The sequence below is a fragment of the Rhinolophus sinicus genome, chromosome 7 (assembly GCF_057876585.1).
Source record: "Rhinolophus sinicus isolate RSI-liver-muscle chromosome 7, RSI-T2T, whole genome shotgun sequence".
Taxonomy (NCBI): domain Eukaryota; kingdom Metazoa; phylum Chordata; class Mammalia; order Chiroptera; family Rhinolophidae; genus Rhinolophus; species Rhinolophus sinicus.
Window position 1 is genome coordinate 53,271,199 of NC_142507.1, and position 71,274 is coordinate 53,342,472.

Here is a 71,274-nt window from a genome sequence, read left to right on the forward strand (position 1 = left end):
TCGGGACCCTTCCAAGGTCAGTGAGCACATGTGAAACGGTAAGTCCGCTCTAGCATGCCAGTAACCGTAAGCCTTTGGATGCCTTCCTGCATAGCATTCCAGGCAGTTCTGCTATTTCAGCTGCATTTAGTGTAGACCACCGTTTGGTCCATGTTTCAGCCAACCATCCCGACAGTTAGAATCCTGTCTAACCCCCAACCTATAACATTAAGTCTAGAATATCTGCTCTGTGGGCCTAATAGCATTAAATCTGGCCTTCCAACTTGCTGTCCCTTCCACAATTATCCCACACCCTTCATGGCCATTCCACACATTTTCCCCGGGTTCATGTCTGTATAAACTGGAGAAAATCACGTAGCTTTTCTGCAGTGTAGTACACCTGTTCATGGGTCACACCTTGTGTCAGCCCTAGTTGTGTGTACGTGACTGGAGTGCACTTATTTGTCTAGAAGCAAAGAGAGCTGGTGGGGGTGGGTCCTGCAGAGAACCAGCCGTGTCTGGCCGGACAACTACCTCAGGCTGGGTTCACCTCCTCAAGTGGGGCTGCTTCTTTTGGCACAAAAACAAAATAATGGGCAGGATTTGCCAATTCAATGGCCCAGCTTGATCAGCCTCTTCCCAAATGTGCCCACTGCAATTTTCAGGATCCAGCGAATGGGACAATTACACATCAGTGAGGCAAGACATCAGCTCTGAAACTCGGCACCACTTCTGTGTGGGTCCCTGCACTAATGCACCGTCGAATCTGGTCAAGAAGAGCCATCAGACAAACCCAAGTGGTGGACATTCTACAAAAGCAAACGGGCTCTTAACAATGTCGACGCCATGAAAGACCAACTGTCGGAAGGACTGTCACAGATACGTAGGAGGAGACTAATGGATCCCGGCAGCTAAGTGCAGTGTCAGGGCCTGTATGGCTTCTGAACCAATGAAAACGTGTTGTTACAAGGGACGTTAGTGGCACAAGTGGCAACTTTGAACAAGGCCTGTAGATATGAGGCCTCAGGGGAACCAGGACTTGAGGACACAGCAGGAGAAAAGGTGACATAAGTAGGAATAAAGATCAGGCAAGAACAGGGGATGCAGATTTCCAGTTTATTGGTTCACATCAGGCTGGCGTGTGCTCCACCGACCAGCTGTGGAGGCGCAGGGTCCAGTGCTCCGGGGTTCCCGGGGCAGCCACACACGGGCCTATGCGGAAGGCGGTCAGGCGATGGTTTGGGGTGATTTGGTCCCCTGGTCACCAGGACACAGGGATGGTGTGGACCAGAGCTCAGAGGCCTCACCCAGAACTCTCAGCAACAGGGAGGCCCAGCAGGGGGAGAGGAGGAAGAGGAGGGATTTGGCCATTTGCTGCCCCCACATCTGCTCTTCCTGCTCAGGGTCCACTTCAGCAGCACGAGCCTCCAGAGGCCTGACCACTGCCCCCTCCGCAGCAGCTGGAGCCCCCGCCACAGCAGCTGGAGCTCCCCCCATCACAGCAGCCGGAGCTCTGTGGCTCGCAGCAGTCAGAGCTCCGGTGTCTGTTGCGGTGGGACCTGTGGCGCCTGTGGTGGCTCAGGCAGCAGCCCCCATGCCCAGAGCTGCAGCAGCTCCCATGCCCAGAGCTACAGCAGCCCCCAGAGCTGACACTGCAGCAGGACGAGACTGGAGGGCACTTTGGGGGACACTTTGGGGGGCATTTTGGGGCAGGGCACGGAGGACACTTGGGAAGGCACTTGGGAGGCGGCTGGCACTGCTGCTGGTTCTGCTGGCAGGACATGTCGGTGGGGAGGGCGGGCGTTCAGGAGCTGAGGGAGAGTCAGACAGCAAGTCAGTGCCCGACACACACAGGGGCCCGCCTGCCCCTTCCTGTCCTTTCAGCATCGTTCTAACCCCTTCATTTTGAACTGTTGCAATGGAGGCTTAGATAATTAAACACTGGAAGTTTCGTTATTTCTAATTGTTGCCCAGATGCTCTCACAGTATCTCTTTGATTCTCACAATTTCTATTTACAATACTCAGGGATCGTTATACCTTTACACAGAAGGAAATGAGGCAAAAATTAAGAAGAATAAAACCTGCCACAACTAAATATCTAGTAATGAAGGAGGTTATTTCTTTGGTCGTGTATACCAGAACCCTGAAACTTCCCAGTGACGAAACCGGTTCAGAATGTAAATATTCTCTTTAAAAAAAAAAAGGAAATTAATGATTGTAACTTCCTAGGTAATTTTCCTTTGTAGAGACTTAAATACGCAGATTGTAAATGGTCTGCAAGGCCGGCTGGTCTCACAACCAAGTTCATTACTGAAGCTAATCCACAGTATCTTTGCTTATGAAGGGGATTTGCACTCCTGGCTCCAGTCTAATGCCCTGCCATTCTCAGCACCCCACGTTCTCCCCCTAACATCTGGGCTCAGTGATTCTCACCTTCTTGTGTCTGTCTTCTTAAACAGAATCCCAATTCCATTTCAGATCCACAGATATGTGGGTTTTATCAAGCCCCAAAGGAGCCTCTGCTTAGCTCTTTCTCTATGGGTTGAGAACTGCTATCTCCAGCTCATTTTTGCAAGGAGCGTTGTAATTTTACTCTCAAAGGTGAAGCCCCCTCATGACAACTGTTCTAGAAGAGGCTCATGGTCAGGGCCTCAGTTCCCTCTGGCATTCGGTCCAGCACAAAGGCACGGCCATCCACTTCTCCCTCGTGGTCCTGTTGGCCCACTCCCCATGCACGTCCTTCTTCAGTCTTCCTCAGACCTCTCTCCCTCTACCCTCATGGCTTCCAACACTCCCTGCCCCACCCGCCTGCCCTCCTGCCCTGGACTGAGCTCCCTCCCGGAAGGCCCTGTCCCATCCCCAGTGGACACTTACCGGGTACAAAGCAAGAAAGGATCTGTCACCACCTCAGGAGGGAGTGGATGGAGGTGCTGTGGCCCGAGGCCCTTTTATCTGGTCCTGGGCTCTGCCCCAGCCTGTGAGACAGGGCCTGGGCATGAGGGCACCGCCTCCTGCCACCCACATGGTCCTGTGACCTGTGACTGTGTGATGACTGACAGCTGCTCCCTGACTCCCTCTAGGGGACCTAGGACAGCTTCTCCTGGACTAACATATGACCCAGCAATTCCACTTCTGGGGACTTATCCAAAGAAATCTAAAACACTAATTAGGAAAGATATATGCACCCCTATGCTCATTGCAGCATTATTTACAACAGCCAAGAGATGGAAGCAACATAAGTGTCCATCGATAGGTGATTGGATAGAGAAGATGTGGTACATATAGAAAGGAATATTACTCGGCCATTAAAAAAGAATGAAATCTTACATTTGCGACAACGTGGATGGACCTGGAAGGTATTATGCTAAGTAAAATAAACCAGACAGAGAAGGACAAATGCCATATGATTTCACTTATACGTGGAATTTTAAAAACAACATAAATGAACAAGCAAAACGGAAACAGACTCATAGATACAAGAGAACAAATTAATGGTTGCCAGATGGGAGGGATGTGGGTGGGGGGAATGGGTGAAAAAGGTGAAAGGATTAAGAAATACAAATTGGCCATTACAAAATAGCCATGGGGTGTAAAATACAACTTAGGGAATATAGTCAATAATATTGTAGTGACTATGTGTGGTGCCAGGTGGGTCCTAGACTTATCAGGGGATCACTTCATAAGTTGTATCAATGTCTAACCACAATGCTGTACAACTGAAATGAATATAATATTGAATGTCAACTGTAGTTCAAAAATAAATTTAAATAAAAGAAAATCATAATAAAGAGAAAATACGAAAAAGAAATGTAAGCAGGAGAGAAAAAAATCCTACAATCATTTCCTATCTGTCTTTCACTAGAGAATACCTGCCTTGGTTTATTTTGGAGTTTGAGTTCCCAACCTGGCCTCCCAAATCTTAATTCAATGGCTCTGTGCAATCTAATTTAAAACAAGTTTCATAGAATCTCCAACTCTTTATTATCTTCTATGTGAATGTGAGTGTGTGTGTGTGCGTGTGTGCCTATGTGTATGTTTATGTATTATAACCATTAAAACCCTGGTTAAAAAGTCAGACCTAAAAGAGAACCTTTGTTTTGTCACCTATTAGTTGTATGATCTTGTGAAAAATTTCACATCCTTCTTGTTCTCAGTTTGTCTGTCTTCAGTGGAGATGATGTGAAAATAACTCTCCAAGAGTATTGTGAGAGTCAGTGAGCTAACGCAGAGGACATTTCTGGCAGAGAATTATAACATTCTCTATTCTCTAAAAAAAAAAATGCCAACATGTTCATTTTTTAAAAAAACTTACAGTGTCTAATGCTTCAGATGGTTTCTTTGTCTCTTTCTGTTTTATGAGCCACTCTTTCAACTCTCAGTCTCTTAGGGCCTCAATTCGGTTATCCGTATGAACACAGGTTTTTTTTGAAGGGAATATTGAGATTTTCCCCATTTTTAGGAAATTAAGAAGGACAACAGTTCACATCTAGGCGGATAGTAAGTAGATAATGAGCCACCTCTATGGCACTGCAGTCATTAACTCATAAACTAAGTGATCAGGTGACGGAGAATTACAGCTAGGACGATCGGTGAACAGAGACCACTTCCCTCCAGGATTGGGGAAGAACTCTGAACTTCCCTAACCCCTGAATTCCCTGACCCCTGATGTTGATTTGATAGTATCTAGGTCGTTTGTGCAGCATGAATCCTATTATTATGTGATAGAGATATGTGTGTGTGTACTTGTGTATACTTCTACTCAGAGATATTACAGAGACTATGGGAGAGATTAAATACACACACACACACACACACACACACACACACACACACACACACGTTACCATGTTTCTCTCAGCATTTGATTTCACCTGTGTCTGGCTTTCCTTAAATTGCTCTGCCTCTCATCGGCCTTATTTTTCCTTTGTTCTACTCCTCATTGGGGTTTCCATCCCTCAACCCCAGGAATAATTGCCCCATATCATTAAGGGAGTTTCATCCTGGGGTCCCCACTGGGTCCACGATGAGCTTTAGTCTCTATTGTCTGACGTGTGAGGCCTGTGCAATATAACTCCCTGTTGCATCTCCAGGTTAGGCCTTGCTACCTCCCTTTAGAAATCTTTTTAAGACTAAACGGTTGATTTTCACTGCTTTGAATTTGCTCCTTCCTGTGAAACGTCCATGCTTTATTCCATGATCAAGGCATTTAAAAAACAGTGCTGTTCAACTATAACTTGTTGTGATATCTGTTATGAGTCTTTTCTCTTGAATACACTTAGAATAAACTCTTCTTGAATCCCTAGCATGTGTCTTATATATCTGTATCCATCAGCCGCTCCTAATAGAGGGCTGTGCATTCAACAGATAATCAATTTAAAAATCTATTCATTAACAGTAGCATTAACTTCACGTTGAGTATGACTTAGGCCATCACGATCAGACGCCTCACTCTGAGATAGTGACATTACAATGCATCGGGCTTGTCACCCTGCAGAAATCTGCCACCGAACTGCCTGGGTATGGCTCATGCTGTTTCATAGAGCATATTCAATGAGCGTATAGTCAAGATATTGATTACTCAGTGCCCTTGGTAGCTCTGGTTCAGGAGCCCAGCTCACTCATTCCAAGGATGATAAGACTCAACAGCTATTCTGGGCATAGTTCTGCTGCCACGAGAAGCAGCACCGACCGCCAGTTAACCTGACATGGGTGTGGACGATAGCATGGTGGCATGATGTAATGTCCTGAGGACTGCCGTTAAAGCTCAGTGGCTTGGGTACCATTTTAATCTAAACAATGTGCAGTAGCAAAGGATTGATTTTCTGAACAGGTATGTTTTTTATGTCATCAGGATCGCATCATCTCAGGACATAGGAGGGGAAAATGCTGAGACCTGGTGAGACTTAATTCAGATCCAGTGAATTTTATGCTTTGCCCCAGAGCCAGCACCACAAGTCTCTGTTTAGAGTAACAACAACAAATTAATACTCCAAAATTACTGGAATATGTACCTAATTCTTTCGTTATAAGTAGTTGGGTCAAATAGTTTAAGCATGGTAAAAAAATATTGATAAATTTCACCACATAGAAAAAGATCTTTATGGTAGAAAGCATCATAAAAAAGATGGAAAAGAAATAATGAGCTGAGGAAAAATAAAATACACAAGTCAGTAATAGAATTAAAATTCATAATAAACCGTAAGTTCTTAGAATTTTATAGAAAATAAACAAACCTATCTACAAACTAATGGGCAAAGCACATGAATAACTTAGAAAGAAATACAAATGACCAACAAATTTTGAAATTTATTGTTTCATGTTGTGCATATACAAATAACCAAAGAATTACATATAAAATAAAGTAAAATAAAATAAAATAAAATAAAGGATTGCTTTTCAGGGATGAGGTCTTTCAGATTTACCCCTTTATGCAGAACCAAAAAAGACTTAAAATGGATTACAAAACTCAGTTTTGCTGAAGGTGCTCAGAAATGGGTCTTTTGTTATTGGAAATATACACATAACCATTTGAATGGGAATTTAGTGATTCATTTTCCAATAAATAATGATTGTTGTGTAAACAAGTTAAAAATTTTAGATTAGCATACTTCTTTATACAGCAATTGAACTTCTAAGAATATAACCTAAAAAGAAAAGATTTGATAAAGAAAATCATACACATAAAAATGATCACTACAGGAAATTAAAATAATAGTAAAAGTTAGAAAAGTTGCAAGATATAAGATCAGAATACAGTTTAAGTCTGACTTATATTGACCAGCAATAACTAATTCAAAAACATAATTTAAAAATTGCTATTTAAAATAGCATAAAATACATATAATACCTAAAATATAATTGTAGTGTAAAATCTTTTCGATAAAATGAGAAGACTTTATTGAAAGGCATTACAAAATATCAAAATGAATAGACATACTATACTCATGTATGGATGAAAAAGAAAATTACAAAATTTAACAATTCTTCACAAATTAACGCATGTGTATTCAATAAAATGTTCATCAAAATTCTAATGATGTTTTGTTTCATTTTTCTTTATTTTAATTTGTGGTAAATAACAAGCTGACTTTAAAGTTTCTATGAAAGAACAAAGGTCTAGTAATCACCAAGACAGTTTTAAGGAGGAGACAAAATTATGGAACCTGTGTGATTAGATACCATAATTGATTATACAACTATAGTAATTAAGGCAGCAGGATAGTCTCACAGGGACAGAGAAAGTGGCAATAAAAAGAATTATTCGTCCAATTATATACCTACATAAATATGGAAACTCGGTTATTGACTGAAGAGATATTTAAATTGGTGAGGAAAATAAAATATTTGATTATGATAAGGATATATCTGCTTATCTATTTGGAAAAATGTTAAAAAATATTTAAAAATGTACAAAAATTCCTTTTTAGGTTGAATAACAACTTAATTTTTAAAAGAAAGGATGTTTTTACAACTTCTTAACAAAAACAGAAAAGAATAGATTTCTGCGCTCATGAACGGTTGTTGTTTCTTAAATCACATGAGGTGCAAACAATGTAATATTGCAGAAATGTAGCTATGGTAAAAATAAAACACCTGTTTATCAAATAACACCAATAAAAAACAAACAAGAAAATAATTTACCGGGACAAGATATACACAACTCAATAATAGTGCATTAGTCACCAGAATATGTAAAGAACACTTACAGATCCCAGCAAAAAGAGACAAATAGAAAACAAAATCATTCTTAAATAAGAACAATTCGGGGAAGCCCAAGTGGCCAACAAACAGGATCATTGCTAAGCAGGAAACACACATTAAAACTACCAGGACAGACCGATTCACACGCAACAAGCGGCCCTGGTTTCAGTTCAGCAACAGTGTGCGGGAAGAGTGATGCTTATATACCACAAGTGGAAACAGAAATTGGTAAGGCCAATGTGGAAAGATGAGCATGATCTAAAATTCAACAGGCCATTTACAGGTATTTAACCTAGAGCCTCTCCAGCATATATGCAAGCAGACACGCATGGAAATTTCCATAGCTACCATGTGTATACAGGAGAAAGTGCAAACAACTACAGTGCCCCTCAAAAAAGCGAAAGGCTAACAAAATCACGCCGGGCTCATAAGATGGACACTACACCGTTGTAAACATGAGTAAAGTATAGCTACACAGATCAACCTGAATAACTCACAAAAATTATGCTAAGGAAAAGAGCAAATTCCAGCTGAGTACCTCAGAAATAATGCCATTTCTACAGAATTGAAACCACACCCACTATATGTTGTGTCAGGGGTACCAGTACATAAATAAAATATACAGGAATTCTTTTAAAACTATAGGTTATAGTCATTAAATAGTTGGGAGGCAAGAAAGGTACTTCTGGGGGTGTGGGGGCTTCCAAGAATGAGAGGTGAGAGCCCTCCAAGCAGGTACCCCCCACGGAGGACGAGGTGGAAATGGTGGTAGAAATTTTCCCACCCCACCCCCATTTCTAGCAGCCCTGTTTCTAGCCAGGAGCAGCCTTCCTGAGCCAATGGAAGGAAGCTGAGGTCTCCAAGGCCTCTTTTGTCAAGCAGTGTGTTATACACAAATACACACACACACACACACACACACCTCAGACATGTAGATTTTCACACCAAGCCATCTAGATTCAAAAGTCCAGATGGAAAATCAATATCTAGGGGGTAAGGACAGGAAGAGTTGTGTGACCGGGGTGAGTGTGAATAGAGGGCCGTGAAGAGAGCCACCTTTCATAGAAAACGAGGGAGCAGAGGACTCTGGGAACGGTGCTGTCCATTTTAACCACCACAGTCCCCCATTTTAAGCAGGTATTTCCTAGCCAGGAGCAGCTGCCCCGAGCCCGTGGAGGGAGTCAGGGAGCAGCTGCCAGCCATCACCTGTCACAGGACAATGTGGGTGGCAGGAGGTGGTGCCCTCATGCCCAGGCCCTGTCTCACAGGCTGAGGCAGAGCCCAGGACCAGATAAAAGGGCCTCGGGCCACAGCACCTCCATCCACTCCCTCCTGAGGTGGTGACAGACCCTGTGCTGCTTTGTACCTGGTAAGTGTCCACTGGGGACGGGGCAGGGCCTTCCAGGAGGGAGCTCAGGCCAGGGCAGGACGGCAGGCGGGGAGGGGTCTTTGCAGAGTGTGTGGGGAGAGTGCTGGTGGGGCTAGGGCCCCTGAGAGCAGGCTGCTTCCTTACTGGCAAAAGAAGAAGTCTCTGGAAGACTGCAGGAGGGGCCAGTGAGGACAGGCTGGGGACAAGAGAGGAGCGGTTGTGTAATTGTGACTCCGTCCTCTAGAGACACCAAACCCAGCCGCTCCTGTTGGGTCTCTGGTCCGAGGGATTTGCACACTGACCACCGTATTACTTGTAACTGTGTTCCAAAAGGGAAATTAACCTTTGGAAACATAACTGTCCCTCCCACAAAAGTTGAGATGGGAACAGTGGTTCTCAGCCGGTACAGGGGAAATCACGGCTGATGGCCTTGGTTTAAGCACAGAGATTAGTGGGTCTGCAGAGTTCAGCAGACATGACTCAAACCTGGGTGCTGAGGAATCAGTCTGAGGTGAGAGCCTGCTGAAAACTCCAGAGCCCCGGACTGGGTCAGAGAACAAGGAGCAAGTCCCAGAATACATTGGATATTCTCGCAGGTCGTCCCCAACTTCCTTTGCCATTGTGAACTTCTGTGCCCTAAAGGGCGAGAATATCCAGAAAATTCCCCAAGACGGAATACTGTTTTCCCAAAGAAATGATTTCATTTCTAAACTGCTCCCTAGATGGTTTCAAGGATTCTTGTGCTATAATTGCATTAGATTGTCTCTACCTAGGAGATGTTTGATTTGACATTTTCTTAACATCTTGCAGCCTCAGTTTTCTGATTATCAGATAAAAAAGATTCATGAGAACATTACTTCAAAAGAGAGGATATAAGAGCATTTGAGCAACAATTAGAAATAACGAAACTTCCAGTGTTTAATTATCTAAGCCTCCATTGCAACAGTTCAAAATGAAGGGGTTAGAATGATGCTGAAAGGACAGGAAGGGGAGGGCGGCCCCTGTGTGTGTCGGGCACTGACTTGCTGTCTGACTATCCCTCAGCTCCTGAACGCCCGCCATCCCTGCCGACATGTCCTGCCAGCAGAACCAGCAGCAGTGCCAGCCGCCTCCCAAGTGCCTTCCCAAGTGTCCTCCGTGCCCTGCCCCAAAATGCCCCCCAAAGTGTCCCCCAAAGTGCCCTCCAGTCTCTTCCTGCTGCAGTGTCAGCTCTGGGGGCTGCTGCAGCTCTGGGCATGGGAGCTGCTGCAGTTCTGGGCATGGGGGCTGCTGCCTGAGCCACCACAGGCGCCACAGGTCCCACCGCAACAGACACCGGAGCTCTGACTGCTGCGAGCCACAGAGCTCCGGCTGCTGTGATGGGGGGAGCTCCAGCTGCTGTGGCGGGGGCTCCAGCTGCTGCGGAGGGGGCAGTGGTCAGGCCTCTGGAGGCTCGTGCTGCTGAAGTGGACCCTGAGCAGGAAGAGCACACGTGGGGGCAGCAAATGGCCAAATCCCTCCTCTTCCTCCTCTCCCCCTGCTGGGCCTCCCTGTTGCTGAGAGTTCTGGGTGAGGCCTCTGAGCTCTGGTCCACACCATCCCTGTGTCCTGGTGACCAGGGGACCAAATCACCCCAAACCATCGCCTGACCGCCTTCCGCATAGGCCCGTGTGTGGCTGCCCCGGGAACCCCGGAGCACGGACCCTGCGCCTCCACAGCTGGTCGGTGGAGCACACGCCAGCCTGATGTGAACCAATAAACTGAAAATCTGCATCCCCTGTTCTTGCCTGATCTTTATTCCTACTTATGTCACCTTTTCTCCTGCTGTGTCCTCAATTCCTGGTTCCCCTGAGGCCTCATATCTACAGGCCTTGTTCAAAGTTGCCACTTGTGCCACTAACGTCCCTTGTAACAACACGTTTTCATTGGTTCAGAATCCATACAGGCCCTGACACTGCACTTAGCTGCCGGGATCCATTCGTCTCCTCCTACGTATCTGTGACAGTCCTTCCGACAGTTGGTCTTTCATGGCGTCAACATTGTTAAGAGCCCGTTTGCTTTTGTAGAATGTCCCCCACTTGGGTTTGTCTGATGGTTCTTCTTGACCAGATTCGACGGTGCATTAGTGCAGGGACCCACACAGAAGTGGTGCCGAGTTTTAGAGCTGATGTCTTGCCTCAATGATGTGTAATTGTCTCATTTGCTGGATCCTGAAAATTGGAGTGGGCACATTTGGGAAGAGGCTGATCAAGCTGGTCCATTGAATTGGCAAATCCTGCCCATTATTTTGTTTTTGTGCCAAGAGAAGCAGCCCCACTTGAGGAGGTGAACCCAGCCTGAGGAAACTAATAGTCTCCCCTGAGGTAGTTGCCCGGCCAGACACGGCTGGTTCTCTGCAGGACCCACCCCCACCAGCTCTCTTTGCTTCTAGACAAATAAGTGCACTCCAGTCACGTACACACCACTAGGGCTGATACAAGGTGTGACCCATGAACAGGTGTACTACACTGCAGAAAAGCTACGTGATTTTCTCCAGTTTATACAGACATGAACCCGGGGAAAATGTGTGGAATGGCTATGAAGGGCGTGGGATAATTGTGGAAGGGACAGCAAGTTGGAAGGCCAGATTTATTGCTATTAGGCCCACAGAGCAGATATTCTAGACTTAATGTTATAGGTTGGGGGTTAGACAGGGTTCTAACTGTCGGGTTGGTTGGCTGAGACATGGACCAAACGGTGGTCTACACTAAATGCAGCTGAAATAGCAGAACTGCCTGGAATGCTATGCAGGAAGGCATCCAAAGGCTTACGGTTACTGGCATGCTAGAGCGGACTTACCGTTTCACATGTGCTCACTGACCTTGGAAGGGTCCCGAGGACTCACCTTTCACTATGACCACGAGAAATGAATTTGTGAGGGGAGCCCCAGCATCCCTGAAGAGCTCGGTGATTGCTCCCCTCTTCAGTCATGAATTCCAGTGGGATCTCCTGACACAGAACTGGGAAACCTTAATGCAACAGGGCTAACTGGATGGCAGGCTGGCAGGGACGAGCGGTGGCACTTAGTCCCCAAAGGCACAGTGGGTGTGGTAGCTGTGAGGGGCAGCAGTGTCCAGGTACTAACCGTAGCCTTGTGACTCACAGACAGCTATGGCTCTGGCTAGGTGATCACGGTGTCCTTGCGAGAGAAATAGATGGAGAGTCTCCTAAATTCTTGTTTGATATGTACAAGTGGAAGAGCCAAGTGAACAAAGCTCTGAGTCATCAAAACAGAATTAGGGCCCCTCAGTCAGTTGCCAGACCCCGAACTTCTTAAATGAAGGGGAGGCTCGGTCCCCTTGTGGAAGAACCCCGATATTCTAGCAAAAAGTTATACTGCTCCTCTTTCCCTCAATGTTCCCCTATGGGGCCTATGGGCTTTTACCAGGGGAGCTGCCCTGGAGAAAAGGAAATAATCAGACTCTGGGGGGCTAATCAGGTCTGAACTGACACTGATTCCAGTGACTTAACACATCACTTTGCACCTTATTTGGCCAGGTAGGGGCTTACGGAGGTCAGGCGGTCAGTGGGGTTTTAGCTCAAGTCTATCTCACAGTGGCCCCAGTGGGTCCTGACCCCACCTCCGGTCATTTCCCAAGTTCTGGAAAGCAGATTTGGCACCGACATACCCAAACTGGCAGAACGGCCACAGTGTTTCTCTGCCCTGGGGGATGAGGGCCATTATGGTGGGAGAGGTCAAGTGGAAGCCACCAGAACCGCCTCTACCTAGGAAATACTACGTCAAATTCAAACCACATTCCAGGAGGGCTTGCAGAGATCAGTGCTACCGAGAAGGACGTGAAGGATGGGGGGATGGTGATCCCACCACATCACCACCCCACTCAGCGCTCGGCCTGTGCAGAAGACAGATGGAGCGGGGAGAATGACAGCAGGTGTGGTAAGCTGGATCGTTGGTGACTCCACTTGCAGCTCCTGTACCCGGTGTGGTCTCATTGGTGAACAAGTTAGCACACCTCCTGGTACTGGCATGAAACTACTGTCTGGAAAGTGTACTTTTCTGCACACCTGTTAGGAAAACCCACCAGGAGCTCTTGGTTCTGGCTGAGAAGGCCCGCAATCCACCCTCCCTGTCCTCTCTCGGGTAGACCCACTCTCCTGCCCTCTGTCATCGTGAGTTCTCAGGAATCCTGACGTCTTTCCCTCTACCCGGCATCACACCGCTCCATGCCATCAGGGGTGTCACGCTGACTGCCTTTCATGAGCAAGAAGAAGCAACGACTCTAGACTTATGAGAAGACCTCGGCGTGTCACAGGGAAGAAGATGACTCGGACCCAAACCCAGGGGCCTTCTCCGTCAGGGAAATTTCTAGGGCCCAGTGGTGTGGAGCGTGTGGAGACATCCTTTCTGCTGTGAAGGAGAAGCTGGTGCCTCTAAGCCGCCTACAAGCAAAGATCAGGCAAAGCACCTCCCCCGTGGGCCTGTTTGGATTTTGGAGGAACATAACCCAGTGAGATGTTTTTGTGTGTTTACTTATTTTTGAATGTATAAGATGGGTTTATATATTTGAAATATTAATTTATTGCTATGTGATACTTTATGCACTATTAAAATTAATTCTTATGTAATTTGTCTATTCTTTTTTTAATCTATTATGAGATTTGTGACATTCTTAAAATACCTTCCCCTACTTAATAATTAAGCAACAATCATCTATATTTTCTATTCCTTTTAGAGTATTGTTTAATATTTTATAATTAAAAGCAAAATTTGCAGGGAGTAGAAAAAACCCCTGAAATTCATTAATGTGTTAGTACATAGCCCTGAAGGAAGGCGAGTGGGAGGATACAGAGCAAAATTCATTCTGTGGGAAGTATTTCCCATAAGATTTCAGCAGTGACCCCCAGTGTCCTGAGAAGATGACACAATGACGATGTAGAGATAGGCCCCTTGGGTGAATAGGTGACCTCAGAAAACCTTTGCAAGTCAAAACTGTTTTTGAATGGTCCCAAGGCCATTGATAACTAATATCCACAGCCAAAGGGTCAGCCCAAGTGCCATGGTCATGACCACTCTGCTGATCCACCAGCGAAGTCCAAGCAGATTGATAATTCGGGTGCTCCCTGCCTTGGGGCTGAGGTGTGGACCCGGTGACCTCTTCACCCCATCCTTCTAGGAGTCAGGAGCTGCGCTCCTGTGTGAGCCAAGGCACGGGCATCCTGGCCAGGCCCCATCACTAAGGAACCACCCGAGCAAATGCCATACCCTGGCGAGATAGTGGCAGGTCTCTGCAGGGTGATGTGGCCACCACACCTCCCTGTGCCCATGTCAGAGCCTGGTCTCGTATGAGTCTCCAGGAATAGCTATTTGGAAACTGTACAGTCAGTGCTAATGAAGTGAAAGGATTTTAAACATCTGTAAGCCTCCCTTGTGGGCATAACCTTGTACCAGTTGCTGATGGGGAAGAAGAATAAGGCACCAGCTGTGCTGTCAAGGGTTTACTAGAATCTCATTGGTAAGCTATGTCACATAGGGATAATGGATTGAGTAGGATTGGAACTGTTGGCCTCAGAAAGGAAAAGATCATGGAATAAAGCAGAGGCGTCGGGTAGGAGAGACACGTTCACAGCTACAGGCCAGGGCCACTTGGGAAGCAGAACAGAAACGGAGGAAGTTGAGCAGAGTCCTGTGCACAGAGCCTCAGATGTCAGTCACACGTGCTGACGTTGGTCCTGAACTTCCGGTGGAGCCCTGGTGGGACTTCCTGAAAGCTCAGGGATACTGATTTCTGGAGTGGAGGCTGGCGGAGAGAGAACACTTTTGGATCCCAGTGAAGGTTAGAATCAGGGACAAAACACACAGATGGGCGGCAGTGGGACTTCAGGGGAGGCCATGCCCCTTGAGGTATCTGATGCTGAGTCATAGAAAAGATGGACTTTTCTATATCTGGACCTATGTCCGGAGATCTATGGATCTGTCTATGTTTACATGTATTTACACACATAATCCTTTATATATAAGCAGTCTAAAGCACACACGTAGACGTCCTAACGTACACTCACGAGATTGGTTCTCCTGCCCACTGTGACCTGGACAGAGGTGTTATTGAGTCAATCCACATCTTATTCCAGACTCTTATTTTAGACACTTCTGGAGGGAGGACTCTCTTTCATAATGACTCCTAGCTCTCATTTGCTTTCATCCAATTAGTTGCTTTAGTTCTTTTTTATAATGTCGCCTTCCAAACATGTAAGGAGTACCTACTACATACTAAATTGACATTAGACTTTATCTTAATCTCCTACAAATACAGAAAGAACCCCAAATCCCTTCAAGGAACCCTTGTGTCCACGTAGGAACATGCAGTGACACTGGCGCTGCCTACTGAATGCCAACCGTCCTGTTCCCTAAGGTCCTCCAGCCCGCTGGACCCCGGAGCTCCTGTGCCCCAGGCTTGACGCTCCCACTGTCTCATCTCTGTCCCCCTCTCTGCTCCATGCCTCACCCTCCTCCCGTGTGGAAGAGCCCTGGGAACAAATTCTCGTTCTACGGTGCCAGGCAATGCCGGCAGAGATCGTTATATGAAAGTGTATGGAAGACCTCAGTTACAAACACGGTCATTGCAAAAGTCAGATATAACTCTCCAAGAAAGTAACCGTGATCTAAACAAATCCACTCCTGTTTAATTACCGATGCATAGTTCCCCTAGGAGGGTCCCGTGTTACAGGACCTTTTCTAGACCTTTTCCTTCCATGATTCTGTTGACACTCACAACACTGTTGAGAGTAATTTTTATCACCTCTTTCAAAGTTGCAAAAAAATTGAGGAGGAGAAAAACAGGGTGATTTTCACCAGATCACACAGCGAATCAGTTGCAGAACTTGGACTCTGTCCCAGATGTGTGTCCCTCCTGATCCAGGCTTTTAACCGGATGGTACAGACATACACACACGCTCTGCCAGGACGGCTGTGGTACCAGCGAGGCATTTAGAAGTTTCTGTTTGTCTTAGTTCAAAGCAGACCATCCGGGCAATAGGACAGGAGGGCTTGGGAGGCCAACCTGCATGAGGCAGGTATGAGGACCAGGAAACTGTAAGGAGATTGAGGTGGCACTGCTGGTGGGGATGTCCTTCCTGAGCCCATGGAGGAAGGCAGGGCAGGTGCCAGTCATCACACGGTCACAGGTCACAGGACCATGTGGGTGGCAGCAGGCGGTGCCCTCGTGCCCAGGCCCTGTCTCACAGCCTGGGGCAGAGCCCAGGACCAGATAAAAGGGCCTTGAGCCACAGCACCTCCATCCACTCCCTCCTGAGGTGGTGACAGACCCTGTGCTGCTTTGTACTCGGTAAGTGTCCACTGGGGACAGGGCAGGGCTTTCCACGGAGGGAGCTCAGGCCAGGGCAGGAGGGCAGGCAGGTGGGGCCGGGGGATCTGGGTCCATATAATTAGAGAGGGGCAGGCTCAGAAGGAAGGGCCAGGGCCGGCAGGAAGACAGCAAGAGCAGCAGGCTGTAGTGAAGGCTCCGTCCGCTGAGAGGGCCCACGGGTGACGGAAGGAGACCAGGCCGCTCTGGTCTCCCAGAGGCTTCAGAAAGGACGTTGTCCTTTAAGATACCAAGCGTCCTCAGCGAGCTATGACTTGGGGACAGCAATTCTCAAAACAAGGTGCAGATCAGAGGCATTTGGGGGGATTGTTGCACACATGATATGGGACAGGGCCGGGGAGTACATTTTAAAGCTTCAGGGTGGGAAAAAGCACAAGAAGTGTAATAATCTCTAAGCCAAGCTGTGAGTGTACAAGGGGATATGTCTGAGGTCAGAGGCGCAGGCTGTGGGTCAAGGGATCTGCCAGCTCCCTGTTGAGGAAAGCGAGCCAGCCAGGTCTCTCTCTACTGGTCTTGTGAGTATCTAAATACAAAACTATTTAGGGTGTTTCCTAACAGGAAAATTTTTTTCCATAAAGGAAATGTTTCAGTTCTAAATTACTCTTTATAGAACAATGTCAATATTTCGATGACATCAGTGAAAACATTGTTTTTCACTGTCTTAACATCGTTTGGCCTCAATTTTCCAGCTGGTGGTGATTTCTTCTTATTTTGAAAGGGTCAAGTGAGGTTCAAATGGGAGACTGTGCACCTTCCTTGGTGAGATATTAGAAAGGACAAGATTGGCAAGGACGTGTTACCTCTTACTGATATCCTAACGAGGTTATTTAAATGTACATAGCAGTAAAGATGCTGAAAGGACAGGAAGGGGCAGGGGGGCCTGTGTGTGTGTCGGGCGCTGACTTGCTGTCTGATTCTCCCTCAGCTCCTGAACGCCCGCCTTCCCCGCCGACATGTCCTGCCAGCAGAACCAGCAGCAGTGCCAGCCGCCTCCCAAGTGCCTTCCCAAGTGTCCTCCGTGCCCCGCCCCAAAATGCCCCCCAAAGTGTCCCCCAAAGTGCCCTCCAGTCTCTTCCTGCTGCAGTGTCAGCTCCGGGGGCTGCTGTAGCTCTGGGCATGGGGGCTGCTGCAGCTCCGGGCATGGGGGCAGCTCTGGGCATGGGGGCTGTTGCCTGAGCCACCACAGGCGCCACAGGTCCCACCGCAACAGACACCGGAGCTCTGACTGCTGCGAGCCACAGAGCTCCGGCTGCTGTGATGGGGGGAGCTCCAGCTGTTGTGGCGGGGGCTCCAGCTGCTGCGGAGGGGGCAGTGGTCAGGCCTCTGGAGGCTCATGCTGCTGAAGTGGACCCTGAGCCAAGAAGAGCAGACGTGGGGACAGCAAATGGCCAAATCCTTCCTCCTCTTCCTGCTGTAGCTGGGCTCGCCTGAGTGGCTGAGATGTCCCAGTGAAGGTTCCAATCTCTGGCCTAGCGAGTCCCTCTGCCTGGGATGCAGAAGCCTGAATCTTCTCCCAAAAACCTGTCTGCTGACCTCTTCCATCAGTTTTATCATCTGTCCTGGGATTTCAAAACCACGGGCTCTGACTCACTCCCCAGCTAATCTTCTTGCCGCCTGCAGTCGCAAACAAAATAATAAAACCAAGAATGTGCTCACTAGTCCTGTTGTAGACTCTTCCTTGCCTGCTTGTGTCCCAATACTCTTGCCACCAGCGTCCATGCTCACACTGCCTGGATAGCTTGGCAATAAAGTCTGTGCTCGCCGTGTGGCCGGACATGGAGGGTGGGAGGGAAGAGCGGCTTTGCCTCCTTCTCTGACACGGATTCTCAGGTGACTTCTGTATGCCTCTGCCACTTCCTGTGCCTCTTGTAACACCGTGCTTTGGACTTGGGCTTTCTTCAGGTCCAACCCAGACCCGGGCCAAGACAGGGAGACAGATGTGTACCCCATCCTTCATGGGTCTCCCCCTCTTTTGCTTTGTGATACTGCCCAACTCCCCCCAGATTTCTCCTTCAGTAAAAAAATTTGTTTAGAGACGTGTACATAACATTCTGCAAACAGACCACGAATCTTAGTTAATTCTACTAGAAACATTCATATAGCGTGTAGCAAAGACCATAAAAAAATTAAATCCATAAGAAAAGAATCAGAAACAAACAAACAAAAAGTCAGGAATGTCTCCCTTTTCTCTTTCTGAGTCCCAAGTCCACCTTTTCAGGTCACATATTTCATCTCCTTACTTTGTAAAGAAGTCTTGCTTTTTCATCAAAATTTTTTCAATCACAAATGTCACATGAGATTTAATCATTAGTTTTCTTTGCGTTATTATGCCTTGATGATCTTAACGTGAACTGGATAAATGGCCAATATTTTGCATTTATATTTTAATTCATGGAAAAACTCAGGTGTCTGGTGGACCAGAGAGTAGGAACACATCACAGGAATTGGGCAGTTCTCACCTCACGACTGCTGCGATTATTATGACCTCTAGATGTCCCTGTGTCTTTAGTAAGTCCCTCAAGATTCAAAGTCCTGTGAGAGATCATCCAAGGAGCTACTGCAGGAAGCTAGAAGAGGGATATATCTCCTTTGGTTTCAGTAATAAGAGGGAGCTCAAGCACTACATATATTGGGGGACCCCCTCCAAAAAAGTCAGCTACCATACTAACAAATATGGAGAGGATTGCTGGCCAATGTACCACCATTCTATCAAAATAGGAATTCTCGGACAAATGGATCCTACATCCCCCAGAAGTGGCATGTTCCAGTTGAGCCCAGGTGTACTCCCAGGTCAGGGGGTCGCTCTCTCCCCTAAGACTGGATGCTTCCTAAGGATAGGTACCTTATGTCTATCTCAGACTAGAGTTCCCTGAAAGCAGAGACAGGGCTTCCCTAAAGGTCATGGAGCTTTTCTTGTATATTTTCTTCTAAGAGTTTTGTATTAATAGCTCTGACCCCTCACTTACGTTCTTGATGCATTTGAGCACTTTTTTTAATGTTATGTTTTTCAGATGTGGACATTCATGCCCTAATACTATTTGTTGAAACAACTATTGTTTTCTCAGTGAAATACCTTGACACCTTGCCAAAAGTCAATTGATCACACATTCATGGGTTTATTTCTGTATTCTCAATTATCTTCCATTGATCTTTACGTGTATCCTTGAGCCAGGCTTTTTTTTTTTTTTTTTTTTTTTTTGCTTTTCAGCATTTTGAAAATGCCATTCCCATGTCTTTCTTCTGGCCTTCAGTTTTTTGGTTTTTGTTTTCATGAAAAATCAGCTGTTGTCATTAGGGTCCCTTGTAAGTGATGGGTCATTTCTCTCTTGCTGTTTTCAAGAGTTTCTCTTCATCCATTTCTTTCAGCACTTTTACTAGGCTGTGTTTAGATGTGGATTTCTTTGTATTTATCCTGCGTTGAGTTGATTTTTCTGAATGTATAGTTGTGTTTCATCAAATTTGGGGAATTTTCAGCCATTATTTTTAATATTTTTTCTGTTTCTCCCTCTCTCTCTCTTTCTCTCTCTGTTTTCCTTTTGGTACTCACATTAAACATGTGTTGGTGAACTTACAGGTATCCTACAATTTTCTAAGGCTCTGTTCACGTTGCATCATTTTTTTTTCTCTCCATTCTTCAGATTGCATAATGTCTATTCAGCTATCACAAGTTTGCTGATTCTCTCTTCTGCCAGTTCAAATATACTGTTGAGCCCCTCTAGTAAATTTTTCATTTCATTTATTGTATTTTTCAGCTCTAGAATTTCCATCCAGTTTTTTTAAAAAAATAATTTCTATCATTTTATTGACATTCTGTATTTGATAAGATGTTATAACACCTTCCTTTACTCCTTAAGCATGGCTTCCTTTAATTCTTTAAATATAGTTATAATGGCTGCTTTGAAATCCACTTAAGTTCCATTTCTGTGTCGTCTCAAAGGGTGTTTCTGTCGCTAATTTTCCTGTGTATGAGTCATTCTTTCTTGCTTGTTTACATGTCTTGTATGTTTTTTGTTGAAAAATTGTCATTTCGGATAATGTATTATAGCAACAAGGAATAGTGATCCTTTCCCCTCCTCTCCCCCTGGGTTGTTGTTTGCTTGTTTATTTGTTGAGTGATTTGGAGGCACTATTCTCGTGTGCTCTATTTCCCCTGAAGTGTGAAGCCTGGGATGTCACCCCTCAGAGGGCCCAGCCTTGGGGGTGCACATGGTCACCCTGGATAGTTTTACCAGAGCCTTTTGGGGTTGTCTCTTTTTCTGATGATTTCTCTGTTAAGCTGTCTGCCCCTGCTGATATCACACCTGACAGTCAGGTTCCCCTGATTGCTGGCTTATGTTCTGTTGCTTTTCATAATATTCTGGGATATAAATTGTTCCATAATCTGATGCAGTTAGATCCAGGCCCCTTTGCAGGGGTAGTTTTTGAGGCCAGTCTTTGAGGTTTGTTCTGAACCAGGAGAGCTCTACTTAGCCCCCACTTTCCCTGGTTTTCTGTGGTGAACTAGCTGTTCTCCAGGTTAACATACGGCTTTCATGGGTCAGCAGCCTCTTCTTAATTGCTTTACCGACAAAGTCGCCCTTATTTTCCAGGGTGTCATTAGGCTTGAACTTCCCCAAACTCTGCTCTGAATAAAATTGGTTCCTTTGGTGAGAACGTCAGAGTTGTCTGTTCTTTCGACCTCTTTGCCCGGTCAAAATCTCTGAGTCACTGCTCTGAAGCTGGGGATGGGAATGGTCTCTGCTTTTCTTGGAGTGACACCCCTGCTTCATGAACAGGGCACGGTACTGGGTGGCAACCGCTAACCTTCTCGGACTGCCTCTTCCACGTGGAACCTCTACCCTACACGTCGGCTGGGGCACAGGTGTTCAGGGTCCCAGTATTCTAGGCCTGCTACGCCTGAGGCAGAGTCATGGTGTGTCTCACAAGTGGGGTCTGGGTGGAAGAAGGAAGCCCCCAACCTCTTGGCTACCCTCCCCTGGAATTTAGCCTCTGCGACACAGAGCTGGAGGTGATGTACAAAGACTCCCAGGAAGATACCACAGCCCCTGGCTTGGAGCGAGGGGAATTAGTAGCTCCCTCTTTTGGTCACACCTTCCTGGAGTGAAGCTACCATCACTCTGAGCTGGAAAGGTTCGGGGAGGGAACCAGTTACGATTCCAGGGTCACAGACTCTTGCTGTGTTGACTGAGATTTAGTAGATTTTCTTGAATAAAAGTTATTTAATTTGCTGTATACCCTTAAGACAATTTATAACTATTTGAAATGTTTTATTTTTTCAAAATAACTTTCAAACATTATAGTTGCTTTGCTGGAATAGGATGCAAGGTGTCTTCATGCTGTCATTAGTTGTCCCTTAAGGTTTAGTTTAGTTTAGTTCTTTTTTTTAAGCTTCAAAAGACTCTGCATTTTATGTATTACAGATTTATTTTATAATTTATTCTTAAAGTTATTTTATGAGGAGTGTGTACTACCTAAACTCTAGGCCCATGTTTAACTCTTTTCTTCTAAATTTCAGAAGCTTCTCCTCTTCTTCCTTTGGATGGTGAGAGATGGAGAACAAATAGACTGTCCCCTTTGATGAAGAAAGAGCTGTACTCAGCCCATCCTTTGCTAGTGACAATTTCTTCTATTGAAATGAAAACCATGCATTTAGACCCAAAGGTCTTGGTTAACAAGCTATTATAGCTTTGGGTAGAAGTCAGGCTAATTGATGGTTTGGCTATAGTCCTACCTGGAGGAAAAAGCAAGGACCACAATATCTCTTAGGCCTTCTTCCTAGGAACACATGAGCATGGCTGAGTTCTGAAATAAGAAGTACCTGTGGGTGTGATGCTATGGATTTTCCTAACACTCCCTCCACATGAAACTCTTTGGCACGATCTGAACAGACATCTCATAGTATTCAGGAAACGGAGTTCCGGTGTCCGCAGTGGGAAGCGCACAGCCCCACCTCACTGTGTTTAGCTTTGTCACGACCTGACATATTCCTCTGGAATTAATCAACCCAGGACATACCATTTAGAAAGCAGTCTGTAAGCTGTTTTCTGCAAATGTTGGTGACAGGGATTTTAAAAAAAAAACAAATAACCAGTATATGCCATGAACCATTGCATACATTAAAAGGAGATAGAAGATATATGAGACACTGCCCCACGCTTGAAATGCTTACAATCTCACACACACACAAAAAAGAAAAAATTGTGCATGATAATAAGTTATACATATGACAAACAATACATATCCTGGAATTTTTTCTCGGTCAGGCATTGTCAGGGAACCCATTACAGGTGACATGAGATTAAGATTGGTCCTTGGACGATAGATTTTCCAAAGGCAAAGAGAAGAAGGGGTGGGTATTCTCAGACGAGGAACCAGCACAAAAAGAAAGAGACAGACAGTAAGATGAGAGAGAGAGAGAGAGAGAGAGAGAGAGAGAGAGAGAGAGAGAGAGAGAGAGAGAACAGGATCACAGAGAGGCACTAAGAATGAGAAGTGACAGGTGATTCTCAGGGATAGGCTCCTGTCCCCAGACCAGGAGAGAACGCTAATAATAATGGCAGCCACATCACTTAAAATGCTATCATTCCAATCTTGTAGATTTCAGCTGACTAGTTCCATTCTCTCTCTAGAGCCAGAATTAGCCTGCCTCTCTGTGTCTGTCTTTCCCTTACTTCCTCTCCTGTGTGATCTATGAATGAATGTGTCTACCTTAGCTCGAGAGTGACAGCTTTGAACCATGAGATGGCGCTCTTCCTGCTTCTTGTGATTGGGGCTGGTATTGCTTCTTGTATCCCGGATGTACTAGGTGCTTAATGAATATCAAATCACAGAATACTCATAGATGCAGTGTGAGCCGGGGGGAGAGAGATGGAGAACACTGCATTTCTGGGGTCCTGCCCTGGAACTGGTTGGACTTGGGAGTCTAGCTGGGGGACAGGACAGCTCAGGGACCTCGAGGAGGCTGAGTTTAGGGGATGATCAAAACCAGATGCCAGTCTCCTCCACTGAAAGTGCCACCCTGGTGGAGATGTCCCCAACACCATCCTGTCTGTAAGGAAAGTCTTCATACTGAAAACGACTGGGGCAAGAGACTTCTGTGGGCACAGTTACAAGTAGTGGTCCGGGCTGCTGGAGAGGAAGCAGGAAGCTTCGTTTGCCCGGGGCAGAGCCTCCAGAAAGAACCATCAGCCCCTAAGTACTGGGAGCAGGGGGTGGACAGTTAACATGAAGGAAATGCATGTGTGATACGTGCGGTCTTGGGAACGTGGCTGGATGTGGTGCAGGTCTGGGTGGGGAAAAGAAACAACAGGCATATTGAGACCTGCGTCACATTGCCTCCCACCAATGCTTAGTGTACGTGCAGACTTTCTAAGGAGGAGTTCGCGTTATTTCTGGTGCCTGATGGGGAGGAGAAGAGGATGAGGAAACGGAAGAAGGAAGGAGGAGAAGGATGTGATGGAAGAGGGGTCTGATCTCCGAGGGCCCATAAATCAGGTGCTCTCTCCAGGGCCCTGTTCTCACGGGGTGATGGGTTTCATACCATTCTCTCTCTGCTCTCCCTTCATCCAAACTGCACGTCAAAGCCTACCTTCCCCTGGGAACTTCAGGGGAAGCAGGTAAGCCCGGATAATCCTGCCCGGCTGCATGTGGGGCTCTCACAGGTGCCCTTCTTGTGGCCTCGGCCTGCTTTCCACCCTGGTGCGGTGCGTATTCCGCATCTCACACCCACCCCTGCTGCCTCTGTCCTGTGTACAATCTGAGGCCTTTGCAGACTACTCTTACCATCAGAATTCCCCTTGTAATTTCTCATCTGTTTCTTTTACTCAACTCTTCCCTGAGTCCCTGCTGTGTGCCAGGCCTTGGGGCACAGAGGCGGGCGAGACACGGTCCCCACCACCAGGGAATGTCATTAGTGCCTTTGCCTTAGCCGGGTTACATCAGCAGCGATTCTCAGGCGGAAGCGTCAGATGAGAGTGTTCCCACGCCAAGCATCGCCAACACGTGCTGATACCAATTTTCAGGAAAGGCCATGGAACACTTTTCACTGTGGGAGGCTTTTTCTTGGGGTCCCCTGATAATAACACAGACAACTCCCCTTTTGCATTGAAGAGCTAGCAGAGCTTATGAATGGTTTACTCTCCACCCAAGTCTCAGCCTGTTGTGTAAGGTGAGGTCCACCCACAGATTTCTCTGCACTATTTAGGAAAGGGTGTTCGGAAAGGGCTTAGGTAAGGGAAGGTGACCACGAGGCGTCGCGATCCACAGAACAGAAACGAGTAGGATTTTGTTTCCCTCCCATTTTTTTTTGTGTTCCCCAAACACAACATCTATTCTAATGGCACATAGATTGTTTCATTCGACAAATATTAATGAGCGTCTTCTTGACACGGGGGACAGTATCAGGCCCTAGGAATGCAGAAGTGATAAAGAGAAGGCCCCTGTCATTAGAGAGCTGTTTAATAGAGATAAGACAAGTATTTAGGTCACCTTAATATGGCAGCAACAATAAAACCTGCGAGAGGTATGCGTCTATGGAGTCCAGAGATGGGAGGGATCGGATGTGGCCGGGAGACCAGGCAAGTCTCCGCGGAGGGAATGACACTGAGGTGGATGTGGGGGGTGGACGAGCAGGGTCTTCCTCAGACTTGAGTGGTATTGAACCTGGTCCTCCCCCTCCAATCCTAGACAGGACTCAACAGCAGGCATTTCCCCACTCAGCCCTCCAGGAATGTAATCTGGACTTGGTCATACCCACGTCCACTCAGGCCCGTCTGCAGGCCCCAGCCTTCTGGGCACTCACTCGCATGCGAATCCCTTTGACCCACATCCCAGCTGTGTGTAGCTGAGGAATCCAGCCTTGGGAATTGTGAAATATCCGGATAGATAACCCACTCCATGGCTGCCTTCCAATAATAAGTAGCCTGGAGGCTTCCCCTGGAGGATGTATAAAAGGCCTCTTCCTTCCCGGCCCCACAGGCCTCCAGACTCCTCCTGGGGTGGTGACTTGTCCACGCATCTTTCTCTAGGGTGAGGCTCCTTCTGGGTGGGGAGACACTTGGATGTCCCTTCCTTAGACGCTGCTAAGGCAGCCCTGTTCCCTCCTGTCTCTTCCCAGGGAGTAAGGAGATAAGCCCCGGAGGAGAGGTTTGGGCAGGGAGACGGGAAGGGAAGTGGGTCCTTGCGAACAACCTCAACTGAGTGATGGCACATGGGAGAAAGCCTTGGAAGCTAGAGGGCCGGAGAAGGAGAGACAATACACACACAGACCTAGGAGACTCAGAGCAGAAAGAGCAAAGACTCAGTTCTCCTTTACACTTGACCATGGTGGACGGGGGCCTGGGAAAAGTGGGCTGTTTAAGAAGAAGAGTAAATTATTAGCCTGGTTGTTGGTGAGTGGGTCTCCTGGGAGTTCCCACCATGCTTTACTCGCTAAGGTTTAGCCCTCGTAAACCCATTTCTCCCCTCCCGGGATGGATATTGGCAGGCTGTCCGTGCCAGGCTCCATGTTGACAGCTACAACTCATGGAGAGGACAGACAGACATCCAAGACCCTGACCTAACTGAATGCTCTTTGTCCTTCCAGCTTCGACCTGCTAGCCCAGCGATGTCACAGCAGAAGCAGCAATCTTGGGAGCCCCCAAGGGCCCCCAAATGCTCCCCTCTGCAGTGCTCACACCCCTGCCTGGCTCCCTGCCCTGCTCCTAGCTGCAATTCCGGGTCAGGAGGCGGCGGTTCTGGTTCCCAAAGCTCCGAGGCTCAGAGGCCGGCCCACTCTCGGAGGACTCACCAGGAGCTACCCTGCCTCAGGGGTGGCACGGTCTACCACATCAAAGAGGAAGAGTGCTAGGGCGACTTGCCGGAGGACAGGGGGACAGGGGCAGTTGCTCTCCCCCACCCAGGCCTCATTCCACTCAGAAGCTCAGGACCCTCCCTCTCTTTGGGGCCAGGGAACCCTTTCTGGCCCTCAGCACTTAAGATGCAAGAGCTGGGCTAAGACGCACTTCTGCTTCTGCCCTCCACTCACCCCCTCAGCTTAGCGACAACATAGTAGCAGCCGCTTCGGCTGCAGCCTGGGCTGCTGAGACCCCCGCAGGTGGATGCCGCCCCCCCCTTTCCTCCTCAGACACCTGTCAACGTTTCAAGGAGACAGTGGTTTGAGATTGATGATGTGTGAGTTCTCAGCATCCAGAGCCCTCAGCCAATGTCATCACGTGATGCTAGGCTTCAATGCAACAAACTTACATTGAGCACCTACTGTGTACTGGGCTCTGTGATCACAGATGCAAGTAGAAGATGTGTCCCTGCAAAAGCTCACAACTTCGTGGGAAAAGCAATGGACTTTCTCCATTGAAATCTGTGGACTAATAAATATCATTTTAAGCGGATTGGCACACATTTTTTTCTTCCTTTGTGTCTATAAGAAATTAAAGGAGGCAAAGAGGACGAAAGGTCAAGGACAGCAGGGAGAGAGAGGCTCATCCTCGTGGCGTGGATCCAAGGTGGTTTCCTGGGTCTTGGAAGGAGAAATTCAAAACAGAGAGCGTGGTCCTTGGGGGAGGGGAGAGCAGGCTCCCTGGGGTGGGGAGCGTTGCAACACGGCCTTTGGAGTTAAGCCAGCCGGATTTGGTGGGGCGGGTGGAGTGAGGAAGAAGAACCTTCCAGGTGGAAGGTACAGCATAGACGGATGCCAGGCAAGTGAGCTGCTCGCCAGCGGTACAAATTTCAACGTGGCTGGAGTGTCAGGTGTGAGATGATAACGAGGACAGTTCATGACCTCAGTTCCTCATGATCAGTCAAACAAGCTGAGTTATGGAATTTCAGGTATAAGACCCCAGCTCCCAAAGCAGAGTGGTCTGGGGACGTCTGGACAAAACCCAGGGTCTCCGAGCCTAAGGCTGGGGGGATCTGAGGGGAATATAAAGGTCTGGAGAGGTTTGCAGCTAAGGTGCATGTCAGTGTAAGTTCCGTGGAGCAAGTTGTAACTGAACCTCATTGTGGGGGAGGAGGCGCGGGGCACCGAACATATTGTTTCCTAGGTACCCAACCCAGTAGATTATATGGCACAGGATGCCCGTTTGCAGAGCGTAGCAATCTTCCTGGTTGCTGAGACCTGATTTTGCCTCTGTGGTGATACATTTATATACAATTCTGTAGATGTATTATAATTATAGGTATTTATAATTTTGTATGTCATTTTTCTCATTAAACAAGCGACACATCCTGGTTTCATTGTGGTAAAGATTTGTTAACGTAGATAAACATAAGGAAAATGCTTACGAGCAACCACAAAGTTCATCGCCTGAAAATAAGCACTGCTAATCATTTCATAGGTATATCGCCAAACTTCATGAAAATCACAAAATGGGATCATTTCAAAATACTTTGTAACCTGCTTTTTTATGTTACTTAACATTATAACTGTCAACACTCTTCTGTACCAATAAATATCAATCAACACTTTTATACGCTATCCAGTGAAGACATCATAATTTGTATAACTAATTCCCTACTATTGGGCCCTCTCTTGCCATCTACACAACAGTAAAACAAACATTCTCATTGGTGATTCTTCTCAGTAACTTTCCGAGGGCATAATTTTAGAGTTGGAATTCTAGTATTGTCAAAGACTAACAAGATTTTTCTTTTTTTCCAAGCTCTCCAAGAAGATTGTATCTTGGGAACAACGAAAATGTCTCCATTTTAAAAAACCATTTTGGGGAAAGGGATTTCTTTATTCAAGAGTGAGAATAAGCACTACATTTAAAAAAAAAAAAAATTACTCCAGCTAAAGGAAAAATCCACTTTGTGAGAAGAAGCACTTTCTGTGAAACTTGACAGGGGTCTACCTATTTTACTGTCGTGAAATCTATACTTTTTAAAAAGTTTGGATGCTTCTCCTTTTGAGGAGAAAAAAGTGCTTTATGTTGTACAAAGCAGTGTCTTATAAGTTTTAATATATTATTTCTTGAACTTCCGTATTTAGCTGACAGGTATTAAAATATGATTTTAGATGTTCTGTATGTGTGAGAGATTTCTGGGGGAAAATAAATCTCAATTTCCCCTAAGCAGAAAGAAATATATCAATGTTCTTGTGTACAAGATATTTTTCTGTGTTCTGTTTCTTTAACTTATTCAATCATTTATTTATGTCAGTATAGACTCGTGGATGTTAGATATGTTATATTCTGGGTTGTAATCCAACGCCGTGTTATTCATTCTGCTGTTCATTTTGTTCCAGCTTTGGCAGCTCTTTCAATCAGCTCCTCAGTCCTTTTGTCCTAACACCACTGAATTCTTTTTGAAGCAATCCCTTGCTTTTTGACATGATAGGATGCTTCAGGCTCATTTCCCTGCCTCAGACTCAGGTGCAGCCATCTGTCCAGTGCACTCTGGTTTCTCGTATTGAAATAATGTCTTAGAAACAAAGACCTGGGTGCTAGTTGTGTTCACTGTTACTGGGGTGTCGTTGTTGCTACACCTTCTCATTGGGTGGAGCTTGGAAATACACGTGTGTGTAGTAAGCAGTGTATACACGCATGCCTATAACGATTTCAATAGTTCTCCATCCGTATCCATATTAAGCTAAACGTGACTTCATACTGACGTCTTCAGCTCTAATTCAGTATCACATGGCTTATTCTAGCCTCTTCCTTTGCTTCTCTGTAAGCTTCCACTTCCCACAGGGAGGTGCTTGGCCCCCACCATCGGCCATACAGTCATTGATTTGTTCAATCCCAGAATGCAGCTGTGGGGTGTGCTATTTTGAAAGCCAAACTCTGAAATGCCCAGCATGCTCTGTGAGCAACCTTTTTCTAGCCTGTTCACTGACAAGGAAAGAATGAGTGAGCTGGTGTCCTTGAAGCTGAGGAAGGATGGGTCAGGGTAGAGACAACACATCCTGAAGATCAAGGGACTGAATGGAAATGGATCTCCGCCCACCAGAAATCTCTGCCAAACACAGGCTCCGCCCAGGTTCCTCCCCTGCCATCCCACCTTAGTAGACCCACTTTCCACAAACAAGCTCCCATCACATGGGCACGAAGGGTGAGGTTATGGACGCCGTGTGTGGGGCTGTGGGCACACAAAGCCTCACGCCACACCAGGCACAGGTTAGACCCAGTTTCAATTCTCCCTATGAACCAAGAAACGAGAGCTCATAACGTCTCTGTAGTCACAAAACCACAGGTAGGAAATCAGAAAGCAGTCGGAGAAAGCCTGTGGATAGATAAAAGGGTACGGCTACTCCATTTGCGACCTGCAGACTAATGGTTAATGCTGAACTTCCTGGCAGATAGAATGTAAAGAGACGAATGGTCCAGTGTGCGTGTGTGTGTGTGTGTGTGTGTGTGTGTGTGTACCTAGCTCATGGTACTACCAGAACACTCTAGGACAATATTTCCTAGACTAGCAGAGTCACCTGGGGAAATTTAAACAATGCAAACGCTTAGGACCCGCCCCTTAGAGATTATGACTCAATAGGTTTTAGTTGGGGGCCAGGAAGCTGCATTTTAAAAGTGCTTCCCAGATGGCTGTATGCACAGCCAGGTGCAGAGCCCCTGATCTGTCACAGCACGGAGAGCAAGACTGAAAGAACAGTGTCCTTGCTTCATGCGTTCCCTCCTGGGTTGGCCCCTATTGCTCTGGGCTCTAGACTGCGTGATCTGCCCTTGATCTTAAACTTGCCAATACTCAGGTTTTCCATAATGCAGTAACTAATCCCCAACTCACGGGTTGTTAAGAGGAGACAAATAAAACATGTGAAATGCAATACAAATGTGGGGAATGTGTGGGGGGGAGTCCCCTTAGGGGACCACAATCTCTAAAGTATGAATGGCTTAGAACTACAGGTTCACAGAATGACAGAGCAGAAGGTCCTGATGTCACAGGTGAGTGCAGGAGCCCCAGAAGTCTGAGCGGCTTGCCTGAGGCTTCTTCACACCTGCCCACAGACTATTTCATTTTATAGTCCTGGCCTTCCCAGGTAATGATAACACTACTGACCCGGAAGCAGGCTTTGTGGTGAGGGCTGCCTTTCTCTTAAGACGTGTTCCTTGCAGGATGAAGGCTACAGCCTACTGGGTTATCCCCTTTTGACACAGTGGACAGAAGGATGGCGAAGGCATTAGCCGGAGGTTGAGATGAGCCAGACATCTTATCAGTACAGGAGTGTCTGACAACCGGAGCATAATGGAGGCCGAGGTCTGCTCTGCTCACCTCTCTGGGAGGACCCCACCCTGAACACCCCAGAGGAATGAAGTTTCACGGGAGAAAGAAAGCTCTGTCAGTACAGGCTGTGTGGTCTTTGTTTTTGGAGGATTTAGAAATATCTCCTTGGGAATCATTGCCTGGAGGAAAAGACAAGGTGATCTCTCTTCATCCCTTCCTATCTTGGGACTGAAAAGTACCTTTTGATGGTGACATTTGTAAATACAAGACCCAACAGGATGGTATCACTACTGCCCTGCTCACAGCTGAGGGGCCTAGGTGGAGCCTGGGACAGAAGGAGGAGACCTTCCCCTGGTTACAGAGGAGAGGGACCATCACAGCGACCAGAGATGACAAATCAGGAAGTCAGCCAGGTTCTGCTGTGAGAGCAGCCCCAGGCACAGAGCTCTCCGAGATCAAGATAAAAACAACACCACTCATCAAGTGAAGACACTGAGACCCAGAAGAAGCAAGTGACCCCGAGTCAGGCCTGTGCCTGTGCTTGGCTCCAATCCAAGGGATATTTGTGCAGTTGAAGATATTTGAGAAAAGAGGAGCTGGCCCCGGGTGATATTGGTGGGTGTCCCCCAGTCCAACAGGAAGAGGACTTAGAGGCTGGGGGACACTTGGGACTGCAATAAACGATGAGAACGCTTGTATTGTAACGACAGCTCACAGGGTACCACTGAACGCTGGACAGTGTTGGTTTCTTTACCCACAAGATTCCTTTTAACCACCATGTTACACATGGCAGTCCTATGTCCCTAGCTCCCACTATACAGACAAGGGAGGACAACTGGCTTTTGAGGTCACCTCATAGAAGTGACGAGGATGTATCATGCTGAATAGATCTTATCCCTTTCTTCTGTCCACAAATTGGGATGAGCTAAGACCCACGGGGCCAGGACACTGAACACAAGTCATGAGTGTTCCCTTTACCCCAACAGAAGCACAAGTAGTGTGGGTGCGCCCGTGACCCAGGGATGAGTCCCATTGCCCTTGGGAGGACCAGGAATTCTCTTCCAGTGCCCCTTGCCAGAGTCAGACCCACGGGTGGCCCGCCCACTGGGATTCTGGCCAATTGGAGGACTGTTCAAGGTCTGACTGCTTCGGGCAGAGGAATATCCTTGTTTCTTTCATCACTTGGGAAGCAGCTTGATAAGAATTGCATGCATGTCAACGCTGGCCTGGCTGGTCCCTCACCCTTCTATTACGGGGCACACCCAAGACAGGCAGGAATCCAGAGCATGCTTGAATCTTCAAGCAGGCAGGATGGTGAGGCAGTGCTTCGGCAGATGACAGCCGAGCCCAGGAATGCATGAGGGGTGCCCAGACAGGCCCCAGCCAAGTAAAGACCCTCCCATTCCCTCCAGCCAGCTCCTCTGTCTACAGGCTCATTGACAAAGAGCTCCCCCAAGTCCAGCTGTGCCCCTGGAGCTGGACTTTCACCCCAGACGTCAGCTTAAAGTCACTAAATCAAGGCACCTGCGGGCGTATGGTGGCTCAGTTGGTTGGAGCGCGTCCTCTCAACCACAAGGTTGCCAGTTCGACTCCTGCAAGGGATGGTGGGCTGCACCCCCTGCAACTAACAACGGCAACTGGACCTGGAGCTGAGCTGCGCCCTCCACAACTAAGACTGAAAAAGGACAACAACTTGACTTGGATGGAGCTGATGAGTCCTGGGGAAAACACACTTCTGTTCCCCAATAAAAAGTCCTGTAAATACACCCTGTTCCCCAATAAAGTCCTGTTCTCCTTCCCCAACAAAATCTTTATTAAAAAAAAAAAAAAATCAAGGCACCTGTGGCCACCTGACCTGAGTAACCTAAGATGTAAATCTCATCATGTCCCTCCCTTACTTAAATGCCCAAGAGGCTCCTATTAGCTCTGGTCAGACTTTTTCAGCAAGGTGATCCTGTTTGCAAACGACATCCAATGTATAAAGCAGGTACAGGTGGAATTACTCTGCCGCATTGGGTATGTGAAAAGCCCCCCTTGTCTGCTCAGGCCCCCCGCCCCGACCCTCGGCAGCCCAAATAGTCAAGGATTAAGGATTGATGACATTTTAAAATGTGACTCGACGTTTTTAGGAACCCCCATATAAGTAGGATGATATGAGGGAAAGGAAGGAAATTAAAATGTATTTTTAACCTACAATCTGTCAAATGTTATTTGCATTATCGCACTACAGCAGCTGTATGAGTTTCTTATTGTTAATCCCATTTTACAGATTAAAAAAACAACAACATGAGGCTCCAAAAAGGTTAACGTGACCATGGTTCAAATGCCAGTGCTCCGAGTCCAGACCCACCTTCTTCCAGCTTCTACGCCATGTAAAGACATGACGCTCATGCAAGAGACAGTGGTGGCCGCGTGGAGAGAGGGCTGGGAGCGCCCCAACACCGCAGCTCATGCTGATGGGCGCGGGGCTGGTGGCAGAGGTGACGTTTGAACGTCCTTGGTGACAAGGCTCTCATGTTCCAGGCCCTTCCTTCCTTTCTGTCCTGCTAGGGGCCCACTTCTTGCTCTTCTCCAATATCACGGCCACTCTGTTTCCAGAAAAGACCAAGCTCTTTCACAGCTCTGTGCCGAAGTATGTGTGGTCTCCTGCCAACTAAAACCACAGTTGCCCCCTCACCCCTTGGCTAACCCCACTGTTTGAGCCTCAGTCTTTTCATCTGTAAAATGGGGTTAACAATAAGAAATGCATAGAGCTGTTATGACATATTGCATATTGTATTGTGACAATGCAAATAATATGTTGGGTAGATGGGAAAGGTTGAGAATAAGTGTTAACCCCTTTCCTTGCCCTCCTGTCACCCCACTTGTACCATTCCTTACGAGCAAAGAAGTATCTTCATGTTCTTGGAATTCTCGAAACCCTGCACATCACAGGCTCTCAATGAACAAATTAAAGTCTTTCAAGTGATATTTATAAAATTACTACAAGAAAGAAGGAGTTTCTGTCAGAATAAATTACTTTTCATTATCGAATCAACAGTTCACTGATGGTGTTGGACCAATACAATAGAACAACATTTTTCCAACTTTTTAAAATTACTAGTAATATTTTAGTGGGGGGATTGCCAGGAAGGAGCATAATTCTGCCCACAGGTCTGGGCTTCAGCAGCTCACAGACTCAGCTAAGAGAGGTACAACAAGGCAAGGAGTGAACATTTCCCCTCATCAGTGAGATAAACCAAATAGACTAGGAGATGCTTCTACGTGGTGAGACTTACCTTCAACTGTCTCACCTCCTCACACACACACACCAGCCATGCTCTTTCCCCTCTTCATATAATTCACCACCACTCCTATCCCAGGTAAAGAAAGTGAAGGAAAAACACAAGCCAGGAAAGGCAGCCCTTGGGCTGGACGCCAGCTCCTTGGCGATCTGACACTTATCAATGCAAATACAGGCTTGAAGATGGACGGAGGTCACCTGCTCCAGCCTCCTGGGAAACCCAGAGCTGAGACCAATAGCAGAGCTGGGACCCGAGCCCTGACTCCCCCTGGCTGGGATCCATGCCTCCATCCTGGGAGCAGCCTGCCCGCCCTGCCCCAGGTCCCCGCGGCTGGCCTGGCCTCCCAAGCTGCTCTCTCTCGAGAAGGGAAAGGAGGGAGACCTCTGCGTCAAGCACAAACCCCTCATTCATTCATTGAACAAATATTTGTTGAGCACTTGCAAGATGTCAAGCCCTGGGTAGTGCTGGGTATCCCCAGTGAGCCAGGAAACCCTGAGATTGCGTTCTGTCTGGGGTGACAGACATTGAAAAATCTATTCCAGCAGGGTGTTGTTGGGAATACAGGATACCGTGGGGGCATTTCCTAGGAGAAACCGCTGTAATCTAGGTTGAAGATACAGGGCTCCAGCACAAGGGAGCTCAGACAGGGGTGAGAAGAGTGAAGGGGCTGCCCCACCTGACACAGGACGTCATGAAGGATGGCAGAGGGCGCGAGCGGGCTTGCAAAGCACAAGTACTCCACATTTGACAGCGACTGTTTGCCCCATGCAGAAGACACAGCAGCAGCATCCATCCAGAGGCCACAGTGAAGGTTTGGAAGGTTCGAGAGAGGAGACAAGGGACGATGTGTGTGCTTAGTGAACGCAGAGAGGGTATAGGATTGCCAAGCAGCGTTTCGGGCCTGGCCCCAGTGGCTCATCATATCATGATGCCAACCTTCCAAAGTGTCTTTAAAAAAGAAAAAAATATATATATTTGTATTGCAGCAGAGCACAGACGATTCGGACAGGGTTGAGGTTTGGTCTGTCCAGAGCAGTGACAAACCAAAGGGGCAAAATTTATTACATTGGCAGAAGCATGGTTGAAATGATGGGTTAAGGCTCACAAACTGGGTGGGGAGTTGCACATGAGAAGGGAGCGGGTGGGCAGCGGGGAACAGACTCCAGGGTGAGCTAACTGAGCAAGCTACAAAGGAGTCACTGTGATCCAAGACAGGGGCGTCCGGCTCTGTGCTGGCAGCGAGCTAGGACCCGGCTTCTAGGTCAGACGCTGCAATTTCTAGCTTTCCCCTGTCCTCTGTGGCCCTCAGTTTCCTCACCTACGTGTGGGGTGTGAGTATTGGACTAAAACCCTTTCCTTCTGGGCCTTTCCGTGATGCTCCATTGCTGGTCAAGGTTTCAGCCTCTCTGGGATCTGAATTAGATCCGAGCCCTCAGCAGTGACCCACGGGTGCTTAGATTAATGGTTCCAAAGCTGCTGTTAGGACCTGCAGAGACGCTTCGCTAGGTCCTGGGCTGACCCTATGTGTGTGGCCTTAGATTTCCATCTCAAGCACGCTTTGGATTCCTCCAGAAACCCTAAGTTCAGTCCCCAAGCTGTTCCAGTGTGACTCCCTTCTCAGTCAGGATCTTCTTATCTTTATGGAAATAGTTCCAGCGTTTATGGGAGGGAGGGATGCTCTGGGCAGATCTTCGTGAGGATCCAGTAGTACCAAGTGTGACAAAGTGACAGAATGACAGAGCCACTGGAATGTGGGAAGTTGTCGTCATGACCACCTGGTTGGGAACAGCTTTCCCGCTGTGTGGCTCATCCCCTCGAGTTGGGTGCAGGACATGTATAAAAGGGGTAGGACCAGACGGTCACCTCACTCCCTGTGACATATCCATTGCCTGCCTGACGTTAGAAGAACAAGGTGAGTGTCCGTACGGATCTGATGGCAGTTTGGGGGTGGCCGGGACTGCCACGCCTCAGCTGACTGGGACAAGCCACTCCAGCTGGACACAATGGGAACAAACTGGTAACTGCAGGACGATCGGGCTCATGGAAATCAGTCGGCTCAGAAGCAGCGATCCCAGAAGAGACGGATGTTAACCAGAGGCTCCGGCGGGGCTGGGGGCAGCTACTTTATAGGACAAGAGACAGCCGTGCAGGGCTGCAGAGTAGACCAAAGGCAGAGCCCATGATGCAAGAAAGAAAAAAAGAGAGTTGATAGACAGGTGGTGTGACCGTGGCTCAGACTAGACCCTGGTTTCTAGAATGCGTAAGTTAGGGGAAGTTTCAAAACTACCTAGTTCCCTAAGTTGCTGCCTTTGAAACCAGGAGTCTTGGGAGAACCATGACAGGTAGGAGAAGCCGTTACCAAATTCTAATTTACCCACCGCCCGATTTCTCCTATGCCAGGAAAGCAAGCCTGCAGAGCTCCAGGCTCTGCAGGAAAATACTGATACAAATTACATTTGTAGTCACCTGACTTTCAAAATATCTGTGTTGCCTTCTAGAGTGACGGAACTTTCTCCAAGATGTCCTGCCAACAAAGCCAGCAGAAGTGCAAGCTCCCTGCCAAGTGCCTCCCCAAATGTCCACCCAAGTGTCCCCCTCAAGCCCCTGCCCCCTGCCCAGTTCCCTGTCCCCCTCCTGCCCCCTCCTGCTGTATCTCCAGTTGCTGTGTTTCTGGCTTTGGGGACTGCTGCTGTCTGGTGCCGCACGGGTTTCCAGACGTCTGCCTGGGCCAGCCCCAGCCTTCCACCTGCTGTGACAGCACATCCTCTGGCTGCTGTAGTCATTGCCATGGCCTTGGGGGCTGCAGCTGACCTGCCACTTCTGAGGAGCCAAAAACCCACAGCCAAGGACCAGCTCGAATGGACGTCTTTCCTCGCTCTCAGCCTTGCTCCCCTCTCTCCTCTGAGCTAAGCCCCTAGATGTGTGGTTGATGGATTCTTCTTTTCCCTGAGAACCTCAGACCTCCTGACCTTGGCTCTGGTCTTAGCTCAAGGAGACCCGAAGGCTACAGAAAAGTCTGCTTCCTGAAGCCTCATCAATGTGCAAAAATAAAGCTTCCCTTTCCTGACCTTCCGGCTGGTTGTTGATTGCCCCCCATCCTCAGCTCTGTGGGGCTCCCATTAACCTGGATTCTTCAAGCAGACCCCACATGAGCCGACCACGGCCAGATGGGCCATTCCCACCAAGGTAGACCCCAGGCCTGAGCCATTTGAGAGGGCTGTGGAAAGGAAAGATCCAAAGGTGGGGAATAATAGGGGGGTGTACCCCAATATCAGCTGCCCCACTGCTATTGCTGGAAATGCCACCATCACTAAGCTTTCGTCTCCTTGTTCAGGACACCCCACTTCTCAGCCCCAGAGTTTAGCTCCCACACCCTTCTGATTTGGGGGAATCTCATGCTCAAGAAGGAAATGGTACTGGGGTCCTATAGTTTTCGGATCTCAGTTCAAAAAGCCATGACGAACACACTCCTTGAGCATATCCGCCTGGCTGCGTCCCCACTTCTCCTCACACAGGGGCCAGAGCCCACCCCACGGCCCAGGAAGTACGATGCCCCTGAACACTGATTGCTACCTACACTTTCTGCTTTCTTTTCCTCCTCTATTCAGTGGGACAAATGGCATGAGTGTGGGGGCAATTTCTCAAAGCACTGCCCTTTCCACCCCAGCAGTGGGCTGTAGGCAACTGCAATGCTTCTGCCCCTTCTCCAGGACTCTGGTTTCGATCACAGTAGCAAGACACTCTGTGCCTGTTAGGCCAGTGGGAGACAAAGGGATGGAGAAACGTCTGTATCCCAGAAACCAACCGCACCTGGTCCACAGCTCAGATTCACGAAGCCACACCCCGTGCATGCCACCCTTTCGGCATGGTGTCACAGAAGAGAGAGTGAGGGCTGCCGCTCCTGGCCATCCTCTTAGACCAAAAGAAGTTGTCATGAGACATGGTTGGCCAGGGGCAGCCAGGTCACTGAAGGCTTTGGGTGCTAGAATGAAGGTGGCCGTGACCACCTTCCCAATCAATACTCAGGCCAAGAAAGAGAATTTCTAGGTCTGTGGTTTTCAGCCTCTGATATAAGGAAGAGCCCAGAGAGGTGTTTCGGGAATTCCTGAGATGTCTCTGACATAGAGTTTCTGTGTGTGTGCGTGTGCGTGTGTGTGTGTGTGTGTGCGTTGAAAATGCCGTGATAATATCCAGCATGCTTACTGAAAAGTGTTAAAAAGCCAGTGATACATGATACCACCTTGGAGATTAACAGGCTTTCCAGATACTCTGAGCCATTAGCCTAATGAGCAGGTGTGAGAGTAAAACTTCTGTAACTTCTCAGGGTGCATTTGATAAGGTCTTAATCATATCTATTGATTTAAGGGGCAATACTCTTTTCACCCCATTCTAGCCTTGTTTTAACATAACGTCTTCCATCTCAAACTCCACTCTCACCACTGGAGAAAGAGCGAGTGATGAAACGGCAAGAGTCTTACCCTCACCTGTGCTTTTCCAGCGTGTCCCCTTTCCGTAGCTAGCTGGGGGAGTTCTGTCCCAATCCAGATCCCATGGTTTAAACTTTGCAATAAATACTAAGTCTATCGCTTCTCGGCCTTTTGGCTAAGATCAAGTGTAATAAATACTAAGTCTTCCATTTTGGCCATGGTACATGGACATTCTTCAATGCTCTGCTTTACCAGCCCTCTGTCTCACACCAATGTCTCTCTCTCAATTGACTCAGAGTTTGGAGAGGAGATGAATTCACCCTCTCAAAAATCCCAATACCAAGAAGAGTGTAGCTCTGTACTAGACCCATCTCCATCTTTTGTATATATATTTAGTTGCATACAATTTTACACACACAGTTGTATGACAGCTCATGGCATTAAATGTGGTACCAAGTAAGTCCGTCAGTGTCTCATTGCAAGTTATTTTAATGGCTGGTAAACAAGTTATATGCTATATATAATCATACAATGCTAAAGCGAATCTTACCACTCAGTTTTCTTATCCGACTTTATATTTATAAATGCTTATTTTATGTAAAAGTAAAATAACACCTGTTTATTTTAGAAACTGGTCACTGATTAAAATAGAGAAAATTTTAAAAGGTTAGCACTGTCGCCAACAGAATATTCAGGCTTATAATAAGACAAATTATGCAGTGCTGGGAGTGGGTGATTTTTTTTTTTTTTTTTTAAGATTTTATTGGGGAAGGGGAACAGGACTTTATTGGGGAACAGTTTGTGCTTCCAGGACTTTTTTCCAAGTCAACTTGTTGTCCCTTCAATCTTAGTTGTGGAGGGCGCAGCTCAGGTCTAGTTGCCGTTGCTAGTTGCAGGGGGCACAGCCCACCATCCCTTGTGGGAGTCAAAGAATCAAACTGGCAACCTTGTGGTTGAAAGCCCACTGGCCCATGTGGGAATCGAACCGGCAGCCTTCGGAGTTAGGAGCACGGAGCTCTAACTGCCTGAGCCACCGGGCCGGCCTGGGAGTGGGTGATTTTTAACTGGTAATGATCATATTGATTATAGTACACAAAATTAACACCATGTGCCCCAAATCTGACTCTAATATACCCCAAAATCGTGCAGTACAATTATGTCTTTTTATCCCCAGATGCACCTTTTATATCCCTGTCATGTTTCACACAGTGAAAATTTGCAAGATGACTTACGCCAGCTACTTCCTGACAAAGAGGTCATTTTGCTATAAAATGTAACATACATTAATAAAAAGTAAGAGACATTTAAATCCGGCAGTGAAAATACATTTATATTATATCTCAAGTGAATTTCCACATTGTACATGAAAGAAAAACATACAACCAGTAGAGAAGAGCTTGTCAAGAATCACCTGAGCACTGATATGGTAAGAAGGATATTAGATGACGAACTGACTTAGAAATACAAGTAAGACCATGTGCTGATAAAGAAATTCAGAAAGATTCCAGTACGACATTTCCCACACTTCATGAATTAGTCTAAAGATTGAGCTCATAAGACACAGTAAAACTCCACAGGACTATGCATGGCTGTTGAGAATCTTTCCATTTTGTTTATTTTGCTACAATATGTTCAGGCAAGTGAATATAAAGACGGCTGACACACACTCACCCGACGAAAACAACTGTACATAATATATTGAGATGAGATTTTGAACACCTTATTAAGTAAATAGGCAAAATGTGATGTTCATATTGACGTTGCAAAATCAAAGGCGAGAAACATTGTAGGAACTGCTTTGTATAGAACACTAATGCTTTAAGTAATTAAGACACTATATTTAAGTAATTGTGTCGCATGCACAATAAATGGATTTAATAAGATGCTGACACCTTGTAAAACAATGTCTGACAAAACCAGTCATAAAAATGGGCTCTCTCTCTCTCACACACACACACACACACACACGCACAAACACACACACACACGCACAAACACACACAATGCCACAGACTTCTACATTACTGTCCTGCAAGGATCCAGGATTGCTCAGTGGGGACAATGACAGGAATTCGCAGGTCAGTAAATTCACACAAGAGGACAGACAGTTCACGTGTCAGAACTGTAAGGATGGCTGTATCTCCCACCAGGGGGCAGCACAGCTGAGCCTCAAAACAGACGATGCCCCAGCACCACTCTGGAATTACTTGGAAATTCTTACACTATCTCATAACCCCGTCGGGCCTCCTGAATTCTTGCTATTGGTGAGGCTAATTGGGGCTGAAGAGAACATAATACTTAGACATTTATAACTTATAAAGTGACCCCCTTGGTGAGTCTAGTGCCCACCTTACACCACACATAGGAATTACAGTATTATTGACCTGATTCCCTGTACGTTACATCCCCGTGGCTATTTTGTAACTGCCAACTGTTACTTCTTAATCCCTTCATCTTTTCACCCAGCCTCCCAACCCCCCTCCCATCTGGCAATCATCAGTTTGTTTTCTGTATCTATAGGCCTGTTTCTGTTTTGTTTGTTTGTTTGTTTTTCAGATTTCTAGCCCATCTGGCTAGGGAAGAGTGTCATAATCGTCCCTAATTTTGATGACAGAGGCAAGAAAAACATGGGAGGCAGGAGAGGGGCTACGGCAAGACACATTCTGTTAGTTTGAACGATGCTTTGAGAACAGACTTAAAAAACGGGTTCCTCAATTTAGATAAGTGTTGGAAATCATGGCAGACAAACCATGATCCCCCCCAAAAAAAAGAGTAATTAACTATCATCATTCATACATTCAACTAATATTGTTTATTTCCTATGTGCCAGGAGCTGTTCTAGTGCTGAAATGGGTCACTGGAAAAAACAAACATTGTCCTTTTGGAGATTTCAGTGCGAGAAGACATTAGACAGACACATAACAAAGACATTCTATTGTACGTAGCGTATATTGTATGTAAGTGAACAGCGCTACTGAGGAAAATGAGCTGTGGAAAGGTGATTGGAGGGAGAGAAAGGGTGGCAGGCTGTAATTTTAAATAGGCAGGTCAGGGTATAATACCTCCCTTAGAAAGCGACATTTAAGCAAAGACTTGAAAGAGGGGAAGGAGTTAGTCTGAAGATATCTTGGGGAAGAGTCTTCCAGCCAGTACAAAGGGCCCTAGGTATTGTGTGTGTGTCTGTGCTCAGTGAGATGGTGGGGATAGCAAAGGGGATAAAACAGCGTCCTTGCTTCCCAGGGGGTCCCTGCTTCTCCCGTTTTACACCCCCCATAAGGTCCAAACTCTCCCATGGTGTCCAAGGCCTCGTCAACACAGCTGCCACCTGCTTTTGTAGCCTCCTCTCCCTCCTCTCCTTTCTCCCTTCTCTGCTCCAGCCACGCTGTGCTCAGCCTCACGTGGTCCATGCTGGTCCATCTTCCAGCCTGAATGCCCTCTCTCACACACACACACGGCCATGCCCCACTTCCTATCTCCAGTTGCCCTCCAAGTCTCAGCTTACACATCACTCCATCCAGAGAACACTCCTGCCCCCGACACTTGACCCCAGGTGCTCCCATGGCATCCTGCGGTGTCCCCAAGGTCATCACACAGCCCTGATGTTGTCTAGCACCGCTGTATTGGATTAGAAGAGCTTTGAGAATGCAAACTGTATCCTGTGGAGCTTATACACTTCACATTTAGGACGGAGCCTGGTAGACAGTAGACACTCAGTACACATGTGTGCTTTAGGCTTATGTTTTAGGTGTTTGCATGATTATGGATGAACGGAAGAGCTCCTTTTGTACTCCCGGAGAAGAAAGCAGGAGAAGGCCTGCAGTTCAGCCAGCAGGGGGCGCTGGTCAGTCAGCCATAGTCACAGAATCCCAAGGAGTGAGAACCGGTGTCACAGAGGCTCAGAACTTCAGAATCTTGGCACTGGGAGGGAAGAGAAACCATCTGGCTCTGATTGGCATGGACTCACTAGGCTGCTGAAGGAGGGTCATAGCTGCTGGAACCAGCCAGGGGAGACAGTTCTCGTGAGAAGCCAAGCCAGGAAATCATGAATTGAGGAGAGACTGAACCGAAGTGGCCAGACCAGGTAACCCAGAGAAAAGTGGCCTTTGGGGGTCTTCGTGGCTCATGTGTCCATTTATTCATTCCTTCCTTACGTAGGGAAGGCCACAGAATGCCATCTAGTATGTCAAACGCTGAGAGCAGTGGCAAGCAGGGTAGCAAAGATGTCTGTGCTCATGAAACCAACAGACTAGAGGAGAAGTCAGACAATTGGGGACGTCATCGTTGTGATAAAAGTGGAATGAGAGGTACAGGGCGCCCCAAGGATGAATTAGGGCAGCTTTCCTCAAGGCAGTGATGTTGCGGCTGCAATTTCAGGTGTGAATAATACTTAGGGTGTGGGGCTGGGGGCTGGGAAGGGAGTTCCGGGCGGGGGAACAACACCTGCGGAGGTTCAGAGGTGAGCAGAAATGAGCAGGGATGTGCTGTGAGCCAGTCTGACACATGAGAGGGACAGTGGCTGGTGGGGGGAGGTCAAAGAGAGGGCAGTGGGGACCATGCGGGCTCAGGAGCCACGGACGAAGGGAACTGTGCTTTCCCTCCCCGCGCCTGGGAGCTCAAGGCTGACTCCTCGCACATGCTCCATCTTTGACATGGCACATCCCCCCCCCATTCGGGACCTGTGCCAGGAGCTGCCCACAGGGGACCTGCTCAGAGGCGGTGTCTATGGAGCAACCAGATGAGCCCCTGGACGGGACCCCTAGGTGCCCTCTGGCCACCAGGATGAGAACTGCTTCTGTAGAAACAGCCCAGCCTGGACTTGGAAGCATGGAGCCCTAACACGTTGCATGGACAGAGGGCTCTGAACTGTCCATTCAGGGACACTGACCTTAACGGGGAGAGAGGTCAACCCCAGGCGCAGAGGAGGAAAGAGAGAGCGAGAGAATGAAAACCAGGGATACAGAGAGGCACAGAGAAGGAGCCCTAAAGAGGCAAAAACCTTCACAGACATAGAAAAGCAACAGAAAATAAGGGGCTCGCCCCTCCCTCTCTCCTCCCAGAGCCTGGACTGGGGTCTGGTCCTTCAGGGGATAGATTCAGATAATAGGGAGACTGAGGCACACACCCAAACTCACCCCCCATGGCTGCAGGGCACCCAGGGACAGCTGACTTCCTGGGAAACAGCTTAGAAGACCTGGAGGAGGCAGAGACCACAAAGGAGGTGAAGCAGTTTCCTTGGCCCTTTCCTGTCCCTCCTCCCCGTTTTTATGCTGATGCCTCTGTTCTATTTCCATTCCCTTTGCTCTGCCGCTCTCCTTCCTCTCCCCTCCCAGGCAAGCCAGAGCATCCACAGGGCAGCTCTCTGCCACCCCAGCCTCCTCGTAGACTCTCCTGACCTGGAGGGAGGGACTGCATGACTTGTCCCCTACTCCCACCCCTGAGGGGTCCTGGGCCAGTGTCCTGTTCTCGAAACTAAGCAGAAACCTCTTCCTGAATGACAGTTATTTCCTGAATAACTGGGAGGCACTAAGTCACAAATGAATGGAGGCCAACACCCTTCCCAATAAGTCACTTTCCCTCCCGGTGACAGCCTGCCCCTGACCCAGTTCAGGCTGAGGCCACACACACAGAGACTTGGGTTAGTTACCACAGTCTGCCCCTCCGTCAGCAGCAAGGAGCACAGTGACAGCCTCCTCGGGCACCTGCCAGGGGCTCCTTCCCACAGGGAAATCCCAAAATGAGGCTCTGATGGTTCTGAAAGGGGAGGTGGCGAGAGGCTGGCTAGGCAGGACCACAGGTGTCAGTGTGCCAGTTACCGTTTCCAGTGGGTGGAGGCGTCAGCCACACCTGGCTCAGTGGCAGCCGGCTTGTACACAGGAGCTGACTGAGGTGGATCCCCAGATGAAGGGGGTGGGGGGTGCTAGGCGGCTAACACCCATTATGGGAGATGGCCACGGCCCTGGGTCTGCAGCAAACTAGGTCACCTAACAGGTATTCTTTAGGTATCACTTCAGGTGACAATCCCCCACACCTTCGGTAGCAAGGAGGGGATGAGGTGGCTTTCCATCCCCCTCGGGCAACCCTCAGGACGGCTTTGGTATGAGGGGGATTTGTAGTTCCCATCCCCGGGAGTCGCCCCATACTCAGGACACAGAAAAGAACAGAACAACAACAACAAAAGCCCAAAGATGGGGCTTTCTAAGCGTCAGACGGAGTATTTGGAGCAGGGCTGGTAGGGCGTGGCAGGGTGGCAGGTCAGGGATGGGGCCGAGGCCACGGAGGGGTCCACTGGCTGGAGGGACTGAGGCCAGAACAGAAATGAGCACCTTACGAGCTATTCAGACGGGCCCTAGTTTTAAAGTTTAACCAATAGGTACAAAGAACTCTCCATTTGGTCCAGACCCGCAGCCATTGTCACAAACCTCCAGTTCTGCCTTCCTTGTGCTGTGTTTCTGCATGGACACACACACACACACACACACACACATATACAAGCATGTGTGCCCCGTGGAAAGCCCACAGCAGTAACTGGTACAGTTTAAAAACCAGTTTGGGCCGGAGGCTTACGTGTGGGTTCTGGGAGCTGGCAGGAGATGGCCATGCTACCTCAGCAGCTGTCACTCCAGCCATTCTCCTCTGCCCAGGTGATGGGGCGCTGACAGACCTGGCACCTCCTGATGTGGTGTCCAGCCCCGCTTTCCCGGCCCTGGTCCGACTCCTCTCTGTGAAGATGGATGGGTTTGGGGGTCACAGAAGGGGGAAATGAGAGCAGGCAGCCAGCTTTCCTTCTGAGAGTGCCCTCTTTTTTTCTAGGACACCCACGACTCCAGAAGATGTGTGACCAACCAAATTGCAACCGGTGCTGCCCACCAAAGCCCCCACAGTGCCAGCCCAAGCCCAAGTGCCAGCCAAAGCCCCCCCAGTGCCAGCACAAGCCCCCACAGTGCCCACCAATGCCCCCCTGTTGCATTGAGCCCAAATGCTGCTGTCTGGAGGCCAAGCCTGAATGCACATGCCTTCATAAAGACTCGGGACCCAAGCCACCCGAAATTCAGAACAAGAGCTCCCCAGATGAACAGCCGCCCAAAAGTCCAAAATGTGGGTCCAAGCCAAATACCCTGGGGCCAGAGCTGCAAAACAAGTAGCTGGGCCATGCCCTTCCCTTGCTAAGGTCAGGCTTACACTTAGTTAGAAAACTATCTCTCACTGACCACCATTTAGTGCCAACCAGTAGCCTCTGACTGCCTTCACAGCCCCCCACCCTAGGGAGACCCCCAACTGGAAATGGAAGGTTGAAGAGACTCGAGTCATCTTTCCTAGCGACCCGAACATTAGCAAGCACAGGAATAAAAGAGCAATAAAAAGAACGTCGTCTCCTTTCGCGTCTTCACCTGCGAAACCATCTCACTTGCCTGGCTTAAGTCCCAGAAAATGTTCTGGGCGTGTCATGAAGGGCTGAGCACCCAGCAGACCAGAGTCTGGGAGGGCAGGGCCCCTGCTGAGCCAGAGTTAGACGGACAGACGGACTCTAACCGGTTTTAAAATGCAAGTCTTGCTATTCAGGAGCCTGGCCAGTCCCAGGTGACAGGGGACAGTGGGTCTCCCTAAGAGTGAGAATTCCAGTTGCCCTGCATCCCTGGGTACCAGGTTTGAGACCAGAACAAGGAAGTGGTTCCCCTCCACCATCCCAGGGCGGGTTAGGTAGAGCGAGAGCTCCCAGGCCCCTGCAAAGCTCAGTGCTGGCACAGGCAGTGGAATCTTAGCGTCACCTGGGCTATTGGATCCTAGAGCTCATTGTCCGGTCTCTCAAGCTCCATTTCGTCACCTTTAAGATGATGGTAACGGTACTTACCTCAAAGGGCTTTTGTGAGAATTGAATGGGATAATTCATTTAAAGTGTTTAACAGGGGGTCTGACACATAGATGTGCAAAACACGATTCTCCTCAAACTTCCCTTTGTCAGCAGGTCCCTATTTCCCACCCAAAGAAGCCTCCACACTCCAATAATTTGTCCCCAAAACACACCTCTCCGCTAATCCAGGTGGGTAGGTGGAGACAGAGACATCAGCCTTATTCACCACACTTGTAAACTTCAGTTTGTACTGCTTCTTTGGAACATACTTGATATATCACCTCTAAAATTTCTCTAATGCCCCTTTATATTTCCTCCCTCATTCTCCCTGCGCACCAATCCCCAGAAAACAGCTCATGTACTTTTGGTCCCTACAAATTAGTTTGCAGTTTCAAGAATTTTGTATAAGTGGAATCGTCCAGTATGTATTCCTTGAGGCCTGGCTTCTTTCACTCAGCAAAACTACTTTGAGATTCAATCACGCTGATGCATGTATCAATTGTTCGTTGGTTTTGACTGCAGAGTAGGAAATGCCCTCATTGTCCAGACAGACCACATTTATTTTATCCATTAATCGATTGATGGACAGTTGGATTGGTTCCAGGTTTTGGCTATTACAAATCAAGCTGCTATGAACCCTCATGCCAAGTCTTTGGATGGACATATGCTGTCGTTTCTTTTGGGTAAAGACCTAAGAGTAGAATGATTGATTGTGTTATATAGTCGGTGTGCATCCTACTTTTTAAGAAACTGCCCAAATGTTTTCCAAAATGGTTGTGCCATTTTCCATTCCCACCAGAAGCACACGAGAATTCTGGTTGTCGCACATCTTTTCCAACATTTTGTATACTCAGTTTTTCTATTTTCAGACATTCTAATAAACATGTAGTGTCATTTCAGTGTGACTTTAATTTACTTTTCCTTAATAACTAACGATATTGAACGTCTTTCTGTGTGCTCAAGTGTTTCCATTTATCTTCTATGGGGAATTACTTGTTCAAAAATTTCCCCCATTATTTTGCCAAACTATTTGCTTTCTTATTACTGAATTCTGAAGGTTTTTAAATATATACGACTGTGTGTGTGTGTGTGTGTGTGTGTGTGTGTGTGTGTGTGTAAAATATTAAATATATATATTCTGGATACAAGTACTTTATCAGATAAGTCATTTGCACATATTTTCTCCAACCTGTGGCTTATCTTTTCATCCTTTTAAACAGTTTCTTTCCAAAAAGAGGAGTTCTTAATTCAAATAAAATCCAATTAAAGGTTTCCACCATTATCTGAAAGCAGAGCGTTCCTATGAAACTTTTCATAAGCCAAAATGGCATAAAGGGAAGAGTATCCCCTGCTTTCTGAAAGTGGTGTAATGCACACTTTTGGAAAGTGGACATACCTCTGATCAATTTTGTTTTTCTTTTATGGAGCTTGTTTTTTGGTTCATAGCTAAGAAACCTTTGCCTAATCCTAGGACACAAAGACTTTCTGCTGCGTTTTCTTCTATAACTTAATTTTGGTAGATGGTAAAAGTTATAGACAAAGGTAGTTTTTTTTTGGGGGGGAGATAGTATTCAGGGGAGCATATTTATATCCCGTTGTTCAGACTATCCTTTCTCTGCTGAAGTGCTTTTACGTCTTTGTCAAAAATCAACCAGGCATATTTGTTTGCACTTATCTCTTATTTTGTTACATTAATCTCTTTGTCTATCTTGTCACTCATGTGTCATTCACGGCAGCTTTCTAAGTTTTTATGTCATGTAATGTTAAGTCCTCTCATTTTGTTCATTTCCAAAGTTGCTTTAGCTATTCTAGGCCCTTTGCACAGAATAAACATATCAATTTCTACTGAGAAAAACGCCTGCTGAGATTTTTACTGGGATTGAATTAAACCTATAGATTAAGTTGAAAAAGAATGGACAGCTTAACAATATTGAGTCTTTCAATTCATAAACACACAATATTTCTCCATTTACTTAGGTTGTCTTTAATTTCTCTTAAGTTTTGCAGCTTTCAGTGACCAAGTTTTGCACATACTTTGTCATATTTTCCCTAAGTGTTTCATATACTTTGATCATATTGTAAATGGTATTTTTATTTCAGTTTCTGATTATTCACTGTTAGTATATAAAATACAATTAATTTTGTATATTAATCTTGTTTACTGTTTATTAGTTTTAACATCTTCATATAAATTCCATAGGATTTAGTCCATATATGACCAGGTCATCTGAGCGTAAAGAGTTTTATTTTTCCTTTCCAATCTGGATGCCTCTCTCTCTCTCTCTCTCTCTCTCTCTCTCTCTCTCTCTCTCTGGCGTATGAGGATGTGCCTTCTCTTCCTACCTTACTAAGAGTTTTTAACAAAAATGGATGCTGATTTTGAAAAGCTGCTTTTTCTGCATCTATTGAGCTGATCATACACTTTTTCTTTTTTCAGTCTGTTAATATGGTGAATTACATTGATTGATTCGTGAATGTTAAAACAACCTTGCCTCCCTGAAATAAACCCTATTTTGATCAGGTTGCTTAATCTTTTTCACATGTTCTTAGATTTGATTTGCTAACATTTTGTTAAGAGGTTTTGCCTCTATGTTAATTAGGTATATTGGTCTATAGTTTTCTTTTCTTAATATCTTTGTCTGCTTTTGGTAGAAAAGTAATGTGATCCTTATAAAATGAGTAGTAGTCCCTTCTCCAATTCTCAGATCAGATATCAATGAAATAGAAAATGGAATACGTAGACAGTCAGTGAAACAAAAAGCTGGTTCCTTAAGAAGACAATTGATAAAAATGATGAAAATGCTAGCCAGACTGACCAGGAAAAAAGGATAGGACATAAATTACCAGTATCAGGAATGAGAGAGGTCACTCTACCACAAATTCTATAGGTATTAAAAATTATAGAGGCATATTATAAACAACTTTACATCAATAAATTTAAAAACAGATAAAATAGAGGAATGTCTTAGAAGACAAAAACTAGCAAAGTTCATTCAAAACGAAATAGATAATCTGAAAATCTCTAAGTCAGTTAAAGAAATTACATTTTCAATTAAAAACCTGCCCAGGAGAGATCCAAGATAGCAGAGTAGAAAAACACTGTGCCTGCTTCCTTCCATGAACACATTAAAATTACAACTAAATTCTAGAACAATCAACTTGGAGAACCATCTGAAGTCTAGCTGAACAGAAGTCCTATAACAAAAAATATAAAGAAGCCACATCGAGACTGGTAGGAGGCACAGAGACGCGAAACAGGCCCCAAACCTCCTTGTGGTGGTTGAGAAGCAGGAGGGATACCTTGGCCGCGGAGGTTTCCCCCGAAGGAGCAAGGGACCCTAACACCAGCCTACCCAGCCCAGGGTACTGGTGCCAGGAAAAGGAGCCCCCACAACATCTGGCTGTGAAAAACAGTGGGGATTCTGACCATCCAGGTGGGACAGAAGGCGGCGAGAAGCCCAGCCGTCCTCTTAAACAGCCCACACACAGACTCACTCACTCGCAGGCACTCACCTTAGGCTCCCACGGAGGGACGGTGACTTGGACGGTATCAGAGCCATATTGGAGACAGACCGAAGTGTGTGGCTTTGAGGCAAGGGCTGGAGGATAGTCACCATTTACCCTCTGTGAGGTCTTCCTCCCCAGCAGCCGGGAGGTGGGCGCCATCTTTTCTGGGTTGAGCCCGCCCCCATGTGGCCAAATCTGAATCTGATTGGCCTGGTGAGCTCTGCTGAAACCCCGCCCCACCCAACTCCCCCAACGCGGGAGGCACCTTCTCCAAACAGCTAGTCCTGCCCGCATTATACTCAATCTTGGAAAACTCGCAGAGAGTCTGGCAGGCCCCATGTAGGTGAAGACTGGCCTCGGTGTCCTCTGAGACGTTTGCTGAGTAGCTCCAGGCTCAGCACTAACACCAAACCAGAATTTACATTAACCTGGTGACCACAACTTTTCCCACTCTAGTGACTTCCTGAGACCCTGCCTCATTCCACTTGCATACTGCACAAAGCTCTATCAGCTGCTAAACCTTAAGAGAGCCAGCAGGTGGCAGCAAGCCTTGGCGTGTCCTGGTTTTTCGCAGAGCTACCCCAGGCCTGTACTGGTCCTCAGTTTGCAGTGTGGCCTCTCGCACACACCTCCAGGTTTAGCACAGGCAGTGAACAATCATGGGTCACTTTGTAGCTCCTGTCAGGTAGTCCCCAGGCAGTCACAGGCAGTGGGTGACCTGGGCCTACACCAAAGCCCCTCCCAAGAGACCCCAGAATGAACATACTTGGAGGTTGGCTTCAGACCACAGCAGAGCACTGCCCAGTTAGTCCCACAAGCAGCACACCCAGAGCCCACAGGGGCAAATCCCACTCATTGGGGTAAGCCCCCGTAAGAAGCCCATAAGCTGTGGACATGGTTAAACCCCACAGCCAATCAGTCTGAGGGTCACTGCCACCCATGGATATGCCAAAAGTAATCAAGGCTCAACTATAACAGGAGGGCGCACACAGCCCATACAAAGGACACTCCTGGAGCACCCAGAGCAGTGACCAGGGAGGTTGGTCCAGGGTCCCACAGGGCATCTACTACATAAGGCCACTTGGCGAAGACTGGGAGACATAGCAGATCTACCTAATACATAGAAACAAACACAGAGAGGCAGCCAAAATGAGGAAACAAAGAAATGTATCCCAAATGAAAGAACAGGAGAAAACTCCAGAAAAAGAAAAAACTAAACGAAATGGAGGCAAGCAACCTACTAAAGACAGAGTTCAAAACAATGGTTATAAGAATGCTCAAGGACTTAGTGAGAACTTCACCAGAGAGATGGAGACCATAATAAAGGACCAGTCAGAAGTGGAGAATACAATAACTGAAATGCAGAATACACTAGAAGGAATCACCAGCAAACTAGATGAAGCAGACTCGATCAAATCAGCGATTTGGAAGACAAGGTAGCAGGAAACAATCAGAACAGCAAAAAGAAAAGAGAATCAAAAAAAAAAAAAAGAAAGGGTAGTTTAAGATCACTTCGTTAGATATAAATGTTGAATAACTATGGTATAAACCTGAAACTGATATAATATTGTATGTTAGCTATATTTTAATAAAAATCTTTATAAAAAGAAAAGAAAAACCTGCCCATAAAGAACCTCCAGGCACTGGTGAATTCTACCAAACATGTATGTACGAAATTATACCGATTTTCCACAAGCTGCTCCAGAAAAACTAAAGGAATAATTTCAATGGCAGGAAACTCGAGTTAGGAAGATGGCACACTGTAAAGACTGTGTCTTTAGAAGTGCAATACACCTAGTGTCCTCTCCCCTCCCCCTACACTACAGCTGGTGCTGTTTGCTTGGTTAAGCACCAAAGGAAGTGCTTCTTCCAGATTTCAGTTATCACAAACAAAGCTGCCTTTCCTGACTAGTCCATTGAAAGTAAATGACATCCCCTCCCCTAGGACACCCTAAACCCCTTTCTTGCCCTACTTTTTCTACATGGTGTTTCTGACAGGCTTTAGATTCCAGGTGGGTTTGTCTTCTGCCTCCCACACTGAATGAAAGCCTCAGGCGGGTGGCAGTTTTCGCCTGGTTTGTTTGATGCTGTACCCCTAATGCCACTCGTCAAAACTCAATACGGCAGAAAGTGCAAAAGGTATTTCCAGCAGAGAGAATGGAATGGACAAAGGCACAGAGGTGAGTAAACGTGAACTCAAGAGACCTGGCCCTGGCCCAGACCTGCCACTGACACCTCTGTGATCCTTTTCCTCTCTAGAGTGTGTCATCCTTTAGAAAGCCAGGGTTGAACTCTGTGACCGTGAAGTCTCCTCCCGCACCAGCTTTCTCAGACGTGGATCCTTAGCTGGGGAGGGAGGTGATTCTGGAGTGAGGCTCCTGGAAGAAGCCCTGGGGGTTGGAGTCCAAGGGAGTCAGAGGGGTGAGGCTGGAGCTGAGCAAGCAAGAACTCACCGGTAAGAGCTTTGGGCTCGCCTTTCTCCCCCTGACCTCTCTCCCCTTCCTGCCTCCCTCCATCCTGCTCCAAGCAGGCTTTCTGGTAAAACTTGAGCAACAGGAAAACAACTTTTCAGCCATTCCAGCAGTTTCCAGCTTGCCTGTCTTCTGGTTTGCAGCAATCCATTCTTCCCCTGTGGCAACGCTAGACCCTTCCTGGGGACACAGAAGGACTCCGGTGTCCATCGCATTTGCTGAAGGTGACCTCTGCCTTCAGAGTTGGAGAGGTCGTCCTGGGAGCAGACACACCACATGTGACCCACTTGCTAGCTGTGAGACCACTGTCCGGTCAGTGCACTGCTCTGAGCTTCAGCCCACCCACCCCCACCCCCACCCCCCCCCCCCCCGTCTGTTAAGTGGGGAGGATGAAATGGAAAGTGGATGAGGCTTGTTGAGCACCACGTCTGGTAAACAGCAGGGTCTGAAGGTTTGTTTCCTTCCCTCTCTCCCTTTGGTTCTGCACCTGCCTCTTCTCTCTTCTCTGCGATGTCCCCCCACCGCATGTCCTCCAGCCATGGCCCTGCCACTCCTCTGGGGCCCTCGCTTCGCGGCCTTCCCCTCCCTGCACACATTCCTGCTGCGTCTCACCCGCGCGTTCCTCACCCAACAGCCGCAGTGCTGCGCCTCTGGCTCCGCGTGGCTGGCTGCGCTCTCCTCGCTTCTACTCCCCGGGTCCCTTTGTCCACAACAAAGTTGGACCCAGACGGCTGCCGCTCTTCTGTCCACACAGGCGCAGGCGCCTCCATGAAAACCCATTGGGATTCCCCAGTGAACCCGCCTCGGGAACCCGCAGCGAGTACCGGGCTTCCTGAGCCACGTGACACGGGCTCGTGACTGAGCTACAGCGTCACCTGAGGCTTCGCAGACTGGAAGGAGGGGCAGAGGGAAGTCAGAAGACTGGCTTCTGTCCCCAATAAGCCAGTGCCCATCCGGAACAGTCTCTCTAGGTGGGATCCGGCTAAAATCAACTGAAACGCCAGCACCAGCAGGGACATAGAACTCTCTGTTCCCAAGGGTCATCCCCAGGGCACCTTGGCTGAATCTGAGCCAAGGAACACTGGCCTTTCCTCCACACAAGCCACACAACGGGGGTCAGTCAGTAAATGGCTGGCTCAGAGCTGGAAGGTGTCTGAGGTCACCTCATGCCACCTGTCACATAGCCATCAGATGTTCAAGCACCTGCGAAGGCAGGCTGGTGCGAAGAGAGCCTGCAGGTCAGAGGTCAGGACACGTGGCTCCAGCCCAGCTCTCCTGCAGACCCACTGTAGGCCCTTGGGCTCCTCATGTCCTCGCTCCAGACTTCAATGCCCACCTGTCACAAGAGGGGACTGGCACCCGGCACTAAGCTGTGTTCAGCTCCTGTAATTTGGGCTCCGGGCAAAGCCTTCCCCGTGCGTCCTCCAGCTCAGACCCTCCAGCTCAGACCCACTGCCGCCTCCCAGTGCAGAGAATCAACTACAAAGAATGTGATTTCCCAAACAGTGAGCCCAAGGCGGGGGCATTCTGCCAGCTGGACGACGGGGCACCAAACACCTCCTTTTCACCAGTGCTGGTAGCCGCCCATGGGACTGTCCTTCCACAGTGTCCAGCTCCAAGAGCAAGAGCCAGCCCTGGGGACTCGGAGTGGAACCAGCCATCCACAGGCCAAGGAAGGGCAGCCAGAGGGAGACACAGGAGGGGCCAATGGGGCACATCAGGCGGACGGGCACCGAGGCCCAGAGAGGAAGAGTCAGGCCCTGGGCCCTTTCGTGGTCCTATGTCCCTTCCCGGCCTTGCTGCCTCCAGGAGGAGACGGGCACAGAAGGAGAAGGAGTGAAGGTCGGGCACAGGCGGCCACGGAGGACTCAGCAGGGATTTGAGGTGTGTGGGGAGGCACCTGGTGCAGGCTGCAGACTGAGATGATGGAGGTGACCTTGCCCTGGGCAGAGGAGGCCTGTGGGGGACAGACAGGAGCTTAGTGGCTGCAGAGTGTGGGGCACTGCCTCGCCCAGAAACAGCCTGGGCGTGGCTACCCAAGACGGGAGCACAGACCTTCCCAGGACCATCTGCCATCACCCTGCACCGCCAGCTTACCAGAGCTGTCCCCAGCATGCCAGGGCAGTGAACTGCTGTGACCAGGACCTTCTCCCCCCACAGCTAATAGACTGTGTCACTCAGACAGAAGAGAAACCAGCCAGTTTCTGCCTGTGCAAGGGACACAGCCAGGGCCTCCTTGGGCTGGGGAAAAGCTGGCTCACGGCCTCTCCAGGCATCACTCATTACGCTGGGTGGGGCCGGACAGTTACCCGCACTCATCATGAGGACCCCAGGCCTAGGAGGTCACTCACACAGACAGTGAGTCTCCCCCACATACATGCATGTCTGGCCCCCAAATGCGGCAACCTGAGGGCAGAGCATAAGGCCTCTGGGCCCCTAAAATACTGGGGCCCCTCCAACCTCTGCCCTGCACACACATCCACTCAGCTCCCCACTACTCCCTCCTTCTGCTGGCTAAAGGTTCCCACACGCCATCTTCCCCCCAAAGCTCTTATTATGCTGTGAATCAGAGGGCAGGAGGCAGATCTGGCAGATACGGCCCCTGGAAACCCATAAGACCGGTGTGACTTCCTCCAGCAGGGTCTGCTGCCCTGGGACTGACGGTCACGGGCTGGGGAGAGGCAGATTCCTGCCGGCTGAGGTCAGCAGCCCAGCTCAAGTGTGCTCATGTGAGCATGCTGGGTGAGGTCTCCATGGGTGGGATGGAGGGGAGGGCTTTCCCTGCCCCAGAAAACAGCACAGTCCCTGCACTATGGCGGGGGGCAGAGTGAGGTCCTGGGGGGGGCAGAGGGCAAGAGGAGAGGATAGTCTTCCAGAGGAAGGGGTGCCTCCATCTGTCTTTCCAGACTGAACCCCAGGAGCAAGGCAAGGTTAACACTAAAGAGATCAGCGTGGGGCTGGGAGGAAGGTGCCTTTCGGGAAATGCATGAGGAACCAAGACACTTCTCCAAGTTCGCCCCAGAGATGCGGGCTTGTCTTCAAACCGTTCTAATAGTTCTTTTTTGATTAGGTTGCAAAGAAGAGAGTTTAAATAAATAATGTCCGTAGAATAAGCTATAAAGCAATCATTAAAAAGAAAAAAGCACGTCAAAATTAAATTTTGTGTACACACACACACACACACACACACGTGCCGCAGTAGTTATCTCCAGGTGGTAGGACTCACGGCTCATTCATTGCTTCACCTGATGTTTACAGAGCGCTGATTCTACCTCTGTGGTGGTTATGACGGGTTCTGGGAACATGGTGGAAAACACACCAGGCAAACCCCTGCCTCATAGAGTTTGTCTCCAGTGGGAGAGATAGGAAATCAACAAGTGACCCAATGCAAATAAAGGGGCCCTCAGTTGTCATTGGTGAAATGAAGCGAGTCAGCGGACAACCCTGCAGGTGGGGTGATCGGGGAAAGCGCTCAATCCTGGGAAATGAGGACCCTCCGTGAGCGGCTCTGAAACGGGGCAGGAGATTGGATTTTATTCCCAGGGCCCTGGGTCACCATCGGCCTCGGGGAGGGACAAGCTGTAATGCCCGCTCTGAAAGACTGCGTAAGCTCTTGTTAGAGAACCGTTAGGAAAAAGCAGTGGATGGTTTGGTTTTATCTTCAGGCCTTCATGTATTTCCAGAAAAAAAATTACAGAAAGTGATTGCTTTGTCCCCCTAAAGAACACTCTTTGTTGTTTGATATGTTGTATATTTAATGCCAGTTTCCTCACCTAGAGCCATCCCTGCTTTAGAGTTTCTGGGAGTTTTCACTTTTGTGAGCTTCTGTAACTGCAGCCTTGGGCACACAGCAGGGGACTCCCTCCTGTGCCTAAAGTCCTTTCCACCTGAGGACAGAGTTTATTTGCTCACAGGTGGAGTTACAGATACGTGCTGAGAGAGGGTGGGCTACGGGATAGTGGTCAGGAGAAAACCTCCCAGGAACCCCATCCCTTCGTAAGAAGCCATTCTTCCCACCTTTCTATTCTGGCTTGGACATGACAGGACAGACACATAACTTTCCATTTCGTGCCCTTGGAAATGAATCTCTCAGCCTAATAATGGAGATAAGCCCATTTTATAGGTGGAAAAACTGAGATTCGGAGATGCTTGGCTGAGGTCACAAAACAATAGGAAAAGGGGCCCCGGTTCCCAAGCTGCAGCCCAGCTCCCACGAGTAAGACAGAAATGGCTGAGGCCCCAGAGCCCTCTGGCCAGGCAGGAGGGGTGTGTCTCTGTGAAAAGGGGCCCTGAGGGGTTTTCTGCTGCAGGGGCCTGTGATGAGTCAGGGAGGGGCTGGGGGAAGTTGGCCCACTTGGGTGGTGAAACCAGTCCATCTCCTTGGACCTGGGAAGGTGGCCAGGCTGGGGAACCGTATAAAGGGTGACCTGGGCCCTGCTCGGCTCAGCATTCCACTAGGAGCCTTTCCAGCCCTCCTTCCTCTGAGCCTGGTGAGTGGACGCTGGCAGAGGCGGGGGTGGGGGGGACCGGGGCCTCCAGCAGACCAGAGTGGGGTGGCCTGCCAGGGTGGTCGTGGGCTGGGTTCAGCTGGGGTCCCTGTTCTAGGAGGGTCACTGTGCTGAGGGCTTTGTGCCACGGTGTGGAAATACAGAGCAGGCAGCAAGACCTCCCCTCCCATCTCTTCTCAGGACCATATTCTAGAGTGTGTGTATGTGTGTGTATGAGAGAGAGAGAGAGAGAGAGAGAGAGAGAGAGAGAGATTGAGAGATTGAGAGATTGAGAGATTGAGTTAAGTAAGAGGGAGATGCAGGGGAAGGTGGCCGATTTCTTTCCCAAAGCTGTCTGATTTGGCTTGGCCATGATTTTGCCTTATTTTGGGGGCCAGGGTGGCTCAGGGAAATGTTTGTAACTCTTGGCTGTGTGCCCAGAGGGGGAACCTGCAAAATGGGGAGAACTTTCTGTTTAGAGAAACCCAGGCAGAACAGGCCCAGGGGAAGCCAGCGTGGATGTGGACACCTAAGAGAGCCAGCCCCACGCTCAGCCCCCATGCAGCCCGCACCCCAAGCACGGGGGCTGCCGCTGAAGCTCCAGGTCGTGAGAGAAAGAAGCTCTGGAGCTGAACAGGCCAATCTCATTTCAAGAGGAGATGGCTGGGGCCCAGAGGGGCTAAGTGCCTTGCCCAGAAGCACACAGCATTTCAGTGGGAAATTTAAGGCAAGAATGTAGCGTGACCCCGTCCCGGGCTCATGCCATGACCTCTCAGGTCCTGTCGGGCATGCTCTATTGGTTTCCAGGACTCACGAGTGCTCCAGGAGGCCTTTCCTTTCCTGGGACCTTACCTCTTTCTGCTGTAATCCCAGAACTCTGCTCTCCTCCTTGGTCAGTGGAAGTCAGGAGTGAGGGCACAGACAAGGGAGAGACCGAACAGGAGGCGTAGACCTATTGCAGGGAAGCAGGAGGCCCCCAGGAGGGCCTCCCCGCCCCCCCCCCCGCCCATTCCTACACTCACTCTCTGCTCCTTCTGGGGAATGACAGCTGGAGTGGGGTGGGGAGTGCCCCACCCCAGGGAAAAAGGGGTGCCGAGAAACTGGCAGATTCATGGGGACTCAGCTACTTCCTCTCTTCAGCCACCCCTCTGACCCCTCCTGTTTTTCAGGTTGACCTAAAGCAGCTTCCAAGATGTCCCAACAACACACTCTGCCAGTCACCCTGCCCCCTGCCCTCAGTCAGGAGCCCCTCAAGCCTGTTTCTCCTCCTGCTGATACCCACCAGGAGGAGCAAGTGAAGCAGCCAACTCCAGTGCCTGTCCCATGCCAGAAGGTGCCCTCCGGGATCCCAGGGGAGGTCCCTTTGGTGCATGAGGAGAAACACACAACTCCTGTGAAGGGAGTGTCCAAGCAAGACTGTAAGCCACAGCAGCAGCCACAACAAGAGTCACAGAAACAGGACGTGCACCTGGAACAGCATCTGGAACAGCAGCAGCCGCAACAAGAGTCACAAGAACAGGAAGTACACCTGGAACAGCAGCAGCTGCAACAAGAGTCACAAGAACAGGAAGTACACCTGGAACAGCAGCAGCTGCAACAAGAGTCACAAGAACAGGAAGTACACCTGGAACAGCATCTGGAACAGCAGCAGCTGCAACAAGAGTCACAAGAACAGGAAGTACACCTGGAACAGCATGTGGAACAGCAGCAGCAGGAGCCACAGGAGCAGAAAGTGCAGCAGCAGCAAGGAGATGAGCATGAGGACCAACAGGAAGCAGAAAGCTTGGAGAAGCAGCTGGAGGAGGCAAAAACACAACAGGAGCTACAGGGACAGCTGGAAGAGAAGAAGAAGCTCTTGGATCAGCAGCTAGATGGAGAGCTGGCAAACGGAGGTGAGCAACTGGAGAAGAAGGAAAAGCAGCTGCTACAGCCCCTGGAGCAGCAGGAGGGGAAGTTGGATCCACCTACATTTGTTCCAGTTCCTGGCCAGGTCCAAGAGACCCACCTAGTCCAGACACTGAAAGGAGAAGTCTTGCCCCCCACAGAGCAGCAGCAGCAGAAGCAGGAGATGCAGTGGCCCCCCAAACATAAGTAACTACCCCCAGTGTCCCAGAGGCCCTCAGGCCCTCCCACAGAGTGAAGAGAGAGCCAGTGGCCTCGCTTAGCTCAGGTGCCCAGCCTGGGTGGCCCACTTCATCTGTGAACCTGCCTGACCTTGACCTTCTGCATGTCTTTGTGGTACAGCCAGGGGGTGGGGGAGGTATTGCCCAGCACCTACTCCTCATGAGCCCAATTCTAACCTCAAGTGGCCAGAGCCAGTACCTGAGGACAGCTGCTGCAGTACCTCTGACTTCGTCCCCAGTATTACGGCTGACCCTGTGAGTGTACACTCATAGAGAATAAACCCTCAAGTCCTGGGTTCTGTGTTCTGTGTCTTAGCACCTATCTCACCACACGAAAACCTGTCTGTGTGTCAGTGGTTGCAACTGGCTCTCGGCTAACTCCCAAAGGGGGACAGACATCTCCATCCCTCTTCAAGTCTGCTCCAAAAACCATCCAATACAGGCCACAGCTTCTAAAAACGAAGCCAAACCAACACCAAACACTTGCCAGTCATGAGGGGCGTGAGGCACTTTGGTCGGGGGAAGAGGATTTCTCCATCTCAGCCCAGCACTGCTTTCCACACACGCCAAGCCCAATCCTAGCCCACGGCCAAGGGGACAGAGAGGGTGTGGGGGCTCCCTCTGGGTCTGGTCCCTTCCTGGGTTTTCTCTGTGTAGAATGTCCTCGTGGCTTTCAAGAGTCTTATGGACTGCCTACCTGGGTAAGGGGGACTTTAGGAAAGAAGTAGAAGCAGAATTGGGCACGGTGGGGAGAGGGGAGACTCCTGGCACGGTCTCCGCTGGGGACAGTGACAGTGTCGCTAAAGGAAGTAAAGGTTGGGCCAGCTGGAATCATGGAAGCCAAACGCTGGACAGGCTGGAGAAATACAGACCCAAGGTCACTGCAGCCGGCACCCTCCCTGACACGTCTGTAGCCTTTCCTGCCATCATTCACTTCAGGACGTGGGGCTCTCTCTGTCCCAGGGATCACCTGCCTTCCACTATGTAACCACATCATCTCAGGCAGGTTGTCTCCAGTTCCCCAAAGCTATTTTGCCACATGTCAGAGACATTGCTATTGAGAATTCCAGCCACCCAAGGTCAGTAGGTCCGAGTGGCACTTAGCCTCCCTCCTGCCACCCACATCCAGCAACACTCCCATGTTCCCTCCTTAGGCATCCTGGGTCAGGATACCACCACCTGCCCCTTCCCCTAAGCCAGAGACACGCTCCCCATTCCTCATTCCTCTTCTCTTCTTCCCTACCCCCACCAGTGATCGGGGTACCCCCACCAGTGATCAGGGGTACCCCCACCCTGCTGCCCCTGCCCACCCCTCCCAAGCTTGGCCTGAGGTCATTTCTCACCCAAACTATTGCAATGGGCTTCCAGCTGGTTTCCTTTATCCGCTGTCAACGCACCCCCATCCGCCCATCCCACACAGGATGTCAGAAGCACCCCGTTTTCCTTGTGGTTTTTACTCACTTCCTTAATCGGCCCATTACAATAGGCTTGATTTCTTTCTTATGTGCCAGGCATTGCTCAAAGCATTTTACATTCTTGAACACTGCATCCTGAAACTATGAAACACAGTCAAGTACTATTTAAGCACAGGATAAGTACCAGGAAAGCCTGGCTGATTTTAATTAACCAATCAGCTAAAGCACACTGTCTGTTGAGAGTGAGGAAGCCTTCCCAAAAGGCTGCAATGACTGGCTCTTGGCTTAGGTGACTTGGGAATTTTCCTAGCAGGAAGGAATGAGAGTACAATTCCAGCAAGAAGGCTCTGCACTGGGTGGCGCCCCGCTGTCCGGGCTCGCCAGCAGGCGGAGCATCCCGGACCGCCTGTCCGTCTCCCAAAGGGGCTGTGGCCTCTTGCTGCCCTCTAGTGTCAGGATGCAGAAGTGCAGGACTGGGAGAGAGGCTCCACCCAAGGAATTTCCAAAAAGCCAAGCTTGGGCGGTGTCCCCCCGCTCCAAGAAAATGGTGATGAATCGAATAGTTTGTGCCCTGGACGATTCAGGGAGCAGAGGCGTGAGCCAACGCACAGATGACACTACCAACATTAGCCGTCGCCATTTATTGGGCATTGGCCATAGGTCAGTCGGCTTTCCACGCCTGATCTCATCTTGCCAGCACAACGATGCCATGATGTAAGTGCAGTTTTCCTCCTCACCTTAGACACAAGGAGCCTGAGGTTAAGAGCGGACAAGTCACGTCCCCAAGGTCACTCAGCTAGTCATTCAAACCCAGCTATGTCTGAATCTCGAAGTCATGTTCCAGCAAATGCTTTGGGGACTGAGCGGTGGGGAATCTCACAGGGGGTTAGTGGACTCTTCGAGCACCTTCCTGGAGGACACGGCATATGATCTGGGCTTTGAAGAATGAGTGCCAAGGGTGGATCCCTAAAGGGTATGGAGCAGAGTCCCCGTGGGGCAACCTGAGTGAAGGCATAGATAAGGAAACACCGTGGGTGTGAGTGGAGCGAGTGACTCAGTGTGGCTGCAGTGTGGGAAGCAGAGAGACAACATGGAAATACCAGCCGGCCCTGAGACCGTGTTCTGTGTTCTCCTCACTGGGTTCTCCTTGAAGGCCCCTGTTATACGCATGAGGCGGCTGAGAATGAAATAGGTGTGATTTCCAACCCACGTGGAAAGGCAGAACCCATCAGCCCCAGTGACTCTTCCTGAACGGCAGGGGTGGCCCAGAGCAGCCAGGACCTCAGAGACAGAGTAGGAGGCTGGCCGAAGGCCAAATTCATAAGTGCAGTAGGGTTGGTCTGAGATGACACCTCTGCCTGGGAGAAGGAGAGAGAAGATTCCTTCAACAGGCCACTTGGTTTGTGAGCCTCTCCTCACGACCTCAAGAGGGAGTGTACGGTCAAACAAGGTCAAAGCTGCTCAGACAGGCAAAGAACTTACTTTCAGAATAGAGGCACTTTTCCAAAAAGCCGTGACGCACCATACAAGGCAAAGAGACGTACACTTGGCATTGGAAGTGTACCACGGCTGCCTTACTAAAGGCTGGTTTCTTCTTGGCTAAATTTAAAATAAAATTTGAGAATAAAAATGTGCTTTCTGGGTTCTGATAAGGACCCAAGATAAGGGAGAGGACCGGAGCCTCACCAGCCTCACTCAGCCCTCCTTCTGGGAGCAGTCAGAGTGACCTTTCTCAAGCAAAATGGGTCAAGTCACTACCGGCTCGGACCCTTCCACAGCCCTGCACCCACTGGCCCCTGCCTGGCTCCCTGCACCCACCTGCTCCTCATCCTCCACGCTCAGTCATGATGCTGAGACGAGACCAGCCCCGTCTCAGGGCCTTTGCACTTACTCTTGCTCTGCCTCTGTCCACAGACCTTTGTGAGACCATCGTGCCATCATCTAGGCCCCGCTCCCATGCCCCCTAGTTATATATTACCATGTTGTAGATTCTCCAGAGCCCTCATGACTTACCTGAAATTATGTTCTTTACTTATCCATTTCTTGGTTGTATCCTCTCTCTTTTCCGGCCAGGATGGAAGAGACTGCTTGGGCCTCGCTGTGCCCCATCTGCTCTGTGTCCAGAAAGTGGTCAGTGCATGGAAGGGACTCACTATTTGTTGCTGCGGACACACTGGATCTCTGGAAGCTGTTTTCCACGCATGAGGCATTCTACATGATTCCCGGCCTTCCCCACCAGACTGGGCCTCACACAGAGCCTTGGGGTGCAGCAAGAACAGGCCCCCACTCATGAGCCTAGAAATCAGTCAGTGCCTCCGGCCAATTTCTGCGCTCTCTCTCCTGATGCCCCATCCTCAGTCTCTTTTGGACTTTTGTTAGAATGATAGTTGTGGGACGCAAAGGTTTGGTAGAGTTTGGTAGGAGTGGAGGGGAGAGGAGGGAAGACGTCTCTGAACCAGATGGATGGGTAAAGTTATCTCCCAATCAGGAAACCTCTAGGAGAAAAGGGAGGGTGCCCTTGACCTCATCTCGCCACGAGGAGACAATACTAAGCAGAGCTTACCTCCTCCAGGAAGCCTTCACATGCCTCCTGGCTGGTTTATGTCCTACTCAACCTGCTACAACAGACTCCAGATAACTCTCCTGAAGCACTGACCATCTTTGGAACATTTTACATTAACAATCATTCTGAGGACTTACAGGGTAAAAACTATCTCTCACTTATCTCTGAATCCTCAGTGCCTGGAACACAGTAGGTGCTCACTAAACATTGAGTGAATGTATGTTTAAAGTGTGCCTGCGTGAGTTCTCTACTTCCACGCCACCCCTTCCCTACAGTCCTGAGGTGATCTTACCATGCAAACAGCTACTCAATGCCATTGTCATCCAAGACCACATCCCTGCATAGACCACGCCCATGCACAGACCACGCCCATGCACAGACCACACCCCTGTGTAGACCACGCCCAGGCACAGACCACGCCCCAGCATAGACCACACCCATGCATGGCTCATTGGCTGTGAGGAGAAATTCCCAAGCAGCCTTACAACAAAAGGAGGACCCCAGAGAGGCAAAGCTGGGAATCGCATCATGAGGATGCCATCTATATATACCCTTTCTTCAAGAGAAACAGACATATCTATAAACACAGAAGATCTTCACACACCTAAGTCTACAAGTATGCATGTGGGGGGTTAGGGTGTGTGTGTGTGTGTGTGTGTGTGTGTGTGTGTGTGCACACGCCTCTTTTTGGACAGAGGGTGAAAAGCTTCACCCTACATGAGCATCTCCCTCAGCTCAGCCTCTCATCACCTTCTGTTTGGACCACTCATTCAGCAAACATGTATCGCTCCGCATTCATTTGAGCTTGCTAATATGCAACCTTGGAAAGCTGATATTTGGCATGACTTCAGGGTTCCAGGCACAAAGTCTGATCTCTCTACCCTGAAGCAAACAAGACACCTGCCTGTCTGGGTTCCACACACCCACTCGCGAGGATTATCCCGGCTGAAGGGTGTGCATGGAAAAGGAGGAGGCAGGCAGGCGGGCCCAGCCTCACTGCCGCGAGCAGAAGGAAGTTAGCCAGAAGCCGGAGGCTTGAGGCTCCCAGGACCCACACTTGGGATCCCCTCGTCCATGCTTTGTGAGGTCGCCTTGTCTCATGTCCACAAGTGGTTAGGGGCCCGATTCTTTCCTACCTTAAATGGTACTATATTTCAACCTGCTTATTTAATGCATTTCTCTATAGGTTTGTTGAGAACCAAGGAGCGAGCCTGCATTTTAGCATTGTAAGGATGCATTTCACATAGCTACGCAGTCATAGATTGATAGATTTCCATGTATCTGTGGCCACAATGGGTTAGGCCGACTTTGGAACATTTTACATTACATTTGCAATGCAATCTTTCTGAAAGCTATATATAATTGGACAGTTCTGGGGCCTGGAGAGCCATCCCATCCAAGAAATACCTCAAAAAGCAATTAAATATTTTACTTCAGGTCAAAGAATGTCAAGGGAGGTTTCCATTAACACTCAGACCAAATTTTTTTTAAATCACATCTCTTACCACCATTTCTGGATATAATTAGATAGATAGACTAGATATCACACAGACAGAAATTGCGCCACGCAAAAAACAAACAGAACAACTCCCTTCCTTTCTCAAATTGCATAGAAACTCTACCGACACCCAGACACTCGGTGTGTGTATGCCCTTGTTTCTCTTCCCCTCCTCCATGGCTCGGTCATTTAATAAGGAGACCAACTTAGCCTTTCTGTTCTCTTCTGTTAATTTTAGTTTAGCTCACTTGCCCGTTTCCCCAATTCTGAACAACACAAAAAGACAAGGAGGAGCCCTCCTATTGGAGTGAAAAGATGGTTTGTAAGCACTTATCATATCTTCCCTTTAATCTTCACAAAATCTAAATCTTCAAGAGGCTGTGTGGCTGTCCGGAATCCTACTGTGGGAACAGAAATCTCCAGCTCAATTTGTCCCTCCCGGAGTCAGAGAATGTCCAAGCAGAGGTCACATCCTATGGACCCAGGTTTTCTGCAGGCAATGCCTTTCCCCCCGCAGTCACTGGAGCTTAGCAGAACGTCCTCTTGCCTGGGGAGTGGGATATCTCATAAATACTTTTTTAAAGACTTCTGGGAAGAGGAAATGTGTGTCTTATCTGCCTCGTACCCCACTGAGCCTCTGGCCTCCAGCTTAATTTACCTGATGCACTTAGAGGGAACTAGCTGGGGGGTTAGTTGTCTCCTCCAAGAGAATCAGGAGTGGAGCAGGGCCAGACTAGATGACAGCTGTCCTCTCCCTGAGTGACTAGAGATAAAGCACCAGGGCTCCCATTGGGAGACCTTGGTCTCACCAAAGACAATCCTCAATTTCTCTGCCCCTGTCTCTAACCCACTTAGACCACAGGCTGCTCCTCAGAAACTCCTGTGTCTGTACTCAGGGCCAGGGGACCCAACCACAAGCATCTAGAGGGAAAAGCTCACCGAGGAATGGGAAGGTCATCTAGCTCCTTCCACTATTTTGTGTTTAACTCCTTCCTCTGACTCATCCAGAAAGGGACAGGTGGGTATCGTGGATTCCTGTCAAAAAGACCATGAGAGCAAAGACTTGGGAATGACAAACAGTCGGTCATCTACCAGGAGCTATGAGCAAGTCCTTGTTGAGGGGGCAGCAACACAAACCAGGGAGTGGTGACACAAAGCCAGGAGGGGGTGGGGCCGCCATATCCGAATTTAGATTCTGTTCTGTAGGGAGCAGGAATGAGGGGCCTTCAAGGAATTCTATGTAGGAGAATGGCATGGGCTCATTTACATTTAAAGTATGTCTATGTAAAAATTGTTTATTTGGACATAATTTCAGACCTACAGAAAAGTGTCAAGAACGCACAAAGAATTCCTAGATACCCTTCCATGCATATTCATCCAAATCTCTCTCTCTCTCTCTGTTTTAACATATACAGATACACAGACATACAGAGGGTGCCAAAAAATGTATACACATTTTAAGAAAGGGAAACTGTATTAAAATTGCAATACACAATATATACCGATAACAAAAGATGAGTACAAGTCACGCTTGACTTCTGCAATTACAAGAGGTGCTCAAAGTGGTTCCCATCAGCATCCAGACACTTCTGATTATGGTGAACTACTGCTTGAGCAACGTTGACCAAAGTGTCCACTTGTATACATTGTTTTGGCACCCCCAGTATATGTATGTTCAGGGGAAAAAACATAGACAAATAGATACAACGATATAGATATATGTACATGTATATATATATATATATATATATATATATATATATATATATATATTTATTTATTTATTTATTTATTTATATAAAACTGGGGTATATCTATATATACAGATTGTATGTATATACATAAGTATGTTTATGTACATTTGTATGGACATATATAAACATATTTCTATATATTTATATCTATGTGTGTATATATACATATCTGTTTATGTCTGTATCTGTTTATTATGTTTTATTTTCTTTTTCCTGAACATTTTGAGAGCAAATTGTGGACGTGATGCTCTTACGTCGGACTTTCAAAATGATCCTTTTGGCTTCTGTCTAAAAGATGGTTTGCAGCCAGAGAGACTGCAGATGGGAAAATGGGTGAGAGCTCGTCGGCCGTCAAGGTGAGAGCTGCTGAAGGCCAGACCAGGCTGGGGCTTCCTAAAGTCTCATCCATCATGTGTGGTGTGTGTCACACAGCTCGGTGAGAGATGGTGGGACATGGCACATGGTGGCAGGCAGTTTGAGGTGGTGCCGGGTTTCTGGTGGGATCTGCTGTCTCTGCCGGTGGCGGTGGTGGTGCTGTTCACTGAAATGGGGTGTGAGCTGCGGGAGGCATGGGAAGTTCGGTGCTGGGCACGTTAAGACCAACATGCCTTTGAGACATCTGGATGGAGATACTGAGGGGGCAACTGCCTGCTTCAGGGAGCCAAAGCACCAGGGAGAGGCCTGGCTGGAAAGACAGGTTTGCAAGCCGTCCGTGTGACGGTGGTCGTGGGGAGCCCAGGGCTAAGATCACCGACGGAGACCAGGAGCCTGGAGGCAGATCACTGTAGAACCTCGACCTTTTAGGGACCTCATTCCACATCTTGGGGCCATGCAGGACAGAGTTAAGCCTTTGTCCCCTAGGATGGCAAGTATCCCAGGACGTCCCTTTCATGGTGGTGAAACCACTGACTCTGCCATGGAAAAGCCAGGTGGCTGAGGAGTCAGCTGTGGGGGCCTGGAGGGTGACTTACTGCTCACAGCTAGGGTTTCCTAGGAGTCGGGAAGGGGACAGATAGTAGGCATTAATCCTCTCTGATCTGAGAGGCTGGCTAAGGGCAAGAGAGAATGGGTTCCGTCTCAGTGAGGTCACAGTGCAGGCCGCAGCACGTCTCCCCAGGAGAGGACAGGCCAGGGCCTTGCCCAGTGTCCTGGAGAGTCTGGGAGAAGAAGGGGTGGGTGTGGGTGCCACCACCCCTGGTCCTGCCATCACTGCAAAGGCATGGCTTTGCGTGCGTGCGTGTGTGTGTGTGTGTGTGTGTGTGTGTGTGTGTGTGGTGGGGTGGGGTGGGGTGAGGGGCACGGGCAGGAGGGGAGGAGACTTTCCTGCTGAGATTTTAACATCAGCCAAATTCCTGTTTCATCTGTTTTTGTTTGTTTGTCTGGATTGGGTTTAGTTTTGGGTCAGGTATCCAGAGTTCAAGCCCTCCCTCTAACATTTTATAAAATGTGAGCTCACGGAAGTCACTTCCCTTTTCCACCTCACCTTTTCCATATTTGCTAGTGAGAAACCCAGACACAACACATTAATGGCACCCAAGGTTGGGGATTCCACTGAAATGAAAATCTCAAAAGAAAAAAGAAAAAAAAAACCAATGCGATCAGTAAAGAGGGCCAACTTTTTATTTTGACAAGTAAAGGCAAAGACGTTTTATCATTACTATCCCTTTCAATAACGAAAGAGCATTTTAAAACCAACAGCTCTGGAAAGTGTGTAGTCTCAAAAAACAAACAAAAGCGTAAGACCTTCCAAATAAATAAAAGTCAGCAACCGTATACCAACTAAATATGGTCACGTTCCCATCTCTCAGGGGTTTGTTGAGAATGTCACCGACTGTTGACAGCCTTTGGACCAGGAACTGGGAATGTTCTTTCTGAGTACTGGGCTCCTTCCGGCTCTGGCACCTGTTAGTCCAGATGCTTGCTGTGCCCTGACGAAGCTCTGCTACTGAGAAGGAGGGCTGGCCCTCGGGGACCTGGAGTTTGGCTGCTGTGCTCCTTTCCCAGTGCTCAGCACACACTTGGCCCCCACAGAAGAGATCTCCCTCCTTCCATCTCCTCATCACTCCCTGCTCTACTGCTGCCCGCTGCCCAGTGCAGCTCCCTGGGCATTCTGCTGTGCCAGGTCCACATATAAGTGAGATCGTATGGTATTTGTCTTTCTCTGTCTGACTTATTTCACTGGGCATAATACCCTCTAGGTCCATCCATATTGTTGCAAATGGTAAGGTTTCATTCATTTTATGGCCAAGTAATATCCCACTGTATAGATGTCCCACCTCTTCTTTATCCAGTCGTCTATTGATAGACACCTCAGTTGCTTCCACATCTTGGCTCCTGTGACTAACGCAGCAATGAATCAAGATCATTCTTAAACCTACCCTTCCCTTTCCACCTCTATCGCTGCTACCTTAGGCCGGGGCTTTACCATTTCTTCTCTCCCAACTGATCACCCTGCCTCCACCTCACCCACCTCACGCCCCCTCCCACCTCCCTGTGCGAGGTGCTGCCAAACTAGTCTCCAAAAACACTCTTTCAGTCGTGTCCCTCCTTTGGCTCCCCTTCCCTATAGAAAAATCATACTGTGTTTACACCTGGAAAGGGCCTTAGGGATTATCATGTTTTACAAAGTAGAAAATCTGAGCCCCCAAGGAGGAGAAGCCAGTGGTCCACAAGCACACGGATAACTGTTGTCAGAGCCAGGAGTATCCCCGGGCCTTCTAAGCATAAGCCAAAGCCTTGCTGCCTCCCTGTGTTAGCCCATCACATTGTTAAAAATAGACAGTGTGCCACGAAGGGTTACCTGGGCACGGATTAGGGCCAAAGCCGCATCTCCTTGCACACTTCAGTTTCACCTCCAGAACCGTCCCCGGGTCCTGACCCTGCTTCCACAGCCCTCTGCCTCTTACCACCAACCATCAGACGGTCAGGTTGGTCTTTTTTTCCCCTCAAAACACACACAGTGTTTACCTACTTCAAATGTTTTCTCAGCCCACATGCCCTTGCCCGGAACGTTCTCATTCATTTATTGAGCTCTGAATGTGAGCCAGACGTGTGCTTGGTGCCAGGACGCAGAGGACACGGCTGAGCCCCAGTCTCAGCGCTGTTCCTGTCCCCTCTGATGCTTAGCTGTCAACACCAGCCTGGCCCAGCGGTGAGCACTCCTCGGAGCTCCTGTGTCACCCTGCCCCCTGCCACTCCTCAGGTCCTGAGTCACGGTGTCTGCCTCCCAGCTCCACTTCCTCTGCCACATCGCATCGGCCTGGCTTTATCTCCCTCAGAAGATCACACACTCCTTGAGCTCTGGGCCTGTGTGTCACTCAGGTCCCCTGTCCCCAGCGTCCCCGCCGTGGTGTCTGCTTCCTGTACACTGGATGACTGCCTAGCTCCCTGCCAAGCTCAGCCCGTGCACGTCTACCTGGCTCAGTCCTGCTCCTTCGCAGGCCAGATGTGCCAACAGGTGCCAAGAACTAGAAACCAAGCAAGCAGGTGTGTGTTTGCAAGCCAGAGGCATGCTGGGGGGTAAGGCCCCCTCCCACCTCCTTCCGCCAATGCACACACCTCGTCCCCCTACCTCACTGTCATGTTCATGTTCATGCCGGTGAAATGAGGATGAGATGAACACCAAGGAAAACCTGAAGAGGAAAAAAATGTCCTCGGGAGCCAAAAGGAAGCTTGGGCATAGGAACCATGCAAAAGAAGTGGGGACCATACGCCTGGCAGATAGGGACCCATGGGAGGTGGGTAGTATGTGCATATGTTTTGGAAGTTGGTAGAAAATACCACCGTCCATCCCAGCAGCTTTACTGAGAACTGGCCTTATGGTCCCATAAACACTTGGGGCTCTGTGTGCATATGTGAATGTGAGTGTGTGTGTGTGTGTGTGTGTGTGTGTGTGTGTGTGTGTACAAGAGGAGAGACAGAGGGTTGGAGAAAGAGAAAGAGAGAGGGCGATGCGAATGAAAGCCAGGGAATGGTATCACCCAAATGCCCAGGGTGAGCGTGTGGTCTTCTTGGCGGCTTCTAGATCACCCATTTCTTTTCTGTCCTCTGGTGGTAGAAGCCGTGTGTTCCTCAGGCAGCTGACTCAAGAACCACAGAAAGCCTGCTCTGGGGGTCTGGGGCTTGTGCGAGAAAAGATGACAGATTTCACACCCAAACCCCGGGAGTTAGCTCATGTCTCATACTGTCTCGAGCCAGGCCACACAGGCCACACACCAGGGTCGTGCGGGTTTGATGTTTTCCAGCTAACCCACGTCAAAGAATTGAAAAATATCTGTAAGCATTGGACATAGGAGGATAAGAGGCCATGACCACTATTTCTCCCCCGTCCCACTCGCAGGCCCAACTCACGGAGGCAGACTTGCCACACTGGAGCCCCTCTGCCATGTGGCCTTGAGAACGGTGACGGTCTGTCTGCCGTGCTCACCACTGTCCCCAGCTCCTTCTGAGGAATCACTCATTGGTCCCCGCAGCGTAACTACCCCCACACAGCCTTTCTTCTCTGCCATCAGCAACCCCTTTCCGCAGCCCTCTGGGGTGCCTTTTGTCAGAGGGACAGCAGGTCCAAGGGACTCTCCTCCTGGGAGACCTCCACGCCTCTGCCTCTCCCTGTTCCTTGCCCACGTCCAGCCTGTGATCCCGGCAAGTCAGGACCACGGTTTAAGTATGAGACCACTGACTTCCAAGCCCGTGTCTTCTAGTGTTTGCAGCATGACATCCAAGGTCACGGGAAACTGTAAGGCTTTCAGTAGAGAAATGGCAAAACTCCATGTCTGAAATTTTAAACGTGCCATCCTCAGCACCAGCTTGCCTATTTCATTTCTGTCAGCCAACATCTCAGGCAAGGTCTCATGACACTGGATGGCAAGCAAGTGACTCTACTTGCCTTCAAATTTTGCAGCTACCTCCCTATTGCATATTTCTAAGAGTGCGTCTTGCCCGAGTATCAGAGCCCGGCCCCGTGGGTCCCCCAACAGTGGCTGAGTACTTACACTCTGTGCCAAACACTATTCACATACTTCACACGTGCTGTCCATTTTAACCTTACACGCTGTCAGTAACCCCTTTAGCAGATGAGGCAACCGAGGGTCAAAGGCACCAAGTGCCCAAGGCCACCCAGCTGGGGAAGTTCAGAGGGCCGCGCCCCCGAACACCACTTGCAGATTTTTTTAGAGCCACGTTTCATCCTTTGTCAGTTATGGAGAGCATCTAAGCGGGGACCATCCCTCTTTGTCCTGGAATCTCTGACAGGAATGGAGGGACCGAATCAGGACGAGGTATGGCAGCGCTCAGAACCCGGGACCCAGCCCAGGTGACTCC

The 71,274-nt window shown here is 48.6% G+C and overlaps 3 protein-coding genes across 3 annotated transcripts; all 3 read left to right on the top strand.

Moving 5' to 3' along the window:
* The first annotated feature begins 25,386 nt into the window (after positions 1–25,386).
* On the top strand, positions 25,387–26,785 carry LCE6A (late cornified envelope 6A). The gene is made up of 2 exons (XM_088799746.1): positions 25,387–25,438; positions 25,995–26,785. Exon 2 carries the CDS (start codon positions 26,016–26,018, stop codon positions 26,256–26,258), a length of 243 nt encoding a protein of 80 aa, XP_088655872.1. The 5' UTR covers positions 25,387–25,438; positions 25,995–26,015; the 3' UTR covers positions 26,259–26,785.
* Positions 26,786–35,607: 8,822 nt separating this feature from the next.
* Positions 35,608–36,928, top strand: LCE7A (late cornified envelope 7A). Its single transcript, XM_074318940.2, has 2 exons — positions 35,608–35,773; positions 36,360–36,928. Exon 2 carries the CDS (start codon positions 36,381–36,383, stop codon positions 36,669–36,671), a length of 291 nt encoding a protein of 96 aa, XP_074175041.2. The 5' UTR covers positions 35,608–35,773; positions 36,360–36,380; the 3' UTR covers positions 36,672–36,928.
* A 19,614-nt stretch (positions 36,929–56,542) lies between these two features.
* On the top strand, positions 56,543–59,011 carry IVL (involucrin). Its single transcript, XM_074318941.2, has 2 exons — positions 56,543–56,605; positions 57,772–59,011. Exon 2 carries the CDS (start codon positions 57,795–57,797, stop codon positions 58,695–58,697), a length of 903 nt encoding a protein of 300 aa, XP_074175042.2. The 5' UTR covers positions 56,543–56,605; positions 57,772–57,794; the 3' UTR covers positions 58,698–59,011.
* Positions 59,012–71,274: the final 12,263 nt, after the last annotated feature.

Coding starts and splice junctions, on each gene's coding strand:
- LCE6A (XM_088799746.1), top strand. CDS start 26,016: ATGTCACAGCAGAAGCAGCAATCTTGGGAGCCCCCAAGGGCCCCCAAA.
- IVL (XM_074318941.2), top strand. CDS start 57,795: ATGTCCCAACAACACACTCTGCCAGTCACCCTGCCCCCTGCCCTCAGT.
- LCE7A (XM_074318940.2), top strand. CDS start 36,381: ATGTCCTGCCAACAAAGCCAGCAGAAGTGCAAGCTCCCTGCCAAGTGC.